Consider the following 63,010-nt stretch of genomic DNA (forward strand, 5'->3'; position numbering starts at 1 on the left):
TTTCAATGCTTTCTGCACCCATTTTAATATTGATTTATTTTATTTCATAGCATGGCATAATGAACTACATTCGGTGAAGACCTGTCACTGTGCATTACTATCTGACCACACCGAATGAAAGCTATGCTTTTTTTTTTTACAGGCGCTTTTAAATCCATCAGCTTGATGACTGCACGGCTGGAAAACAGGCACAGTTTGCAAATGGACTGCATTCTTTCATCTCTGCTTGCTTATCTCATGTGATCAAGATCTAATATGTATTCATACATGCATATACAAGGAGCTATTTTGAGAAGTAGACAGAGATAAAGGAAAACACCAGGGGGTAAGATGCATAGTGATGTCCTGATGGAACAGCCCTCATTTGAACACATAGTATTGCACTGCTGCTGTAGTGTTTTTTTTTAAATTATCACCTATTTTTATTTAAAGGCATGAGCGTCTTTTGCTTGGAACAGGAGCTTATTTTTCAGAGGTACGTTTAAGAGTAGGTGCTTTACCTTAAATATATGAACACACCAAAACAGATGGTTCAATAATGTTTGACTGTGTGTATGTGTGTTGAGGGGGGAATCTTCAAATAATCTTTTACATAACTAATGTATAAATAACAAAAGCAAACTATTCAGCACCGACATTGCAGCAGGACGGCTGATACAACTTCCCTGATGCTGAGTTAGGAAATCCAGGCTTGATGAGGCCAACAACACAACATCTCTGGCAAAAAAGCAAAGATGACATCCTTTGGTCTCCAAACCGGACCCCCTCATGTGACAGCAAGGGACATGAGACATGAGAAATTCTGTCCATACAGATTATGAACAGAACCGGTAATAAAGGGCAGCCCTGCCGGAGTCCGACATGCACCTGGAACAGGTTTGACACATACATCTATTTGAATGACTCTGAATCTGCACCGTTACATATCCCCTTAGATTATACATTTTAATCTACCCGATTTAAATTATGGTCTAAATGTATAAAATGAAAGAAGTTAAAAACTGATCCAAATCCTGTATCTTTATCTGCATCAAAATGTAATCGATTCCTCCCTTGTGATGAGAATGTACAAATGGATGTGTTGTGTCTCTGTAAACTTTAGTAATGTTCATGTTTAGTGTTTCATGTTTTATATCATGCTGAGTGCTTTGTTGTCATGAGCACCTTATGTTTAGTTAAAATCATTAATGTTAAGTCTTAACATGCACTTCCTGTTTTATTTTGTACTCCCTCTCATGTCATACCCTAACTTCCTCCCATTGATTTTCGCACCAGTGTGATTCTTTACCCTACCCCTGAAGCTTCACCTGTTCTCCCCTACCTCCAATCTTCAACAGCTTTGTTTCCTGCATCAGCAGAATCTGGGAAGACAGCGCCACCATATGAATGAGAGGAGCTAATGCAGCTGGGGAGGGCCTGGTTCTCTCCAGAAGAGAGATGATGCCATCTGGAAGAGGGGTGCTGCTTCCACTGCCGATAGCTGGGCCATCAATTTACCTCTTGTCAAGGAAGGATCAAGCTCACCAGCCTTGAAGAAGAACTTATTGCCAAATAACCCAAACAATCCTTGCACTGAACTTTGTGGCTGGAGTGGATTCATGGCAGACAGAATCAGATTGTGACTCTGACACCTAATGGGTGTCCACATAAACATTTGTTTGTCCCCGTGTCATTACACTCCAAGTTAACTCAAGATTAATCCACTGGTCTCACACATCAACGCTCACGTGCCATCCAGGTGTAAAGGGTACCATGTTCGTGATCAAGTTGCGGTTCTGGAGGCCATCCATTGAAAAGGCAGGCCACGAGTATGTGGTGGCTCGTCCAGTATGTGCCCGGAATAAGACCCAGAATCAGGTCGCATGGAGTGACCACCTCAATCACGAGGCACTGTCACTGGACGTGGGCCAGTACTAGAGGACTGTAGCAGCAGATTAGAGCTGCCGCTTTCATCTTTACTGCCGACCAGAGGGTGTGGCCTGCCACCAAGGACTTGCCCCTTTCCATTCCAGGAAGTTTTGAGTTCACGTCAGATTATGTCTGGAATCGTTACAATCATAAGCAAAACAGACGATGATATAGATCATCCTATAGTACCGGTACATGTATATGATGGCATGTCATGCTGTCTTGATCTTGAATACTTCCAAGTCTTCTTCATCTTCTTGTTATCATTATAAAGTCGATAGACTGTCAAAACTAACTGGACCAACTGAGTTCTATAGACTGGAAGAAGTGACAGGAATGGAATGGCAGCTTGGCGGATTAGATTGGTGCCTGGGGTACACTGATGCTGGTCTTTTCAGGAGCAACAAAGAGTAAAAAAGAAATAAAAATCATCATCCAGGCCAGTAATTGGGTGCCGTTGGCGTACCCCTCCTATCCTGCTTGACACATCTGTAGTGTTCATTAGAGTCGGGCAACTCGGTGCCACACTGTGATATCAGATCTGCACTCTCAGGCTGTTCCCATTTGGAGTTCCACTTAGTAAATCAATGCTCCTTGCTCAACGCTGGGGAAAATGTAAGTTAAATCAACTAGAAATGCAACGCCAATGTATTAAGACTGGAGTGAGGAATTTTCACACCTTCCTGAATGCATTTATTCTGATCGGACAGTACAGTGGCGTAGTGGTGGCACAGAGTTTGCATGTTCTCCCCGTGTTCTCTATGGGTTCTCCGCCTCCCTCCCACCACCAAATATATGCAATTAACTTGAAATCCAGGTAGCAGTGTTGAGAAGAAGAAGGTAGGAGATTAGACACATTCAAAGCAAAAGAGAATGTATAACATTGGTATACAGATGGATATGTCAGAAAAGAGGGAAGAACTTGTTTGTGGAAGAAGCTCAAATACCAGATTATCAAAGACATGGCTAAAACAAGCCCAATGAAAGAGGCTCGTAATCAACTTCACCCTCAAAACCCTCCCTGAAGTCAGATAAACGAAGGAGAAGGGAAGATGTAAACACCAACAACGGCTCGTGACAGGACAAATTCAAATTTAAAGTGATCTCACAGTAGAGAGATTTGACTTGGAGATGGTTTAATAGATTAAATCACAGAATTATATGCATGCTAACCTTTCAATGAATTCCTGATTTCAGACCATATTAATTATACGGCGGCTGTCGATGCGTGTGCAGTAATTGGAGGAGAAAGGAATGCGTGCTCTTTATTATCTTCATTACGGAAGTTAGACGACTGGACAAATGCATCCATTAATGAATTACAGTGTGCATTTCTCACACTACATTTCACATTGCCTTTCTGGTGAAGCAGCATCATCTGTATTTTCACAGACACGCCACTAATTTGCTTCTGAAGGGAAAGAGAGCTTACATTTGTGTGTTAAGCATGCTCATTGTGGCCGTCTTATTCTGAGTCATCATCATTCCATTGAGCGCTGTTTGAAGTTAGATTGCGCACTGCACAATACTCGTGTGCACCTTCCGTTCTCAAGCTGCTCAGAATACATTTTGCTATCAAGTTATATGTTAAAACTTTTAGATATCTCATGGTCCATATGCCGGACTAAATGCTGGACATAATAGACATAAATTTTTATGAGCGGCAAAAAATAGCTGTGACTATAAAATTTTTATCACATGGCTATAGAGCCGCTAATGAGCCATGCATGGATGGTGTGTCACCATTTTAAATCATTTTTTTAAACATTGTATGTGGTTCATGATTCAGTGATTGCGTGTACCACAAAACATCACTAACTCAGAATGTCATAATTTAATTTTGCTTTTTGAATGCTTTCTGCAATTAAATTAAATTTATTGATTTGGGCAAATTATATATAAACATGTAAAAAAAAAGAAAGGAAAAAGAGTTGGGATAGGGCGAAGAAAAGACTTGTGGAAAGCTAAATCATTTCTCCGGTGAAGATGCTCATTGCTGGTAGGTAATAGAATCAATATGAGAGTATGGAAGGAGCATGTTTAAAAAGGCTCAGTCACTCACAAGCAAATATGGAGAGAGCCGCACTTCTTTGTGAACAACTGTGTGAACAAATAGTTCGACAGTTTAAGAAACATTTATCTCAAGGTGGAACTGCAAGAATCTTAAGAATGCCACATTTCGAGCCCATAATATCATCAAAAGATTCAGAGAATCTGGAGATATCTCTTTGTGTAAGGATGAAAACCAACATTGAATTCCAGTGTCCTTCAAAGCCCCAAGGAAACGCTGCATTAAAAACTGACATGATTCTATGAAGCATTTTCCTGCATCGGCACGGGAACAGTTTGGCAAATCTTTGTCAGCAAACCCAATTCATCTCTGCATCTGTAGGGTCAATAAGGGCTCTACGCTGTGAAGGACACACCATAGCAATGTGCAGGAACACCGCAGACTAAAATAAGATCATGAAGCCACATTCTGCAGCCTAACAGTGTGGCTGCAGAGGAAAAAAAGGTACGAGACTGACCTCCTGCAGTCCAAACCTGACCCCCCATTGAAAATGTATCTGTTTGAATTGGAAATTCTACTGTTTCAGAAGTTTTACAAATTAAATTAGTTTGCTTAATTCAAATCAAATTATTAAAGCACATACCAATCAAATAAGGAAAGAACATAACTAAGCGTAAATATGCCATAACGAAATTGATTCTAAAGTAATGACAGCTTTACATTGTTCTTTTATTCACTCACATACAATCATAAGTTGTCTTTTAAGGTCCAAAAACTAATTTCAGACCATTTTGTCCTTTTTGTGTCTCTAAAAGTACAGCAAGTCACAAAAAAAGCATTATATGCTTGTTAATACCGTTTTCATTTCAATGAATTCAGACAGCTGTAAAATAAGAAGAATCTGTGTGGTTTCAAATTTAACCATATATGCTATTTCCATGAGGACACATATCGGTGAATTTATACCACATCAGTAGGTTGTTGGAGCCTGATCTCATTCTGTAGCTTTTTCCCCATCTCCAGTGTATGTGGAAAGGTTGAAGACATTAAATACCATCCCTGAACTTACGTCAGAGACCGGCCCCATCACTGCTATGCCAGGGCCCAGGCAGCCCTATTCAGGGACCTCTCACTTGTTCCCTTGCGTTTCTGATTGCCAAAGGGAGATTAATTGACCTCAAGACCTGAGAGGAGTTTCTATTACTCGCCTTGACCACTGCCTCGTTGCTCTGTAGGTCTCCAATCAGAATTTATGCCAAGCCCCCCTTTCCCCAGCAACCACTCTAGGAGGCCATCATTCTCTGAAATATCTGCTTGTGACAGATGCTGGAGGGTTGGCCCGCAGAGAAATGATGAGAGGGTCAGTGCGATGGAGAGAATGAAGACATGGCACACTAAGTGAGCGGGTCAGGCGAGCAGTGTAAAGAGCCTCTAGAGCAGTCCTCTGGACAGTCCTTGTGCAAAACAGGACTGGGTGGCGACACTGTTCAATGAAATAGTAAAACATAAGATAAGATGTGGGGTTTTTTTTATCACTTTCATCGGCAATTATTAATGTTACTTTGGTTAGTTACATTTATTTTTTGTACAGAGACTTTAAACATGGGGGGGGCTGTGCTTCACTTACAGCCATACTTAAATTCTTAATTAACAAGCCCTCTGGAAGAAATATATCGCTATGTGATTCTGTTTATAGCTCCAACTGATCTGGCTAGCAATAAAGGAGAAGAAAGAGAGGGAGCGGCATCTGGATGTAAGGAGGAAAACTCAGCAGCCAGTTGTATTAACTCCTCTAAATATTATGTCTATATCCTGATGAAGAGGCAGCAAAATGCTATTACCTACACTGCTAACATGAAGAGGAAAGAAAGAGGGATGTCAGATCATTGTTTTTTCTCTTTCACCCATTTATTGTATATCCTGAGGTCAGGACTGTTAAGTGTAGCACACACACACACATCTGTCTGTCTGCATGTGGCATAGAAATTTAACTTAATGCCAAGAACAAGTTTGCGTCTCAAAGGTTATGCACTTAAAATTCATTCATCTCTACCCTGTGAGAGATCCTGTATGTTAAGATCGAGATGACCTCAGTCCTTAACCGTCAGAGTTAGCTAAATCGAGCTGGACCAGAAAAACATCTCGCTCTGGCTAACTCGTCAAAGTGGAAAATAGAGAAGCCATTTTTTTTTACATCTCTGCTGTGGCCTTTAGTCATGCATGGCCTCTCGCTGTGCCTCTCTGGCCTACCCTGGAACAACTGTGACATCGCAGAGGTAGCGTGTGGATTTACCGCTGCCTTTGAAGTGTCAGCAGCCGTACACCCCCGTCCCATATTGGAATGTGATGCAATGACGATCGGTGAGGGTGAAGAAGTGCCGGGGGCGAAGTGAAATCTGCTCTACGCTACATGGCAAGTGCTTGCTTCCAGGTTCTAGATTCACCCCTATAAATTTAAGACGTGTTGCGTTTGCGTATTCTTGGGAGGATGTGGGTTTGTGCAGACGTGTGTGAGTTTGTGCTACAACTAGTGTAGGTTCACACATCTGTGGGAATTGGAAAAAAAACCTGCAAACTGTTAATTTGACCTTCTGAAAATGGATATAAACACATACAAAAGTCTTCACCCCAGTCAGAATACGCAGCTCCATGAGCTGGTGGCGAGCTACAGGGTCAGTTCCCAGCAAGCACAGCGCCAAGCAATAAATTTACTCACGGTCCGATCTTCTCTGTACCGCAGAGCTCTGGAAATCCAGAAGTAAGCAGCCAGTATCCTGGGAGAAGGTAGGCCTTATTGCCAGTGGAGTGGAGTGGAGTGAGAGTGAGGGGGACGATGATTTTGCAGTCTGATCAGACTTTACGGAGGCGAGGGTTTAGACTAGAGGCTTTAACATACATCCAATACACGTAATCCAAGAGCCCCAGGGTTGGACTCAGAGCCAGCAGGATTCTTAGCAGAGCTGCCATTTAGACAAGGACTCGGAAAATATCCATTATCATAACTCACTTAGCTGGTTATTCATATTCCGGGGTGCATCACTCAGTCATCTTACTCTGCACTATCAAACAGATGCTCATGTTTATGTTTTAGCTTAGTTATAAAGCAGTCTTGGAGGTCTGCTTGAAACTCAGCCCATTATTTGGTCTGTCGTGATTCATCAAACAACATCAGCAGTTTTAATGCGAGCATGAGCATATCCAACATCTCTATATCCCCAGTGTACAACTCCGCATGGCATCCGACTCATCTAATCAACGTAAGGCGGAGAGGATTACAATAATTCTTTATTTCATTAAAAAAGATGAGAACATTGTGCTTATTTTGTACATTCTGTGTTCTCTATCCGCCCTTTCCCTTCGTTTACACCTCCCTAAGGGAGGCTGAGGAAATCACTAATCAGCAGAGCGCTAGTGTGTTGTTCAAAGAAAAAGGTAAAAGGCTTTTTGCAGAATACTGCAGATATCTAACATAGGAACAATAAGAGTTTTTTTTATTTTGGATTAAACACAATAACATTTCAGTTTTTTTCTGCTTATGGATAAAATATAATCGTAGTTGAATTTATCTCCAGCTGAGATAGGTTCCAGTGGACCCATGACCCATCAAGGCAGATGTAGATGAGACTATTGTGATCATCTCGTCTACGAGAAGATGGATGGATGATTGATGGATGGAAACAAGTCAGAATTAAGACGTTTGCGCTGCTTGAAATCACTCACAAAATGTTTTTATAAGTATAGACATCTGTTCTAAGTAGTGAAACAGAATGCAGATTTGAATCCCTCTCTGAATCCAAAAGTGATTCAGGACCAATGTTTTGCTAATTATTGAACAAGTAATGCTCTTTGCTCCTCAAGAACTCTCATTTTCCACAATCTGTCGTATTTTCAGCTCCAGCCTGACTGCCTTCAGACAACCTTATTCACTCAATTGGCATCCTACCATGTTTCTGTAAGAGATTGCCTCGTGTGCTTCCATCTTAAAATGCTTTAGGGAGTTCATGATGTCCCCCTCTATGAGGAACCTCACTTGGACATGGGGAGCTGCTGTGTGCTGGCATGCAGAGCAGATAGAGTGGAGCTGCGCTCCTCTAAAGTATGATTTTCTGCTGGTTTTAAGGGGTTAATTATATCTAGGTCACTGCTTTTGATGAGATCTACAGATGTGTACCAACCAAAACAAGTGCCTCCAGAAGCAGAAGCATCCAGATCAGCTAAGCCACTGGATGGATGCCTGGAAAGTGGGTCATCTAAAGCCTTAAACACAGTCTTTCTTAAATTCCAAGTAATGCTTTTAATCTTCAACATCTTACATTTGCATGTGCATTTGAGTTAAAAGCTGGAGAATATGTTGAGCTGTGTAAGCAAAGATTCTCAGATTCTACTCTGAGCATAACTGTAGATTATGTTGAAACTGCTGGTGCAGAGGTTGCCTCTTCACCCAATCAGCCACATAGTCCTTTCATCTGATTTTGAGAGATCTTAAAGTGATGAGCTTGTCTCTTCACTCAGAGAACAGCAGTCACAAAATAACCTAGAGTTGTCTACTGTTTTGAGACTCTGTCCACCTGTGTTGCAAGTCGAATAACTCTGGGACAGACTAATGGAAATGTGGCGGCCTCTCCAGCCACCACTAAACACATCCATAAACCAGCGTGAGCGACACTGGAGTTAGGGTTAGGATGAAGGGTCGTTCCCAAGGACATACACAACAGCAGAGAATGGCTGGGATCGAAGCGGCTTTAAACCACCAACCCTCTGGCCATTGTACGACCCACCCTACTTCATAAGACATTGTCCCCAGCTTTCTGTAGTGTCTACAGCGCTACACAAATGTCTATCTGTGCCCACCGCCACACACACACATACACACGTAAGAGTAGATCTCTGAGACACAAAGGCTAATTATGCGACATTTCCAAACAGAATGTTGACCATATGGAAATCAGGCAGCTATTACTTTTAAGTACAAGCACTTGGACACATTTTCAGATAGTAGACAAATAAGCCAAAGCTGTCTGTGCAGGGAAAACTGCAAACACTAAAGTGAGCCAAAAGCAGGATTGAAATTTTCTTCTCAATGTATAGCTTGACCTGAGAAGGCCAAGGAACACATTTTCTGTTTACTTGAAAGCCCTTAATTTGCATGAATACAAGAGGCAAGTTAATTTGGAATACAGACAACGATTTTATAGCTTTTACGCACAGTTAGAACCAAAGAAAATGAACTATAAGCAGGATCCATCCATTAGAGGTACAGCTGCACGCTCACTCATCTATCATGGAAACATCTCCGTATTTAACTGTACAATGACAGTGTTCCCAAATACCAATCACCACCTTCAACATCTGGAATATTATTATGCAGATACTGCCCTGAACTCCATTCTGCAATTTTCAAAAGCACCCTGGAGTGTCGCATTATTGGGCTGCCGTTTTGATTTATTCACGCCAATGCTGTAGATCATCTAAATGATGCATTTCATTTCATGTTTGTTTTGGAATGATGCATGTTAGCACTCTTTAATTGTGATGTTCAGCCCCTCCCCAGTGTCCCCTCCTGACATTTAGTGGGGATCCCGATGAAAAAGAGAATTTGCACATCAAACGCTGGCATACCTCCCTCCTGGGAAATATATTTTTCCCATTAAACATAGTTATTTCTTTCTTTGTTGTTTGTTTACCTATTATTTTCTCACATTGCAATTATTTGATTATGCTTAAATGAATGTGTCAGTAATGTCTAAACCACAAAAGGTAGGTGACTTGAGGAGGGCTTTAAAGCTGCACTTTTAAAAATGATGCTGACAAATGATCTAAAAAAAAAAATACAAATGCAATTAACAGCTCAAAATTCACAAGTGCAGATTACATTTAGGATGCTCAAGTTTCACAAAACAGAACTAGGCTTCTCGGCACATGGTTGTGTACTGTCAGATTAAAAAACACACCAACAAAACATGTCCAATCACATGTGCCGTCTCTTTTCCCATCACTCCCCGCCTTCATAAATAATTAAAGATTTAATCTGTGATATTTTCAAAGGTCGGGCACAACAAAAAGACAGAAATGTCAGTCCTCCCCCTGCCGGAGCACATTTGGTTATCACTCCACACAGGGTTTATGTTTTTCACTGAAAGCTCCATCAAGTGGGCCAACAGATATGAGGTTGTATGTGGATGGAGGGTGGATGGGTGTGAGGAAGAGGAGGCATGGGGGGCCATCATAACTAAACCATACTGAAGCCAGCATTGTCAAAAGGAGATATTGTGATTGTTTGATTCTTTTGTCTGGCACTGTGCAGGAGTGATTTCTAGGGGGCAGATCGTGATGACCCTGAGACCTGAGCTACTGTCATCCAAGAAGACACCCCCACTTATTCCAGAGCAAAGGCCAGGCACACTTTCATACCTAAACGTCTGCTTCATGCATTAAATAGTGTGGTCCTTGATGGATTCCTTCTTCCGATGCATTATCAATGAGACCCATTCTCTGCATCACAGCCCCAACCCAGAAAAAAAGGGCTCCATCATCTATTCGCTCCAACCTGAGAACCGATGGAAATTTAAAGAGATGCTTCAAGGTGAATAAAAGCAGTGAAAGCTTTATTATGCTATGCAAGTTGAAAATTATTAGAAACCAGATTTGGTGCATATTGTCATTTGCATAATGAATCAATATATCTGATTGAAGTGACCTCCAAAAAGTATTCTCTTTTAGTCGTTCTCTTTTACTTAGATATGTATTATTGCTACTGCTGGATTCAATAGCCCCGTGATGAACTGGCGGCTTGTCCAGGGTCTACCCCGCCTCTCGGACGTAGACTGCTGAGGTAGGCTCCAGCACGACCCGGGACCCGGTTACGGAGACAGCGGTAAGAAAAATGAATGAATGAATCTGTAGGCGCCTTGGGGGAGACTTGTTGAAATCATAAATGGCATCAACGATGTTGGACTGACTCTTTTCTTGTTCTCTCCTTATAGCTCAGAGCTAAAGGTTTTATCTCGTCATGCCACCCCAGAGTTAAATGATTTCATGGGAGTAAAAGTTCCCCAACATTTTGAACGTTTTGTACTGAAGGTAGCCCTAGTCTCTTTTTCTCTCACAAAAACAGAGTCATGCTGACAAACTTCCCTTCCCTTTGTGCTCTCCCCTCCTTAAAGCTTGGAAAGGAGGAGGTTGTCAGACAGATACGAGAAGCTGAGTGTGTTTATCTTGGGGGGGGGGGGGCAGAGTAAAACGCCTTGATTTGGTTTGATGGTGTTTCTACCTTTATAGTCAAACATGACATCAGTATGTCAGTGGAGATTTTGGGACGTAAAGTGTTTTTATTATCAGGCAGATAATTAATGTCTGTAGACGTATTCCACTTCTCCTCTTCCCTTTGAAGTGTCCCGCTCCTTCTCTTCACATTTTCTATCTCATTCATTCTCACTTTTCACTCAAATCCATTGACATTTCCTTTGTTGTCGTTACCTTTTCTTTTTCTTTTTTTACTGCTTCCTGCTGTTGTCTTCTCTGGGTCTTGTGTCAAGGGGATTTGGGATTGGAGCATATGGTGTTAAGTCAGATATAAAGAGGGACAGAAAGGGAGTCAGGCGATGACTTTTATGGGCCAGACTCTAGAGTTGTTGTTGCTATGACACCTCACCAGCAGGAAATCCTGTTGTTCCTCTTCCCTTTGAAGTGTCCCGCTCCGTCTCTATTCTCTTTGCATCCTCTTTTGTCCACTGAACTTCTTGTTATTTCTAACAATACAGTGTTATTGCATGATATCCAGTTGCATTAAATGTGGTGATATGCTTCACAAAAGGCAGGGCTGGATGTAAAGAGACTGAATTTGAGGTGAAAATGCTGGCAATTTCAAAGCATACCATCTTCGCTCTGACACAACATCCCGTTTGAATACACTGATGTGTAATGGGGTGTCTGTTTGTTCCACCTCTGACATCTGGACTCAAATATACACGACTACAAGCATAGTACATGAATTTCAACAGTGTAGAGCCTCAAACTGGATACTGCATAGGAGTAGCGTAAATTACAGTTGCAGTATTTGACCACCAACATAAAACATTTCAAAAGACAATACAATTTTTGCAGATGTTGGACGTCATCATATGGGCCTTGATGCTACTGGGTCACACCGTTCGCTCCCAGAATGGTGCTGCTACATTTAAAATCACAAGTTGTTACAGAGGTATTGACGAGAAGGGACCGTTGCACGTTCTGAAGTGACAGTGCAGAGATGTGCTTGTGTGACTGTGAACGCATGACCCCTATCTGACCTTTTTTCTGAAGGTCCAGGAAGTGTTTATTTGACAGTGGTTGCATCTGCTGTCCTTTGTTGAAGCTCCACTCCACCTTTGAGTTAGTGTGCTTCCGTCAGGCAGTGAACCCGGCTTGGCAGGCCCAAAAACAGCAAGTCTTTCCATTAAGCATTCATGAACTGCAATGCAGTGGCACCATAGCAGAAAGGTCGCTCAGGCACGGTCGGTTTAGTCGAGCAGAGCTCCACGAATCAGCACATGGACCTATGATGAATGAATACCCTCCCCACAAGCCTGCACCTTGGTGGCCCACTCATTTCATACTGTAATTGAAAAAGAATATTCCATTGTTGCACAGTGTCACTGCTAAATATGCCATCAAAGCAAATGATGACACTCCCGAATAAAAGCCACGGTGTCTTTGAGCAATGAGGCCAGAGCTTCTACTACTCACAAAGGAACTGATTTCTTTCTTATGTAGAAAAGCAATGTAATCCACCCATCTTGATAACTGTTTTTTTGAGTTGCATTTGTTTTCAGTGGTAAATAAACATATTTACAAATGTAAATGTTTCAGTGTCTCTACTTTACTACTATAACTCTACTTTATTCATGATACAGGAAGTTCTCTGTTTTCTTAGTTTAGAATGAGGTCAACAAAATATTCTGAGGAGCTGTGTCATTGTATTAGACATGCATTGTAACTTTCAATTTCATTGAATTTAATTTGGTGCTTTGAGGACCCCAGCAGGGCTTATAAGGCTAAAGCATCTCTGATGTTATGAGTCCAGCAAATGATCTTGGATGATGGCTTGAGGCATTTAACAACCAGCAACAGATGACTCTTGCAGTGTAAAATGAGTGGTCTTCATGAGACCTCTGAACTGTAGCGCTAACCTAATAGTTTTTTGCTGTGCTCACACAACTTTGCCTAAAAGACATTGTGATAACTAATTATGAGCACAAACTGATGGATACGAAGCAGATGGGAACAGGATTGCACCAGAATCAGCACTTTGACTTTGCATCTGCCATATTTTAGGTTTAAGGATAGATCTCTTGCAGTGGTGCTGTAAAAAGGACGAGTTAAATGCTTGCTCGCTTTGCACAGTATCGTGGTCATTTTATCCTTGGTGGTTGTTGGTTCTTTAATGCACACAGACGTAGCTAACTGAGTTCAGTGGCGGGCTGTCACAGAGTTGGGAGTGGCTGCTCAGCTAAAGCCAGCCATTAAAAAAAATGACATTACACCTCAATTAACACCGAGGAGGTCTCTGGGGCCAAGTTTTATTGTCAGCAAATAAAAAATATCTCACTACCACACCATTTGGATGAAAATGATCTACATGCTATACATCAGATGGGATTGGAAATATGCGCTCTTGGCATGACATGAGGTCGTTACAGTATGGAACAGCGCCTCTATACCCCTGTCACACTTGGTTAATTATGAAATGCTGCATCTGGCTCAGAGGGCAGTGAGCTGATAAGTCCGCCCCATGGAAGGGCTGGTGTCCCCATCACAAGACAAGGACAGTCCCGAGGAGTGCGTGCTGTGCAGTTCAGAACTAATTACCCACCTGCTGCATAACTGCTGCTCAGGGGTGTCACTTCATGCAGGCGCCAGTCACGTAATTGGTGTTGTTTTCCCATTCGGAGGGTTATAAAAATTACATCTTAACAGGTTTCAACAGCCACTCAAATTATGCCATATAACAATTGCTTAAAATCATTATGATCAAGAGCAGGAATTACAGATAAGAAATATGGCAAACCGCTTAAACATCCACAGAAAAGAGACTGAGAATTTTGGGCAGAATATGAATCTAATTATATGGTACATTCATCTTAACTATGGCTTTTGAAGCTGCTGGAAAGCAATCTTTAAGTTGTCTCGGAAAAGTAAAATCCTCATCGCCGAGTATGGGCTAATAGTGCGACTCCAATTATCAAGCGAAGCAGCTACTTTACAAAACAGAGCAGTAAATATACACGGAAGTAAGAAGACATTTACCATTTTATTAAGTGCTTTGTCATCACTGTCATTACCTGTGCTTCACGGCAGAGAAGCAGCTGAACAATGTAACAAGATGTTTCAAGTTCTTTTTCTCTGATGGACAAGAATGTTTCTGAAAGAATGATAGAAGTCAAGGTCAGACGTGTACTCGATTATGAGCATAATGGAAATCGGTTGCAGGATGGGCATACTGTTGGGCATGTTGTAGAAGTGAGAGAAAATCAGGACAAGGCTTATACTCACTGGGCTGTTCTGGTGTGCAAACCAAATGTAATGTGATGTATTAAGCGTGCATAAGGATTTGTGTGGCACAGTGTGTGCATGAGTTTCATTACAAAAAAAATATGTTCATAGCGGAAATGTATCCTTCATTCTGCTGCCCTGACTCTTGTGATTAATCTTTCAGCTCCATGCTTCAGCTGGCTTTTGCCTCCAAACATATTAGTGAAGATGATGATGATGAGTGACAGGGACTTTTACATCTCGTCCAATTAGCGAGCCACCCCTGCTGCCCCTCAACAGTCGCTATCGGAGAAGCTTTGACACGTGCCCATCAGTCACCCACCTCTCCTTTCCCCTTCGCCTCCAGATATACAGGCCTGCTGCCACGAGTGTCTCGGCACCCCGCATCATCCTCAGTGTCAGTGTTTTTGCTCCCATTTTTACTGTGCACTGATGCTCATCACAACAAAATGGAGAGGGTTTAAAACTCAGCTCATGCCAGAGTCCAAATATCAGCTTTCATTACTGGGAGTGGGCTTCATTCAGTAGGTTGAATGAGATTTTAATAGGTGCTCATTTAAAAAAAAAAAAAGAAGGTATTTATTTGGTCTCGTTTCCTGTGATCCCAAATATATAACTGTAATAGACAGAATAAAACCTTCACTTAACAGGCGTGGAGATTTATCAATCGACGATACTGGTTATCAGCAGCTTCACTCACAACAATCAGCAGTCATGGTGGCATTAACCTGAGCAGACACATTGCAGGAATGGAGTATAAGGTGCGATCATAGAAGAGGGCCTCGCTCTTTAAAGGGAGGTTGTAACATTTTAGGGCAAAATCAAGGTGGGACTTTTTGAAAAATGGACCCCAGTGATGTCGGTTTACCCCCGACCTCAATCGTCTCATCTACGGGGCTGCTGGAGCCGATCCTAGCCGGCTGCGGGCGAGAGGCGGGTTACACCCCGGATGAGACGCCAGCTCACCGCAGGGCCACACAAAAGACAAACAAACAGAAATGCTCACACCTGCGGACAATTTAGTATGACCAATTCACCAAAATTCCATGTTTTTGCTGGAAGCCGGTGAGAACCCACACAGACACGGGGAGAACGAACCTGGAACCTTCTTGCTGTGAGACGACAATGCTCCGCACCAGGCCTCTGTACCGCCTGTGTTCTACACAGCCCTGTTAAAATTTAAAGCCGCACCGAAAATATTTTACTACTTCGATCTGGCAGACTTATGCATTGTGGACAAGATCCATGGATGAGCATCTAGATGCCTGGAAGAAATACTGCCTGTAGCTGAAAGCTGCCCGGATCTCAACCTGCTACCTTAATTCAGCTGATAACACATTCATTCATGTGCAATGCTCCTCTCCGCATTTCAAAAGTTGCAATAATTACTTGGTTGATAGCTCGCACCCCCAGTTGGTATTAGCCCTTGCATTTACACCCAGTCAGAGGCACGGGCGTCAGACTCTCACCATGTGTTGCCTCACGCAAGTCGGGAGAAACCCTGCTGTGCAGTGATGCGCAGTCCAAGCTCTGCATGGCTCATAAGGCTTATTTAACATTCCTCTCCAGCTGAAGCTGGAAAAATAACAAGTATTGAATGGGATGTTTAAATACTGCAACTGTGATATCCTTATTTAAAAGGACTGGGAGCATGTTGTAAATGGGAACAGCAGTGTGGCATAATGTGTATTGATGCTCTCATAACCGTGCTCGACGAAGCTATCTGTCTCTTTTCATTCCTCTTTCATTCCCAATGCTAATGTGACCAATTGTACTACAGAGCAGCTCGAAGCTGGTTCCGCTTCTCTTGTGGACTGACACATTGACAAGCATGGCTATACAGCTCGAGTTGTGCTTTTATCTAATTTTTGCATATTGTGCACATTGTCAGTTTATTTCATGTTTTAATCTTCTTTCGAACCAACATTACGGCGTGTCAGACAATGAAAAACTGTCTTCCAACTGGCTCCACTGGAAAATACTCAATGTCATCAAAAAATACTTCTCTTTTTAACATTGGTTCCTTTCAGATAGCAAATAATCCGGATGCAATGTTTTTTTTTAAAAAAAAGACAATTTCATCATAAAGGAAACCCAAAGTCTCAAATATCCTTGGAACAAAACCATGAATACATGCTCCTACAATCCTAAAACAATGACTTTCTATCGAAACCAGCTTAAACACTTGTATTTTGAGAGAACTGGTAACAAAGGAAAACTCCCACACTCTCATTGATCATGGACATCATTGATTCTCTCAGCCCTCTATTCTACTTTGTTTCCATTTCTTATTTTCTACAACGTTGCTCATGAATTAATCTGTCTGAAACTGTGTTTTGTTGCAGTGCTAACCATGCCTTCCTTGCAAAAGAACCATTGATCTAACTAAATGTATTATATGTACAGTACCAGCACACACACGGCGTATTCTGAAGTGCAATGCTGCTGTCCACATGCGCTCATTAATTCCTTCTCTTGACAGCCAGGCTCCTTTAAACGGCTTCCTTTTACAGGAATAAAATGACTGTCTGTTCCATCTTATCAGTAGCTGTCTGTGGGACAACATTTTCTCCTCCCTGTCCTGAACACGGAAAACTCCCATCTATCCTCGTGTTTACCCATTGTGACAACGGCTCCCAGAGTGCGGGCAGAGACAATCCTTTAAAATTTGTTCATGCGTCAATTGCCCTGGAGCGGAACTCCGTTCTGGGAAAGCCTTTCCCTGGCTTGTCCAGCTACCTGTGATTGACGGACTGACATCAAGGCGGTGATAGTGAGTATCGGCGAGCTCAGTCGGGACAATCCTGGTAGGGAGCAAGTGGTAATTACATCGGAGGGGAGTCTCACTGGGAGTCTGGAGCCCTGCAGAGATTTGATGTCACGTGAGCAATAGATTCTGGGTGCCTGCAACCAATGGCCTCTCTCTTCAGCTGTCAGAGCACAAAAGGATGAACAGATTGTGGCAAATACAACTTCAGAGGAAATTATTTACAGGTATAGCTGCATACTTAAGACTCGAGACTTGGACTTCATTTTCTAACTTTCGTATGATGAGCTATTCAACATTAACACTTTCAAATTCTTAAATAATAAAATTATTTAATCAACAATTCTCAACAGAAAGTAAATACACCAGAGTTAGCTGAAAGGCTCATTTCCATCGGAAGTCCCTTCGCCAGTTGTATAGGCACTTAAGCAATGCATTAATTTACTTTCAACACTATGCAAATAAACCCATCTACCTATACCACATATCATATAACCTCTCATGTTATGAACAATCCGATTCAGGATCTGTATCTCAAAGTGATGTTTGTAGAGCAAGGAGGGGCGGACAGCTGAGACAAATATAAATTCAGGTCAGACCCTGAGAAGATATTTCTCCCAGCCCTGCAGTGACTCATTCACAATATCTACGGGACCTAATTAGACAACTCAGACAATAAATGGCCGACCTGACCCACAGAGGAAGATTTACAACAGGGTTTACACAGCGTCTGGTGGAGTCTGTTGCTGCAGCCATTTCAACATCTCCCTCCCTCAGCTTTGCTTTCCACCATCTTCTCATTTCACTCTACAGCTTCCACACATTCATTCCCTTCTTTTCACTCGCTCTATAAATATTTGTCTCCGAGTCTCCTTTTCCCCCTGCTTGTGCTCGCTTTTCAAGAGAGAGCATAGAGTCTTCCATCCCCTGTGGATGTGAACACCCACTCAAGGTTGGGAGCACTGCAGCTGCAGGAGGCAACAGACCAGCGTTTCTGCTGTCACACAGGGTGAAATAATGACGCTTGATTCCCACAGTATAAATACCCATTGCTGTTGATGCAAATTTACTTATCTAAAGAAAAATAAATTGAGTGTTACGAAAGTTCTTAAATAAAATTAATGTTCAGCTCATCCAAAAGTAATAAAGCAAAACACAATTCGAGTTTTAAATCCTATTTAGAAGAGTGAAAAACAGTTGTGCATTCGTTTTCCAAGTAGAAACAACAGTGAAGACCTAAAGCTTTTTGTGTTTTCTCATTTCTCTTGGATGGATGGACTGTTCTTTATAGAGCTAAACATCATGTCAGCCAACACAGACGTTACTACTAATAATAATAATAATAATAAATGTGCTACTATGCATATTTCTGCAAAAAGACTTAAATACTAAATGTAAATGTTAGATAAGACAAAACTAAATATTCATTTTTTAACATTTTTCCTTGATGATGTCTGATGCGACTATTAAAATTAGGTCAGCCAAGCCTGACGAAAAAATTAAATGATTTAATGGCACCCCGGGGGAAGTTTAAATATAGCTCTGCGTTACAACTGGCCTCGTACAGAAGCACGGCAGTTCATGCGTAAACACTTAGATCCTGGATGGGTCTCACTCCAAGCACAAGTGTCACAGTGAGGAAATACTACATGTCAGTGAAGACCTGTCCATCTGCTTATCCGCATCAGTCGACATGGGGCTGTGTGGCTGCAGGCGGATGTGTTCACCCTGATCCACCACTAGGTGGGGGAACTATCCTCATTCAGCAAGAGATGGGGTACACCCCAGACAAGACACCAGCTCCTCAAGGGGCCACACAAAAGACAAACACACACTTACAGACAATTTGGTAAACCAATTCACCCAATTTGCATGTTTTTGGAGGTGGGAAGAATCCAGAGAACCCATGCAGACATGAGTAGAACAAACAAACTCCACACAGAAAAGAATGAAACCCAGAACCTTCTTGCTGTGAGGCGACAGCGCTACCCACTGTGCTAAAGCCTCAAAACCTATTACCGGAGTGTTGGCAACCTTTTTCATGACGTGGGTCAACGCTTACTTCTTTAATAAAATCATCTGTAAATGATCTGTTTTTACAGTTTTTTGCAGTATTTAAACATGTTTACTTAACTACTAAATTCTTAGTTGACCATTATACGTAATAGTACACATCTATAAATCAGTGTTGTGTAGGGCACACACAAAACTTATCGCAGTCGATGGAAAAGCCTCCATGTATTTGTCAGCAAATGGTTTTCCTTGTTTCACTATAAGAAAACTGAGCTAAACATGCCACCCTCCGGAGAACAGCAGTAACCTACGGTGTCCTTCGTAGGACAAACAAAACCCCTGTATTACACTAATACGTTGACAGACGAGTATAATTTGTTCCTGGACTGAGCTCGTAACTCAAATCACTCGTAGGCCTATGTCAAATAAATTATTCCCACATAAAATAACTGAAAACAATTTAATCCATTCTGGCCGTCTAAAAACACTCAAATCAACGGAATCTTTTTTAAAATTGCTATATAGACACACACACAAATTATCTTATAAATGATACAGTATTACATAAAATGTGGTTTTATTAGGAGTTTTACATTCAAGACAGACGATAGCGGCTAACAGCGGTGTGCAATATGTACGTAGACACTTTATTCCCTAATTGTACCTTAAACGTAGACTTACATAAATATAATAGTTCTGCCTTTGGAAGGCTTTGTGCTGGCGTGCCAAATCACTTATGCGGACACCACGGTCATGTTGATCGATAATTTAATGCTTCATCTCCATCGTCATCATGCCTTTTTTGCTCTCACTGCCATCCTTACCACTCACTTTCATTGGACCCATCACTTATAAAGAATATTCACAAATAAAAAAAATAATTGAACGAGTAAGCGCACTTGGAGCACTCGGCCATCTAGCGACAGCATCTAAAAGCCTGCTCGCGTCTCAAATTTATGCCCGCATCACAAAGCAAAATATTGCTTGCTGGCTGGCTAAATGAGCACTCTAGTGTTTTATTTAGTAAGCGCATATACCTTTGTTTACAATTCAAGAAAAATCCAAAGAAGAAATTATTTGCAAGTCACATGAAGGGAAAAATAAATAATTAGTTAAGCTAGCAAATTGTAAGTCAGTTTGGATTGTTATTGGACATGTATTTAAGCAAAGCCTATTATTATACATGGCATTCCCATGAAAGCAGTACAGAGGAGATATCCCAGCAGGGGCTAAGGCAAACATATTACCTACATGATGATAAATCTTTTTAAGAAATTAAAACATCAATCAATATCAAAAAGCAAGCAACTTGAAAACATGAAACATGTTTGCTGGAGCAAAAAATTACAAATTTCCCTGAGGATGTGAGATGAACTTTTGGATCATTCTTCAAGGCTGATCATCTTTTGTTAAACTATCAGCTCAAGTATTCCTAAAAAGGTCAGGGCCAGAAACTACAAATGATTTAATAAAATAAAATAAATTTAATAAATATATGAATATTCAAAATGAATAGTGCAATCCATGCTGGCACTGCTAATGAAGCTTGATAGATGTGGGTTATATTTAGCCCCGTGGTAGAAAGAAATCCAGTAATGAAGGCAGGGAGGCACCATCCACTCCATTTGATGCTCTTAACTAAGAGGAGCTGAGAGCTGCGGATACTTTTAATTTACTAACTGCAGTAGTAGTAGTAGTAGTCCAGAATCACCGTGTCCCGTCTGCTTTGCTTAATCTGCAGCACCATGATCTCCCAGCTCTCCACCATCAGCCCATGTGATTGGCTCTCATGCAAATGTCAGCTTGTGTTTCCCACGCCCCGCCTGGCAGGTTTCTTGTAGCTATTACACAACATCAACCTTCCTCAGTCAGTGAAAAGTGAAGACAGCTACAGCAACGCTAATGATGCTTGTCATTCCAGTGTTTTCAGTCAAAACATCAAACTGCTCTCAAACAAGGCCTGATTCTACCACATTTTCCATTCAAATGAAGACATGCACCAAAAAGTATGAATTATGACTACGGCCTGCTGGGAAAGGTGGAAATGACATCTGTCAAATGGTGAACGGTTGTGAAAGATAGATTTTCATGTGTTAAACGATACATGTGGAGGAAAGAGATCAGACTGGCTCTAAACTATCCCCTCACTGTCTGATCCCACACCGCCATAAAGTGATAAGAGAATGTCGAGCCGATATTCATCCAGACACTTCCTGATCTTGTATCATAATGTTAGATGCACTTTCATTCCAAACACCAAGTCTCCCTTTCTCTTAACTCACTCATTCCTTGTGCTGTTGCTTCTACCCACATACAAGCTGTCCAAAACACTAACAGGTCAATGTCAATATAAATACAGCATAATAAAATCCTCATTAAAACGTATGGTTGCAATCTTCCCGTGCGCTGCAAGACCGACACGTTGGCACTGGCCTTTGCTAACAAACAATCTCTTGGTCTTTGAATGGAAAAGAAAATGCAAACGATGCAAAGCAGCACCAGATTGTCAACATCCTGTGAACAGAAGCAGGCTTACAAGGCTGTTGTGATTTGACCTATGTCAGCAACAGTGTGACACATCAGTAAATTACCAACTAGAAAGCTCTGCTGACTTACCGTAGCACCGGCTGCTGCTCTAAAAGATCTCTGTCCTCTTCAGCGGATGTGGAAAGCGGAGAGTGTATCATTCAATTGAACTGGACTGTCACAAATTACTGCAAGCTGTAAACCGAAATCTAATCAAACAAGCTGCATGCAATCAACGGAATCATCATACTACCCTCTGCACAGTTGGAGCAGTACAGAACTGAGCCCTCAGACCTGCGACTGCATGACATTCATTCATTATATCGTTCAAATGTCAGCCATCGTATGTCCAATGAAGTCTTTATTCAAGGAATTTAAGCCATAATCAATGTAGACATCCCGTAATAATGCTGTGAGCGTCAGGCCAGGAGCGCCGCTCGCTGCTCATGCATTTATGTGTAGCACTGTGACTGTATAAAGACAAAGCCATCGGGAAATAACCCGAGCACGTTTTCTACACTAACAAACCAGCAGTTATTAGTTAGCTGCTAAACAAACAACAACGTGAACCCGTATTCAGGTGAAATACAAGTACACATGTACATGTGTTTGTTGTATGCTCTAAATGCATCTTCATCTGCAGGTTTTGCAGGAAACGTGGCCCCCCGTCAGGTAAGGTATAGTCAGAATCAGAAATATTTGTACAGTAAGTATTGATCTCTTGGGTAAAATTAGGTCATGCTACAATTATACTTTCTTTCTGAAGCGTAAATGAAAAAAAAAAAAATTTCATCGCTGGACATTTTCAAAATATGTGCTGCATACTACAATAAAAAATATCAGTGTAACAATATTTAAACAAATATTTTAAATAAATAATGACTTACTTGTAGCGTGTTTTTGTCACACTATACTAAATTGTCACCCGGTTGACGGTCCTGTTTAGAAGTTAAACAATAAATCGAATAAATATAAGATCACATTAGCGCAACATTGACTGTTGACAAAAAAAAACAAATAACAAATAACAAGATTTATTTGTCAAGAGCACGATTTTTATTGAAAGTATAAAACAGTGAGTTCTAGTAAAATAACGTTCGTCAAGTTTTACTGTAATCAAACGGATAAAAATAAAACCATCGAACGACAGTGTGACGTGATGGGGAGTTTTTCCTCAACTTTCTAAAGTTTCATTTTTGAAAAGAAGAAAACAGAAAGGGGGAACAGAAAGTCGCCGCTTTGACAAGATGAAGTGAAGTGTGATGTTCAAACTGTAGGAGGCTGAGCCAAAGACGCAGAATGAGGAAGTCACCTTGGTAAAGCTCGCCGCCGTCAGGTGACAGCCAAACGCGGACGGTCGTTGCGCGCTGGAACATGGCGAGAACCGCGGCCAACGGCCAACTGAAAATAAACGCGACTCTGAATGGACTCAGAACCGAAGATGTCGCGAATAAATCCTCTCCCAACAACAGAGAGGTATGTTTCTCAGAGGCTGGACGAGGCTACAGCAATAATATTTGTTCACCAATGATTTGAATGAACCTGCCTTCACGTTCCTGACTCGGGTAATTCACCGCTTTATTAGAAGTGAATTAGTTACTTGGGGAAATGTGTTAGAACAGGGGCGCACACCTGTGTGACGTAAGGAAACTGTCGCTGTTTACCTGTTGTAAGCAATAAACATGCAAGGGGGGGAATAAAGAGCTCCAGAGTAAGAAGCTACAAAGAAAAGTTGCCTGTTTTGGTGTGTAGTTCCTCTTTGAGGAACGTGTTACAGAACCAGATGAACTCAGCGGCCCCGCCCCGAAACGCTTCCTTCATTCTGAAGCAGGTATTCAGTCGCTGCGTAAATGCGCGTCTCCAGATGAGCAGGCGGCGCTCGGCCAAGTGCGGAAATGCTTCGAAGTATTTAAAGTAGGTGACAGTTCATCAGGTGACATCATGTGTGACGTGGAGAAAACTGGCAAGAGACAGAAATATTTCTGAGAATCTTTCTAAATAGCTAATATAGTACACATAATAATAATAATAATATTTAGACATGACAAAAGACGTTTTAAAGGTGCCCTGGGGTCACTTTTGTTGTGTTTTGCTGCTTCAATTTATATTTAAACGTTAATATTAAAACATTTTAAATATATGCAACTTTATAGAATTTAGAAAAATGCTCATCAAGTACGAAGGTATCACTTGTGATGTTTCTGTTTTTTAAGTAAAGAATTTTACAATTATTCACGTGCGAAACAACAAAACGCATCGCGTAATTTTCCTTTTTTGCCTTTGGGTTAATCGGTGTTTTAACTGAAATCCTTTTGTTTGAATTCGAGCCGCACTAAATCCCGCATTTGTCTTTTGTCTTGTCTGTAATGTAAGACCGTTTGTTTTGGCCTCTTACAGACACACCGCCCTCGGCCTGATGGCGGCGGCTCCAGGCAGCCCAGGCAGGAGTCCTTTGAACAGGCACCGATGTACGTGGCTGTATTAACATACCTGGGTTTTGGCATTGTCACCCTGTTTGGCTACTTTAGAGATTTCCTCAGAGCCGTGGGCTTGGAGAAGTGTCACCTTGCCCAGGAAAGACAGGAACAGAAGGTAGGTAAAATATGCAGTCAGCACAAACGTAGGCTTAATTCATGCACGGATACACTGTCGACACGCATGCATCCAGACCATTACAACACAGGAGCACGCTTGCCTAAGGTGTCCCTTCATTCCGTTCCCTCCTAATTATTTCAATTTTTGCTCTTAAGCACTCTCTCTTCATGCTCCTCTGCGCCGTAACGTTGCCATGGGTGAGAAAGAACACCACAGAGAGCATTTGCTGAAGACCTAATTAAATCTCTTAGGAGTCACATTTCTTTGTTATTGTGCGTTAGATTTTAGGCGAGGCTGCCGCTGACAGTGGAGCTGTCATGGTTTGATGTCATGAATCCGAAACTCACAATTAAGATTATGTTGTAGTGAAATTTTATTTTCTGTTGCTTGAATTAAAAAAACAAAAAAAAGCTATGATGATATTGTGTTGTTATCGTCGTAGGGCAAGCGTGTCTACAGGCAGACACGATAAATGGTCTCTATGAGGAATACCCACGCAGGTTGCTCCGCCTCCGTAAAGGGAAGAGGAGGCTGTCTGCGTGCTCTGTGGCGATGACGGTTTCATCAGAGGGGTGTAATGAAGAGAAAGATCCAAATAATCTATGTATAGCTTTGTCAAGGGACGCCTGCGTGGTGCGTGCGGGCCGTAGCATCAAAGAAATCATCATCTATACTGTAGGTAACGCATGGAGCCTCTTGGACATCAGTTCTAACCAACACAACAATAGTTCCATGATGTTCACCACATGGATTGTCGATTTCTAGAACGTGTCTCACTTTTCATGTGTGATCAGAATTTAGGAAGTTGCTTTCACGGCTCTGTATTGCTCCACATCTCTGTGACATCCTGATGCTTATTTTTCTGTCCGGTTACTTAAAGTGATTCTTTGTTCTGGTTTCAGGCATTTGTTCCCCTTTATCAAGATTTTGAGAACTTTTACACTCGAAACCTGTACATGAGGGTACGAGACAACTGGAACCGACCCGTATGCAGCCTGCCTGGACCTGTCTTTGACCTGATGGAGAGGCTGTCTGATGACTACAACTGGACATTCAGGTGCTGCAATCCAGTCATGTATAAAAACATATGGCAGTGGGCCCATAGCCACATGCAGCTTTGGAACCTTTACATGCTTTATAGGTTCAAACAGAGCAGTAAGCACTTTTTTTCCTCTGGAGTTAGAAACTGTATAGAACACATTTGAGTGGCCAGATGAGGCTGCATAAAGAAAAGCACATGGGTTTGTGTAATCAGTTCAGCGAGGGCAGTCCGCTCACCCTTTTGATATACACATTAGATATTTCTGTCTCAGAATAAACATGCATTAACTGTACATCTATAGGAATTAATAGGAATCTGAGCAGAGCCATGGGGGAGGTAGGAGGCACAGCTTACAAAGAGGTTTAATGTGCCCATTTTTTTTCAGTACTTTAAAAATTAAGAAAATAGGAATAACAAATACTGCATATTTGTACAGTCAAATGCTTTTTGTTACCTTAAACAGATTGTTATTCCATGGTATATTATGTGAGGACATGCTATGTGCATCTCTGTAAACATTTGTTGTCTGTGGTCCAGACCAGAAACCCTTCATTACGTTTTCACAGTCTCTACATTTCTCCCAAGAATAATGCAAAATGCTTTGTTTTGCTTTTCTATGGCAGCAAACGTCGTCACAAATAGGTAGGGCTTGTTTCCAGAGCGTGTCTTCTTGATTCCTTCATTACTCATTACATTTTCATGTAGTTTTCATTATCACATTTATATTTAGTTCTAACTGACTGCTAGACTCAAAGAGCTTGTATTCATGCAAATCCATATTTTGTGTAGATAAGGGGGGGAGGGGGGGTCCTGTCATCTCCTGATGGCTCTTGTTCCAATAATTACTTGTCAAGAACAGAACTCCACTGATGATAAACAAGCTCATGATTAACAATTACTTTCATGTGGCCGTTGATTAATGTCTACCTCACCGAGGAGGTTGTGTTTTGATTTGTTTGTTTGTACACAATAACTAATGCATTTTGGGATTGCTTAAGATTTATTGCTACACTGATTACTTTTACTGTTAGACAAACAGTGAAACGATACTGTATCCGTAACTGATATTTGTAGCTGAGATAAAAAGCGATATGCTAAATTGTACTTTGTCTGCCCTTCGTGGCTTACTACGTGTTATGACAGATGCATCGTACATGCGGTCTTCCTTTGCGTTCTGTTTCTACTGAGAGTGAAGCAGACGTGTAGTGTGAGGTGTGCACCCTACTGAGTGCTGCTCTAGTTATAATAGCTAATAGCATAATGATTCATTCTCTGAATGCTTGCAGGTTAACGGGAAGGACGATACACAGTGTCATCAACATGGGCTCGTACAACTACCTTGGATTTGCAGAGAACAACGCTGATTTCCTGAAAACTGTGGTGGACAAAACGCTGCAGTACGGGGTTGGGGTTTGCAGCACAAGGCAGGAACTAGGTGAGTTTTGGGGTCAGTGTGTGCAGCTAAAAAAAATGTGACACAAATATATTCACTCTTAAAGCATTACTGGTGTCTCTTTTACTTGTTCTTAAAAACATTTCGTACGTGTGCACTGATTTGAACGGGTTTTTTTTGCATAACCTGATTCTGCTGAACAGGTTTATTATTATAAACCTGAAGTAAAAGATTCCTCGTCCCCTTTCATCGTTTGCCATCATTTATCGTCTTTTTCATGAATTATACTGCCTTCATGTTTTATTATCGTTTAGGGGCTGCAGTGTCATATGAATTATTCAGCCTTTCCTGAATTATGTACCATTTGGGCATATGCTGAGATCATTACATACTGGCCCACACTGTGGAGTGAGATGATATTACAGTGGGATGTAACATTATGAAACACCCTGGACATTGGGCAGAAAGCAAAAGGAATATATGTGATGGAAACATCAGAGTGGCAAGGATCAGATAAATTTAAAATCTTTTTTTTTTTAATCTTCTGATCTTCAACTCATCTTCTGATGCTGTTTAAGTGGTTGCATGTGTAAAACTGCTAGTTCTGGCATATCAATGATGCCGCAATGAAATCTGACAGTTTTCCTTGAGATGTGTGTTTATTGGTCAAAACCATAAACGTGGGTCTTATTGAAGAGACGTGTTTGGTAGTAGTTTCTATTCTAACCGTCTGTTGCCATCACGTGACGCCTCTGTGTTGCACTAAAGCAGACTAAGAAAGCGAGCTGCCATAAAACCTCACAGCAGGTCGAGTCTCTGCGCGGTGTTGCATGATGTTAAAGCGATCCCTGACTGCTTTGACAAATCGGTCTGAAAACACAAGAACATACCTCTACTACGTAAATACCTAGACAAAAATATATAATTATTTTTTATAAGATATAAAATCCACTTTGTTTGCATCATTCGTTATTCATTTATAGGATTTATATGTTGATTTATCTTTTTAAATGTGACTGTTAATCCCTGAATTTGCAATTGGAGCGGCTTAAGGAATAACAAGCGCATTTCCGATGGGCATCAAATGTTGAAGAGCTCGGTATCGGTGTAGTAGCACATTGTCAGTCACATTGAAAGCACATTTTCAAAATACATTTTTGTGCTTGAATTTATCAGTAGTCTAATTATTAAAAAAAAAGCCCACATTCAGTTAAATTGAGATTAGAAGTTGCCAAGACTGATGAACCATTATTTCACATGAGATACAAGTGTGAAATGTAGTCTCCATTTTTATTGATGCGAATGCCGATCCAAAGGCCACTGACTGCACGCCCTATGAATAAACAGCCATGTCAAACATTCATGGATTTGTCTTAATGGATAGCTGACTGTTCCTTCTTCTCTTTCAATCATTAACATAGAGTAAATCAAATTGTGTCATTAAATTAACTGGAGATTGTAACTGCAGCTATCAAAGCCACGGGAGTTGGTGTTTTGCCATAATGTGTGTGGACTAATGTAACATAATAAAGCTGCTGCTGCACCTGTCTGTTGACAGTCCAGTCAAAGCTGATGGTAGAAACGATCAACTCCTGCAGGCTGGGCTTTCCTTGTCTTGTTGTCAAGGCTTTGAAGAAAGACCTGAGTGATGGGTTTGCAGTGAAAGAGAGGAGTTTAGTTTGCATCTTTTTAGTGACTTTGCAGTACCTTTAATACTCTGCAACCATTGCAATGCTTATGGACCTTTTTTTCCTGACTCAGCTTTAGCAGGAAGGTGAAGGCGGTAATTCAGAGGACAGGTGACTGAGTTTAATGAGCTATGTGACACTTTAGGTATCAGTTAGCCAACTCGGGTGATTGAAACGAGCGAGATTTGAAAAGGATAATGTCTCTCTCTCTTACTTGGAGAGTATTGGCATCTAGATCAGGCCAGCATTAATCCAAATAGAGTATTTTTATGAAACCATTGCTAAATGCAATATGCTATTTGAAGACGGTGCTTGAATAAAGTACGTAAGCAACTACACCCGTTGGTGACTCCCTGCACTTATTTCGACGCCGAGGGCTGCAACAGCCAATATATTCTGATCAAAAAATTCTGAACATGCCAGCAGGAGCTTTGAGGCTAATGGTTGAGGAAATGTAGGAATCGATCTGCCTCGGCCTGATGAACAGCGACGTATGGGAGTCACAGAAAGACTGAGCTCCCTGACATTTATCAAGTCAATACATGTTTTCCTTTCCTTCCATTCAGTCATTCAATTTTTAAAAACGATTGCCTGAAGTACAATATTTGTAAACCAGGCATCCATTTGATTAATATTAATAAAGTTTTTTAAAATGCTGATTAAATATGCTAAGGAAATGTTGATTCTTTGATACGCTAGCCCATTTTACAGTCTCTAAAATATGGAAAATATGGAAAGGGTTGATATAGTGACTTGTTAAAGCAGCAGTCTTCAGCAGAAATTAGTGTTTGTTTTTGCATTGTGTTTGTGGAGTAGCTTTAACTCTGCAGTGTAATAAATGCTGTCTTTTTTTTAAATCAGATTCTTTCTTTACCGCTGTAACTACTGCAGTGCATTTGCAGTGTGGAGTGTGATTAATGCAGTAACATATGCCAGAACCAGCAGGAACAAAATACTGTGAACCTTTCTCTGCCTGTAGCTCACATTCTAGCGGTAATTCCTTCTGGATCACGGCAGCACTGAGAGAGACCCCCAATCCCAAAATCCCACTTTTATTGCACAAAGTAGAAAACACCATGTCAGGTGAAAGATTACAATCTGATCAATTTTCTAAGTGAATTCTGGCCTCCACCTCTCACACTGATTTATAACGACTGCTCCAGGATGATGTGCTGCAGAAACACTTCAGACCGAGGAAGGGGGTCAGGTTAGCCATATCACAAATAGAACCACATCTTGACTCTGGGACATTAGCAGCGCGGATACTGCGTGTGTTCCATCAAAATGTGTGATGTACAAGTACAAGATTAACCAGCTGGATCAGTGATCTTGTCTCGTGATCGCTGTCTTGCAGGTAACCTGAGCATTCATGAAGACCTGGAGCTACTTGTGGCTGAATTCCTGGGAGTTGAGTCTTCCATGACTTACGGGATGGGTTTTGCCACCAACTCAATGAACATTCCAGCACTGGTTGGCAAGGTTTGTGTTTTTTTACATGCTAAATACCACTCAGTACAGGAAATCCTGTTGGATAGGTGTATCATGAAGGGCAAAAAAGAGGAATGAACTGGACTTGTTCAAGTTTGAACAAGATGTTGAAGATGTTTCACCTCCCATCCAAGAGGCTTCTTCAGTTCTGAGAGACTGGGAGAGAGTTTAGATACTTATACTCTTGTTGCAGCAGAAAACAAAGAAAGGACCGAAACCACCAAGGCAAACAGACTCCCCATGAGTATTAGCATTTCCGTTATGAATGCTAATGCTCCCCGGCAGTCATAAGAAACCATCTATCAGCAACATACAATGCAGTATTGACATCTGTCCCTAAAATGCACAACCCCCCAACCACACCTGGATGCATCGCAGCATAACCGAGCGTTACCAGTCTCTCTGAACTGAAGAAGCCTCTTGGATGGGAGGTGAAACATCTTCAATCATACTTAGAACAGGTCCAGTGGATTCTTCTTTTTTGCTCTTCTTGATTTACCATGACCTGGATGACTGAGAACCTACACAGACATACATGGGTGTCATTTTCACAGCGCAACAGAAATTCATCCAAGCAGCCCTGGCCTTTGTTGCATATGGCCTAAATTAATGAGTAACGGTCAACTAAACTGACCATCTCCAATAAATTAAAATCATAATTAAACATTACAGCAGTTGGGAGGAGAAGGCCCTGGGCATAGATTCCTATCAGATGATTAGACAAGGACAGGCGGGTTTTGTTAAGAGCGCTGCTCTAGGGTATGATTACCCACACCGTGTCCTGTCTGCTCCCACAGACAGACACAGAGCAACCCACACCATGAATATATGTGATGGGGCTGGACAGGAGAAAGGGGAGGCTCGCTGCTCAAATGAGGACGGGGCCGTTTATGCAGGCCAGGAGGTGCAGGAGCCCCTTAGGCTTCGTCTCTCAGAGTAACCCTGCAGGGCCTGGAGGTCAACCCACTCGGCCTGCTCTATCCTGCAGGGACAGGCTGCACCAGGACGGGCCTCGTTCTGCAGGCAGAGCTACATTGGAGTGACAGCTGCTGGTAGTCCAGGGACCAAACTGAGGGTATCTGTCACTGGGAAGGTGTCAACGTACCCTCTCTGCAAGGGTTCATTCTAGCTAGCACAGTCCAATACGCTAATGCGGCATGGATGGAGGCGGGACAAGACGAGCTGTTCCGTTTGTCTTCCAAGGACACATTCCAAGGAATTATGCTATAATACAAACAATACAGATATTTTTATAGAAAATAAATACATATAGGTGGGTACCACACACTGCAGTGATTTTAATGTATCAGGTTTCACTGATGATGATTTACTGATGTAAGGCTGTTGAAGTATTTGTTATCCTGGTGTAGACCTCTACATCCAAAACACCATCGTATTGTCTCTGCAACTTTGACCAATCGTGTATAGTCTTGAAAATGGGCCGTAATCTCTTCTGTCATTGGCTGTAATGATGATGATGATATCATTTACTAAGTGAAGGAAGATGTGTTGCGCTAGGATGAAGGACATTTAGATGAAATCCGTTCTCCCCCGCTGATCTCCAGGGTTGTTTGATCCTGAGCGATGAGCTCAATCACACATCTCTCATCCTGGGAGCAAGACTGTCAGGAGCAACCATCCGGGTGTTCAAGCACAACAGTAAGTCTAGCGGCTCGTATGGCAGTCATAACTGCCCTACAGCAACACGCAGCCTTGTTCTCATTTGGAAGCAATGAGGTCTTGTGCTGTTTCAGTTTTCCACTTTTTCTGCTTAAAGTTTGTTGTTCCTGTCAATCAAACATCATTGATTGTTCTGTGGTGTGTTTGCTTTGCCACCACTGCTATACTATTAAATGATTACTTATATGAGATGTTTATAAAAAATATTTTGCATATTTGAATTTAGGTGATTTTTATCTCAATTTACTCCCATTCACTGATAATGCTGGACGTGTTTCATCCACATCAGCACAAATTGTTTTTCCAGTCGTACGGGCATATGCGTCCCTGAACACACATTTCCTCATTCTTTTAATCATCAAGCACTGTTGCTGCTTTGATTAACATGTTCATTTCTGCATGGCACAGGATTTGCCTTTGAAAAAACCTCCTTAACATTCTATGTTTAGAGCGGCAAATAAAAAAGCTTTAACGGTTTACAGTCACAAACTGTGTTTTATCCATCAGCAGCAGAGTGGCCATTTATTAGCATGAAAATGTCATCTGAGTTAAACTGTCTGTTCTCTATTATGTTGGCAAATTACAAACTGCCAATACATGACAAGGGGGGGTAGATGCAACCCTCACTTTGTGACTGGACAACCAGAGTCGGTTTAGGGCCCCAAGCGGATCCCAGACGTCTGTCTAAAGGCAAAGAGCCCCCCCCAGGCACTTGAGTGGCTCCCAGCACTATATATATTCTTTTATCAGTACGGGACCAATCATCACTAAGAAGGTCATTCGGTCATTTTCACCCTCACCTGGGAACCAGAGGGTGACCAGTTCAGTGTGGAGTGTGGTCTGGTAGCTGGAGTCCTGAGCACTGCCGATGTGCCCTTGAGTTCAGGCACTCACCCCCCTCCCCGCCGCCCACGCTCCCAGGGCGCGGCTTCATGACCGTTGTTGCATTTGTTGCATGTCTACAGGCCCTTTGTGTACCTTTGTTTGAGGTGATCTTTTAACAGAGACGGAACGGAACTGGTTTGTCCAGTCTGGCATTGTCAGATTGAAATGCTTCTCATAGTTCTAGCTTTTCTCTCCTTTCAGATAATGCATTTATTCATGCATCCAAAGCGTGAGAGGATAAAGCACTCTGAATATTCACAAATGCAGGTACAAGTTGATTGTAGAGCCAAAGAGGACCTTCCTCCTCCTCCTCCTCACCAATATTTCATACCAGGCCTCGGTTTATTTTAAATCACTGCTTCATATCTGCGCACACACAGCAGGGTGCGCAGCACCTTCACTGGCTCCTTCCGTATGGCCACCGCTAACTTCACATGTGCTCTGCTCTGAGTGAATTTATCAGGAGAGCACCTGATGCCTCCAAGTAAACCTGTTTTTGTGTGACATTATTTACATCTAAGAGAAATCAGTTGAACGGCAGTGGTACATCGAGTCCCCTTCTCATCCATCGCACCTATCCAATACTGCCATCTGCTGGTGATCACCGGATGGTCACTGCTACTAAACGTTGCCCGCTGAGTAGTAAAGTGGGGAAATGATTTTAATTAAAGCCAAGATTGTAGTCACTGTTTTAAATTAACCAGTCATGCAGCGTGAGCTGTGGAGGAGTTTTACACATCCATATTTAGCTTGGTCAGTAATGAGTCCAGGTGTTTGTTGTTTTTCTCAGGTGTTTCTTGACGATAAAGTAGTGCTTTGTGTTCTCTGGGAACGGCTCCGCCCTCTTGAGATTATTACTCTATTTTGTGGAGTTGGTTATTTTAAGATTTCATTTTACGTCCTGGATTAGTTCTTACTGAATTTGTTGATGTGCTGATGCAGCCTCAGATCCTCAGCCAGGAGCTGTTGGCCCAGCTCTGGGCAAAAGATGACCGGGCACATGCTGTTAAAGCCCCCCCACCTGCTCTGGAACCCTCCCCTGCCAGAGGATCTGAGGTTCACAGAATCAGCGTCATCTTGTTATTAATTTCTCTAATTATTGAAGTAATAAATATTCTGAAGAATATATTTGTATTGCCTGCTGTGCTTATTGCTGTATTTTTTGTTTTTGTTTCTTGGCTCCTTCCTTTCATTGATCTGCTTTTAATTGTGTACATTTCTTGGAAACTGCTATATAAATAAAATGTAACATCATAATTATGACTTACTATTGGAATCTTTATGCACATCTATTTCTTTCTACTTTGCTCTTCTTGTTTTCTTTCCTTAATAAGGTTTTAATTCAGATTAAGTTGCAGAGTTGTTTTCTGTCAGACATGCAGAGCCTTGAGAAGATGCTCAGAGAGGCGATTAGCTCGGGGCAGCCTCGGACATACAGGCCATGGAAGAAAATCCTCATCATGGTTGAAGGCATCTACAGGTCAGCTGCCATTGTACATCACACGCAAACACTCATTAGGAAAGTGTAGACACATTTATCTCAGGTTGTATGAGTCCCTGCATGAGCATCCAGGAGGACAGACTCCAGAATCCTTCCTTTGTAACCCAACGAGAGCTTCCAGCCTGTGTTTAGTGTGTGTGTGTGTGTGTGTGTGTCTCCCAGCAGTGAGCTATTCGAGTCTCAGTGACCCTCTCCATCTGCTCATTAGCTCCAAATCAAGGCCAAATGGAGCCACAGAGATTGACTTGGCTACACACCCAGCTCCAACTGTTTATCATGGCTATTTTCATTCCTCTTTTCTCCCTCTGTCTGCCAGCCTTACCCTACTTCTCGGTCCATTTGAATTAAACCATACCATTTTGATTTCAGTTAGCTGTTTTATGGCAGGTCTGTCGACAAACAAAGAGGATGGCCTTGAGTTCCTTATCGATGTTGGTAAATTTAAAAGACAGCTTGAATACACTTTAGTGGGCTGCTTTTATTACCACCCCTGCAACATAAAGAGTCAGTAAAAAGCACTGAGACGTCCATCGTTGTCCTTCTGAAACGCTGCCTTATGTTACTGCAGACATAGTCAGCCTCAGCAAAGATAGCAGGTCCTGGATCGCTCTATTTTCCAGCCGTACACTCACTCATGCTGTCCGTTTGCAGCCTTAAAAGGCTTGTGTGTGTGTGTGTGTGCGTGTGTGTGTGTGTGGGGGGGGGGGGGGGGTCAGAGAAAGAGGCCGGCAAAAAGATTCTTGGAAGACTGAGGTGTGGACGTTATGTAATATGCATTTACAGATGCACATATGCTCTCAGTGGATAAAGTGGGGTTTGGGTCAGAGCCCTTTCCTTTTGATCACTGTAAGAGTTTTATAATTGGTTTAATGTGTGTCCTTACTGTGAGTGTATTCTTTGTGTGATTCTCTGTTATTAGCATGGAGGGCTCCGTGGTGCGACTTCCTGAGATCATCGCGTTGAAGAAGAAGTACAAAGCGTATCTATACCTGGATGAGGCACACAGCATCGGCGCAGTGGGGCCGACGGGGAGGGGCGTCACCGAGCTCTTTGGTCTGGACCCAGCTGATGTGGACGTGATGATGGGCACCTTCACCAAGAGTTTTGGGGCAGCTGGAGGATATATCGCAGGGAAAAAGGTTCCTATGGATTTTACATATTATTCCTATATACCCGTGTGTGTTTCCCGAGAGATTCCTACCACCCTTTTTTAATTTTATTTTCACAGATAGGCTTAGTCACTCATCGCTTTCTGCCTTAAGTAGATAGTGGCTGAATTGACATTTGATCGGGGCAATTCAGAGTTGATTATTTAATTTAATTAAAAATACAAAAATGACTGAATATGTGATGAAATGGAGCGATAGAACCTGAAATGGTTGAGGGCAGTGTCGCTGCGATTCAAGCAAGGCATGACAAATTTGTACAGACAAAACTAAGTATAAAACAATGAAGTGAAGTGCTGATCGTGATGGACGCACCATATTTGTTTCACTGGTTAAATGCAATACATATTAACCTTTTGACTCCTTTCTAGCGAGGAGCTCAAATACTGTCTCCATGTTTTTTCACACAACTTTCTACACAGTGATTAGAGCTGGAGAGACTAATGCTACATTGCAATGCAGCAGGGATTGTGATTAACTTCAGTAGTACCTGAGTATTTTTACACCTGTTGGCAAATGAACAGTCACAGAGTAGAAGTGGAACAATGACAGTGGGATATTCATAATAAGAGGTACAGACAAGAGGCATAAATTTTTATATATATATATATATATATATATAAAGAAAGAGTTATAGCTGCTGGTTTTTTATCTGAGAAGGACATTACTGATGAAGTTCTAAGATGGCCAATTACTTTATTGGACACCCCAGAATAATGTAAAACAGTAACCTTTCCTGTCATAGCACGGCAGCTAAAAGAAAAGGCAGTATGTTCTTTTTTTTAACTATATTTTTAAACTAAAACAGCGGCGTTGTTACGCTTATTAGAAACACTCCCTTTTTTGAATCCTAGCCTGATCTCATCATCGCTGTTCCCATTTCCCTGCGTGGCAGTCCTAGTATAAAGGACTGAACTTGTAAAAACTGCGTTTGACCTGTAGATTCTCCATCAGGTAGAAACTAGTTTGTCGCTATGTAAAGTTGAGCTTTGTGAACCAAAACGGCTTTGCCTTAAATTTCAAAATGTATTTACTGAAACTATTCCAATAGCCCTGGCTATGTAAAAGAAAATAAATGCATTGACCTTATGATGACGGTCTATGCAACAACAATAAGTCATGTGGACCCAAAGCAGGTTGCAACAGAGCCTACAAATTATTTCAAATTCTATTTTCAGTTCTTGCAGATGTATGAGTCAATCATACACTCCATGAAACCCTCGACTCATGTGCCCAACAAATGTTCAGCGGGCTGTGACTCTGGCCCTTTGTAATTCATTTTTACTTCATTAAAAAGTACACTTTACTACATAACCACACCGCTTTTGGAGGAGTTGATTAGAAAGCAACAGAGGAAACGTCCATGCTGCTTGAATTAGGTATCGGTAGAAGGATCCTTCCTGCTGCTGCCTCATGTTGGCTCAGCCCTGCACAGCCATAATAAGAAGTTAACGCTGGCAGAGGTCCAGCCTCTTCTTGTGGCAGGCTTCGGAACTGCGCTCCAGATTTAACAAGACGACCTTTTAACAAGCATGATGATGTTTGATGTATGAACACTCTGCCTTGTTTGACAGCTGTTTGCAGTAAACTCCTAAAAGAAACAGGCAAGGAAAGCGAGCGAGAAAGCCTTCAGATTTGGTGTATTTGTTGTTGTGGTGAAATCCCCCCCAAATCCTTCATTAAGTGGATTAGGGTCGACCGACAAGAGACTTCGCAGATGTGTTCTGGAAAACATTCATGTTGTAGCCATTTTATGAGAGCACCAAAAATAAATTCTCTGACAAATACACCCCAAGCCTCCTGATTCACTTGAACCCTGTGCTCAAGACCTTGACAGAAATTAGCGTAAATGCACGTCTTTTTGACGCCAGTCCAGCTCTGAGTATCAGCGACTCAGAATTGTGGCCACCTTGTGGTTGAGGGAACATTTGAAACTGTCAGTCTGCACCACAGATGCGAGATGGATTTCAGACACGTTCTCTTAACTGGTTTATCTTGGTTGCGCTAAAATCCCGCAGAGCCCTAAAATGGTGAAAATCCTCCACCTTAAATAAAAACAGATGCCATTTTCTTATCCAGCATTTTAGCATTTCCCCTAAAAATCCCTTTCTCTCATGTGTGTGAGGAAGCCGCAGCCGCCGCCCAATGAGCACAGATGGCTGCGAGTGGGGATGGCGGCCAGACGGAATCTCCAGCTCCGTGTCATCACCCTGCACCCGCTGGCCACCGCATAGCCACCACGCAGCAGCCCATCACCACTCACACATCCATGGTCTGGAGACCCATGATTGGATCAGTTTCCTCTAATCCTGCTGTTCTCCGCCAAACACGAGCCAAATTGAACTCCTGCTGACATGGGCCCGACAGTCCGCATTCTCCCACAAATTACCCCTGTGGTGCTCTCAGCAGAGGGCAAAAAAACAGTTCCAGACCTGCTTGACAGTCAATGCCCGGGTGATAACTTATCCGATGTTATCATTTTCTCTCATATTGACGGGTTGTGGGTTCGATCCAGTGGCGCTAAAGTGCAGGATCACATCTGTGCTGCATAGTGTATCTGAAAATGGATGCTGAACGTAGCACGCTGCTGCATCTCCATTGATTGTTTGTCGTCACCTACATCACAGGAGCTGGTGGACTACTTGCGGATCCACTCTCACAGCGCGGTGTACTCCTCAGCAATGTCCCCTCCCGTCACCGAGCAGATCATACGTGCAATGAAGTGCATCATGGGAAAAGACGGGAGTACAGAGGGTGAGTGCCTGGACACTTTTCAGTGAACGCGGTCTTATTATCGGAACACATCTGCATCTTAACGGACAAACATTATGTCTAGCTCATAAAAATCTTAGCAGCTTTTCTATAATTTCTATGGAAACAATAGCAAACCGAACCAAGAGGGCAAGACCAATGTTAGCATTAGTTAGGAGTAAGTTCAGACCTGCAGGGAAAGACAAACAGCTGCTCGGTCTCAAAATGTGGTAGCAATTAAAGGGGTCTGCAGTGGTGGAGCGAGGCAGGAGGACGTGCAGTCCAGAGCACACGTGACCTTAGCGTGGAGGAAATCATTTTCATATGTGTGTTGTGAGGAATGCTGTACCTCTGAAAGGTTTCTGCTCTAATGGCATCTGACACAAGGGCAGGGAAGTAGTCATTACAAAACCAGTTGCAAAACTGCCGGAGCAATTCTTCTTGAGTTATTGGAGTTGTAGCTCTGCTAGTAGTGGAGATAGGAGGGCTAGTTAGTATCAAGTCAGGACATGCCGTGATGGCGGTAGCAATGGTGCATGAAGTAAAAGGCTCACACCAAAAGGAAAATATAAAATTCCTACTGTGTGGCACACGAGAACACACACATCTCTGCTGTAGATAGTTCTAGCAGGTTAATCAAGGTCTTCGAGCCTGGCGTTTGATTGTTACGGTGAATTCCAGTTTCATGCAGAGATGAGTGAGTTTCCCATCTGGATCTGAAACAGACATGCTTTGCATCTGACGTAGATCAGAGAAACAGCTTTTGTGGAACAGTCAGTCTTGAACTGCATAGAAATGAGGCAACACTGCAGACAGGCAAACAGATCAGCTCTAGCATCCGTCACAACGCTGTAAAAGCCCACAGTGACAACTAATGTCACTTTCACCCCCCTTTCTCTCAGTCTTCTGTTCCTCTCATCTTACTCACTCATGCTGAATTTCTCAAACTGTTTGCAGCTCTGATGTAGAAAAAAAGAAGTAGTAACGTCTACACATTCCCATTTACCCACATGATTTCAGGGTTTGGCAGCAGGTTTTTTTGACTTCCAAGTCCTCTGTCATAGCAGAGAGGAACAATTTACAAAATGGGTCCTGTACGTTTTGGCAGATGTCCGAATGTTTTCCCCCTTCTCTCTCTCTCTCTCTCTGCTGAGATAAGAGGATTTAAAGTGCTCTCTTCTATCCCCATGAAAGATCTGCCAATCTGTTCCCAGGTAATCAGAGGGAAACAGAGCTGTTTTCCAAGTCCAGCCCATGCCAAACTGCTGCAGCTGCAGCGCACCAGGCTCCCCAGTGATTCCCATTAGAAAACGGGGGGGACAGTTAGCGGGGTGGGCTTCTCTAAGCCCTTTGATTTTTTTTTTTTTATATAAGAAATAGACGTGATATCCATCAGATTCAATTTGCAAGCCCTTCTCTTCATGGAAGCCAACACTGAACCACCTGCTTCTCCATCTGAGTTGTTAAAGCTCCCATAAGGGGACTAGAATGGCCCAGATGGAGATGCAGGACTTGATGTGTGATGACACTGCAAAGAACTCTGCATTAGCTACTGCTGGCAGGTGCTGTTCCTCGCTGTAGGGGACAGAGGAACAATGGGCAGCAACTCTGATGAGTTGGTTCTTTACTCATGTCTCACATCTGATGGTGTTTTTGTTTTACTTGCAGGCATTAGACGAGTCCATCAGCTGGCAGAGAACACCAGATACTTCAGGGCAAGACTTAAAGAGATGGGCTTCATCATCTATGGCAACGATGACTCACCTGTGGTTCCAATCCTGCTCTACATGCCTGGCAAAGTCGTGTATGTACACACCTTGGATGGATGGATGGGCTTTATTTATCCCATATTAGGAAATTCCTGCATATGAATGAATACTAATGAAATCAGTGCAATAACCATGTGCAGCCAATTAGATCAGATACAATAAAAGGCTACGGTCAGCTCACAGGGTGCGAACTCTGCGTGAAATGGACAGCTAGACTGTGTGTGGGCAGAATGGGAATCCATCACTCGTCACCCAGTAGGCAACACGAGGATTGTTTTTGTCTTGTTGCTTGTTTATATATATGTGTATATATATATATATATATATATACATATATATATATGATGTCCAGAAAATGTTAACAGGTATTTGAATAAGCTGAAGGGAACAAGACTTCCTTGAGCAACACAAAATAGACAAAACTTGTAAAAGATCAATTTCTACAGTCATCTATGACAAACTTGATTGTTGTCTCTGGTTTTTGTTGTTGATCAGGGCTTTTGCTCGAGAGATGCTGCGAAGAAAAATTGGTGTAGTGGTTGTTGGCTTTCCAGCAACGCCGATAACAGAAGCCCGAGCTCGCTTCTGTCTGTCTGCAGGACACACAAGGGACATGCTGAACCAGGTACGCATTGCATTCAGGGGAGGCAGGTGAGGCCGTGCCTCACTGGCTATCAAATTAAATACTTATATTTATTCAGTGATTTGTACTGAAAGGTTATTTTCCATTTAACTCCAACAGTTTTAGATTATTTTTCACTTAAATTCACTGAATTTTCACATTTATCGGTAAAATTCTGGGAAGAGACGTGCGGTGAGGCAGCAGCCAGCTGAGTCTCATGGACTGGTCAATGACTCGGCTAACTGTGCTAACATGCTATACAGCGCTGTCTCTCTGTATGTCACTATTTACTATAGCCATATGAACTAAATTACTAGAGTTTATCTGATGTATGTAATAGTTGTTTTTTTGTCAACAACTGTATATGTGTAACGTGTTTATTGTGCTCAGCGATCATAAAACAGCTGGAAAAGAGGAGGGCGGTGAGGGACGCAATTTTCGTGCCTCATGGTAGGGGGCGCCCATGATCCCAGGGATTCTATTTGTGCCTTGTCTGCTGCAAAGTTACAGCTAGCTCCAATCTACAGCTAGCAAGTCAAATGCAGCGTTGCATCAAAATTTGTTCCTCAATATCTCGTTTGATTATTGACTGATGTTAATGGATTTTGACACAGTCGTGTAGGGTGGGGAGCTCTATCTTATCGGCAAATTTCATCTGGATCGGATAAGGCCAGGAAAAATATTACATTTTACATTGAAAACTCCATTTATAGATTCAAAAATCTGTTAAAAATACACATAAACTACGATTCACTTTTACTTTTGGTGGTTAGTGTATAAAGATGCCAAGAACGATTTAGAACATTTTGATGATGATCCAGATCACCATGTGGACGGTGTAACTCTAATTTGGAGGGGGTTGAGGTCTGTGCTCTCTGAGTGCTTTTCTAGTTAAATGTGGTTTTTTTTTCTGTGTACTTCAGTTTGTATTTGTAAAGAATGCTCATATGAAATGTTTAACATAACACGTTAACTGCTGCCAATCAAATGGTGAATAAGAAACTCTGTAGGTTCATACATTTGTAAATCTGATTATGATGAAGCCCGACTCACCAGCCATCAACCTCACCTCACCACACCTCACTGGCACACTTACACACCAACACGCATTCATCGCCAGCGTGTCCTCCGATGCTTCAGCTTTTCCCCACGAGTCACACACATTCTGAACCTGTTTCTTGGTCCTCAGGTGCTGCACCACCTGAACGAGGTGGGAGACGCTCTCTGTCTGAAGTTCTCACGACAGAAATATTCCTCTCGACCAGACCTTTTCAACGAGACAGAGTTTGAGCTGGGAAGCTGATACGACTCCCGACATCTTCCTTTTAGTGTCAAGGCTGAGTTTAATGAACAGCCAAAGAAGACCAACTGTTTGGCAGCTGGTACCTTTTATGTTTTTTACAGCACATTTATCTGTTCTTACTCTAACTTTTGAAATATTGAATACATTTGTTTGTAAATAATTAGATGATTTCACAACATTCTTTTGAATTAGTGTGAAACTTGAGTGCTGTGTAAAGTATCAGCGTTTTATTCTGAACAAATTTAAAGCACAAACAAACAACAAAAAAACCTTTTTTTTATTCATTTATGAATCTACTGATTAATCACACAGATTTTTCAATGAAAAGTTTATAAATGTATTTTTTCATGTTTTTTTTTTGTCGACATTCCATTTGGAAGCAAAATGATTCAACCTCAATTATATATGGAGTTTATTTTCTAAATGCGGCTTTTACTGAATACTACTGATTAATTTGCTCTTTTATGTGTTCCCCTTTGGTTTGCTGAATTTGATGAGTCTTCAGCTTTTTATTTTATTAAGATTTTTTTCCCCCTTACAACAAATGTTGCCTATAAACACTTCCTGTGTGTGTTTAGGAGTGGAAAGATTCTCCAAATGGCTGACTTCCCTTCATCCCAAGCGTTTCCCTTTCTGAACTGTCACATCTTGACACGTGGTTATTTACACTGCTTATGACTGAACTGACTGAGCTAAATATTACTCTGAGTTGTTCAGTGTGCTCCAAAGGGAACTTTTAATTAGATTTAATGATATGAGATGTTTTGAGTGCAACATCCCTTTAATCTCCAAACTGAAATGATAACCTTCCTATAGGTATTACATCATGGTGCAGTGTCTTTGATATTCAGTTAAATAAAAAAAAAATGAAATGTGTTTTGGCTTGTTTTGTGGTGAGACTGCTCATAGCCACCAAGTCACAACAGCGCAATTGTTGATGCATTAAAGACTCGATGGTCTCTTTCACACACAGGCTGCGTAAGAGCCGTGACGGTAAACATGCAGAGTATGCAGCACCTGAGCCAACAGAAATCTAACCTAGCAATTAGAGCTGAACTCTAAATTCTAGAGGTATGGGGTAATCATTTGATTAACACAAGAGGGATTATAAATGGATGATGAATGTGTTTTCACAATGTGCCAGAGTGGGTCCCGTCCACACTTGTTTGGCCTCTGCACTTGGCGTGTTTGTATGTTTTCCCTCCCCATAAACAGCATAATGATAACATGTGACTAAATGGAATTGAAATATAAAATGCAATCTATGGAGAAGGCATAGAGAAGGCTATATTTACCACAAACACAGATGTGAGAGACAAAGGGCTGAGAACGGTTTCGGAATGTATGGATATGTTATGCATCTGGACAACTTCTATATGAAAACGTACAGAAAGGAAGATGTCTGTCAGCCTGAAATGTTGTTTTCTTTATCAGCTCAAACTTTATGATTAATGTCACCAAAGCCAAGTGTGTATTGTGTTGTTATTTACGGTCGCTGCAGCAACAGCTCGAACAATACGCATCATCAAATTGCAGGCAGAGATAATACAAAAACACACTTTGTCCTTTATTGTGAACACATTGAACCAAAAATGTGCACGCATCCTGATGTGTTCAACATTTGTTTTGTTTTCATGCATTGTCCAAACTGCACTGTGAAGAGTCACGGTGAAATCTGCTCTGAAATAAGGATGGTTCTCATAATCAGAGGGTAACATGAGAAAACATTTATGTGTTTGATTGATGACGACACTGAAATTCATTGCTTCGATAAAGTTGACAGTGATGTCACTCCTGATCTGAAGAAAATACAAGAGTCCACAAGATACAGAAATTGTTTGCACAAGTTTAAATAAAATTTGACTTTCTGAGCCTTAAGGGCCACCACATTTTATTTTTTAATGGAATAATCATGGCTTCAATAACTAGAAGCTATAAAATCAGTTAAAGTCATTCTCAAATCTGCAATGTAATGATTCAATGTCCCGTGAAGATCTGGAGGAGAATGAAAAAGGTGGTGTAAAATGTATCTGGGTTTGATGTATTCATCGGGATGTCAGTCATTCATGTGCGTTCACTTTCACTTCTACTCTAAATGTGAATATTGTTAAATGCATGGTGGGTTTATAGCAGAAGACAGATGTGTTTCTGTAGGGTTTTACCAAACCCTCTTCCGGTTCTTGTTCTCCATAGTGGGTGCGTAATCAATGAGGAGAATGTGGGTTAAGATTAAGACATTTATATAATTAACAGATCAGTACAATTAGTTCAGATATCAGCGCTGAGATTCCAACACAGCTCTCGTGCCCGCGCTTCATTGGAATGAAGACGCTTCCTGCTTCGTCCTCACGTCATTCTCTCCCCTGAAGGCGGGACTTTGCCCCAGCCAATCTAAGCCCATGTTTATCTGTGTTGTGTGATGTCACTGTTGTGATGCGTTCAATTGAAATCAGTCATTACAATAACAAACTAAACGTGGTGCGTCCCTGTTGTTCTGTCGGCATGTAAACACGTTGCGGAGTCCCATCTAATATGGAAATTCCCTACAGTGTAAAAGAGACCAATAGCTTGAAGTCATTCTCAAACATAACTCGTCGCAGGCCGAGCTCCCTTCTGATCATGCAGAGAGGCAAAGTCCGAAAGCGAGTGAGATTTAACAAACAGTTTTGAACAGCTGCTATGGAACTCATATTTGAAAGTATGAAATGAAATTTAGCTTGAGGGTGACCATCATGTTGATGGCTTGTTTCAACTATTCCTCTGGTGGAGATCATATACTGTAAATGCAATTTGATTGTCTGTAGACAATTAAGTTAAAGTGAATCCCTCTTTCATATGAAATAATTTGATTATTATGATGATGATGATTCTTCTGGGATGTTATCTGCCATCTAAATCCGTTTGGACTATTTACTGAATGAAGTATAACATGCTGACTGCCAGGGATGGTGGTGAGCACAAGTGTTTCCAAGCTTTCCTTTAGTCACTCCGAGCTGCCTCTTGCTTCAGCAGAAATGAACTGCTGGCATTCAAAACATCTGTGCAACTAGAATACTGGTGGCAAGGCCCCAGAGACCTGCCGGCCGGCCTGCCTGCACCAGCCTCTTTTGAACTGCAGATCCAAATACACTGCACTTAAATGAAAGGCATGTGGCTGCTATTCTGAAGGGGGATCCTCTGCTACGCCTTTGATGTCCGCCACTGTGTCCAATACAGGCAGTCATTTCTCATCTCTGCTTTTCATTTAAATGGAGATTTTTCTATTGTGGATATGTTTTTTTTTTTTTTATGAAACAGCCAAAGAAAATATTTACAAGATTTGGACAGATCCGCTCTGAAGCTAGTGAGACTGTAACTGGAGACGGAAATGACGCTGGATTTGTTACACAGACTGAGATGAAGGAGGGCACTGTGGCGTGTTTGAGTACAGACGGATGCCATGAGGAATTATTGCTGTGTTTCTGCTTGATTCAAACATTCAATTCGCCCCAATAGGTATATGTGATATAGAGCTTTATTTGGGATATTTATATATTGATTACTACACAACAACAAGCTGTTGTAATTCTCGTAATTAAATAAATACCTACAGTTTTGTACATTCCCTTTGGCTTGTCTTTTCTGTTGATTCACATATTTAGAAATGATGCTGAATAAATCAGGTAAACTAAAAACAGACAAACAGCGCGCGTGTCGAATTGATTTTTAATGTAAATCTCCCGGTTCATTACATGCGTAACGCGCCCTTTTCTCTCTTTTTTTTGCCACAACAAAAGTGTTCGCTCTGGTTATGATTGGAATTGACACAAATAAGCTAATTAGATCGCGTTAATTATATCAACATCAATATTATTCCACTTGTACCCACGTCAAAGGTGACAGAAGACATCCCCGCTGTGGTGCGTAATTTGACAGCGGCCGGCACTTTGAAGCGCGCCATTTGTCTTTCCGAGGTGAAGCGTTAGGGCACCTCCCGCAGATTCAAACATCTGAGACAAGCCCCCCTGCTGTGACGCGTCAACAAAGGGGGCCACACTATACCCGAAAAGGGTAGTTTTCTCTGCACTGCACTATTTCAGAGCCATAATAATTAAACAATAAAGTATATCAGTGGTTTAATGCCCGTACAAATACAGACATTGTATAAACATCTACTATAATGTCCCCCTTTGAAAGAGGTTTACGAATCTTTAATGTTTTAAATCAATATGTTTGATTATGTGTGTAAAAAGAACTCATTTATCTGAAATACGACTGAAAATTCAGATATATTAGTGTTAACAGGATAAATCGCACAAAATTCCACCGACATTGTTTGGTGTCAGATCCGGCCGGATATATGGGGAGGACGGGCTGGGGGGATGAAAGAGTTAACCAGGGGGAGGGCGCGCCGCCTGCACATGGGCGGATGGCAGACTATAAAGCCACCTCAAGAGCGCACAACAAGAGCAGCGTGTGTCGCGGAGAGACACGAACTTTGATTTATTCAGCAGGTCGAGGTAGAGACGCGCCGCGTCTTCTTCTGAGGGGGCGTCCGTGCGGCCCGCGGCGAAATGGATGAATGCTGTTTTTGAAAAAGAAAAAAGAACTTTTACCTGGAGAGAGAAATACTTTTAACTGGCAACAAAAGGACATTCTCGTCGAATTTACACGTCGGTGCGCGCAGAATGAGGATAAAAAGCAGAGGTGCGTAAAGCGGCTGCAGTGGAAGTGAAGTAAACTGAAGTGTGGAGCGGACAATGTGGCGGGCGCACCGCGGAGCGACTTTCCCGAGCTTGGAGAATTGACGAGGGCGCAAAGAGCGGAAAGTTTTGATGCGGCGCGCTGGATCAAGTCCAGTTCCATTGGACAGAATCAGCGCATAAAAACAAAATCATAAGAGCAACTATTAAACGAGAGCAGCCCTTAATTAACGGCAGCCTACTGTTTGCAAAGGAAACCTACTGGATTTAAATTAATTCGCTCAAATTAATTGGCTGCACCCTCCACCGGTCCTTTTCCCTTCTTTTTTTTTTTTGCAATACTGGTTCCCGAAGTGGCTCCGAAGTGGTGTTGCGCCTCCTCGTCCCCGGCGGATCCGGAGATTGGAGTCTCTGCACCGGGAGGCGGCGGAGTCGGAGCTCCGGCCACAACGCAGGCTCCTAAGAGCGGCCGCGTCAAAAGGATGGTGCGCCTGGCGGCGGAGCTGCTGCTGCTCGTGGGACTTCTCCTCCTCACCTTGCACATCACGGTGCTGCGGAGCAGCCCGCTGCCTCAGGGAAATGTCACTCTGAGCTCGGACCGGGACGCGGCGCTGAGAGAGGTGAGTGGGGGGGGGTCTATAAGGGGTCTCATCTGGTCGCAGATGGGTTTGATAAACTTGCTCATGACACAATGGCTCAGGTAAAACGATGCCTCCTTTCCCTGGGAACCCTGGAGTTTGTTGACATACACACGGATGTGGAATCCCCTCGGCTGTCTCCCCCAGGGAATGTAGGAGCGCCAGCAGGAGGAAGGGGGTCCGAATCCCTCGGCTGTCTCCCCCAGAGAATGTAGGAGCACCAGCTGGAGGAAGGGGGTCCGAATCCCTCGGCTGTCTCCCCCAGAGAATGTAGGAGCACCAGCGGGAGGAAGGGGGTCCGAGAGACACCACCAGGCGCACCTCCCTATTATTGGGGGTTAAATGCTTGCTCAGGGCGCTTCTCTGTCATCATGGGCTCATCACTGTCATCCAAGCATTCAGATGAGGCAGAGGTCATAGTTGCACCCCTGATGGACCCCTAGCCCCCCCTCCCCTCCACCCAAACACAACACACAAAAAGAAAAAAAACTTCAAATACAGTACTTTGATGCACTGTGCTATTAATGCTCAGTGATAATCAAGACAGACACTAATTAGATTAAAGATATCGATGGATTTAAGCTCCAGAGGTCTTGATGGCGTCTGATATAAATGCAGCCTTACCTGACCTGTGACCCCGTCGAGCCTGTGGTCCATTTCACAGCAGGCTTCAGCTAAGTTTCACGAGGGAGACATTTGTCAACATGATACCACTTAAGACAGGTTTAACAATTTAACTGCTCGTTTTAATGTCGGCATAAAGCACACAGACTCCAGTACGGACTGAAATCCTAACTCGGGGGGGGGGGGGGGGGGGGGGTTAAGGGATCAACAGACAGTGTCAAACATCCTTCAGCTGCTTTTTGATGTATATTTAGCATGCTGTGGAAATACTTAAAAGTTCCACTGATAAAGGGGTATTTGTGTCTATACCAGTGTCCCTCCAGAAATTCTTCATTATGACCTGGAGGAGATGATTTGGAAGAAAGTTTTTTTATATTTCACTTTTGTCATTGTTGTCTGGCCTGTGTATTGGAGCAAACTTGTGTATAGTTTGATATTTGGGCATTTAAAGCTGAGGAAGTATTCAAAGAATTTATGAAATATTTGTCACACGGCCAAATGTTGGATAGGTTGAGCTGGGATGGGGACCAGAGGGGAGTTTCTCCTGAGGAATTGAGGTAAAAATACTCAACACATGCCTCCCATTCCAGCCTCAACATCTCTTTTGTCACTTGTCCAAGGGTTTGGCGTGTGATGAAAGAGATTGTCAGTCATAGCCCATGTTAAGAATAGCATAAAATGTTTTATTTTTTCCTCCTCATGAATAATCAACTTCAAGCAGGACAAGGCGGCGGCGGCCAAGGTGTCACTATTAAAATGCCATTGATAGAAACACAAATGAGGATGCAGCATCATGCATAGTGGAAAAAAACGCATCTCTTTGGCCCAAAGTAAATTATCATCACTGACCCATCCAATCCAATGTGGCAGTGTAAAAGGTAACGTGATTATATATTAAAGAGTATTGTCCATCTGACAATGTGTGCTGTAATTAATCCGGCTGATTTATATAGTGACTTTCTATTTTCAAGAAGTCACTTTTGAGCTCTTAATTCCCTCAAAGCCTCCATTCTTTGTTACATCCTATATAAGTAAATATAGACCCCACTATGTGGCGTGTGACAGGAAGGATGGCTGGGACGTCTACCTACATAAGTGATGTGCAGAAAAGCATCTGGCACAATGCGCACTGCCTTAATTTCCTGGCAGCCTCCCCGAGGGAAGGACCCCTCACTTGCTCCCAATTGAAAACGGAGTCATGCCCCTTTAAGCAGCCCTCACAAAATAAATAAAAAAAAGAAAGGGGGAAGCTGGAAAAGAAGAGGAGATTCTGTGAAGAGAGATGGGGGGGGGGGGTGGCTTGTGTGTGCAAGTGTTCATTCATGGCTTTTCAGAAGGGGGGCGGGGGGGCGACATCCTGTGAGGCCCCAGATGAATTGAAGAACGGTGTGTCACTTTTGATCTCTTTTGAGGAAGATGTGAGATGAGCGTTTGGGACTGTAAGCTGCCTCACCATCAAAAGGAGCACTGCTGTTTTCACATTCAGGTGATTTACTCTTATGCAGCGTCACACTGAAGTGCTCCGAAGTGATATGAGAAACCATCATGCTATTCTCATTAGGTTGGGTAGAACATTTGGAGGACTGAGATACGCGTTTAAGTACGCGTTGACGTATTTTACACAACTGATGCACAGCTGCCATTCCTTTCCTGTGACTAATTGTTTCCATTATTTTCAACAGCACCAAATCTCATATAATTCTAACTGCTGTAATGCTGAGACAGAAATATAAAATGTAAACTTCCTTGTTTGCCTAGCACACTGCAATGTTCCCATTAAGATTTAGTGAAATCCCAGTGCATTTGGGGAAAAAGCATCTTAAATGTTCCTGTTTCTGTGCAAGTTATTAACTGATTTCTGTTGGTCTGTCTCACAATTTCTTTTTTACAATAAGCTTAAGGCTTTAACAAACATCGGATATTTTGGACTTGTATCAGCATCGATGTTTGCTGGTACCAATAGATTGTAAACTGAATATCAACACACATCAACACAATAGTGTTGTCCGTTTTGTCAAGGCTTATAAAATCTATTACATTAAATATTGACTTTTGGACAAGTTCAACTTCATTTACACTTTTAACAGATTATTAGCAGTTTGTTAGACAAGAGTTAGATATTTAAAATAAATTATTGTTAAAATGGTAACTTAAAAATACAATCAGTTACATTTAACATTCACATAAAGCAGTTAGTAGGACATGGAGATGATGCATGCCGGAACAATCGCATCACTGTCAAGATAAGAAAACCGTTGAAAAGAAAATATGATTTCATTTCTGTAGGAAATAACATTAGCATGACGTTTTGTCATGAAAGTGAATCTTTAATCTTCTGAATCCATGGAGTCTGCATCTTTCTGTCTATTTGTGGTGTTTTTATTTTTATTTTTGCAGACTTCATCAATGCCTCAAAAGTCCAAGACTCATTTGCAAATGATAAAGGTAAACCTTTCAGCAGATAGTGCCTTTAACAAATCTTTTCATAGTCACAACAAAGATTTGTGTAGAAGCAAAACGTTTTCACAGCAGAGGTACAGCATGATGTGATACAAATAAAGATTCAAATGGGATTAGTGTGGATAGTGGAAAGTTAATCTGCCTGCAAAAAACTCCTACCGATTTGTGTTTTCTGGAACATACGAGGTGCCAACTGCAACTACCAATCACGGAGAACACATACCCGTAAGTAGAGAAAGTATGAGAAAGTAACATCCACAACTCAATAAAGCGACGTCTTTCCCTTGAATCAGTTATCGGAGCGCGTCTGTGTCCCGTAGTTTGGCAGAACTCTTTCTGGCATAGGGTTTAAATGATTGCTTGTATCAGCCGAATCATAAAACATCATTGTTTGGCCTGCAGAGCATCTTGTGTGGCCTGCAGAGAGAGACACTTGGGTAATCCATAACAATGCAATTCACTGGGAAGAGATCAAGCACCCTGGTTTACTGTAAGTTGCCGTATTTTGCTTGTATCCTCATTGTGACTGAAGCCGTGTGTGTTGCCTTCTCTCTCAGTGGAGCTCAGTTACATCCACCGAGTGACTTCTAAAGGCTGAAACTTGAGAGAAAGGGTTATCGCATGGGGCTCTCAAAGCCCAAGTCATTGTGATAAATCCAAAGCAAGTCCTGTGATGTTAACATAAGACGTTGATGGCTGATGCCCATGCTATAGTGTTAAAATGGCCCTTTTCTGTACTGATCCCGCCACCATTGCTGACTGGTTATAGAAAAGACATTTGCGACTGAGACAATTTGATCAGAATCTAATTCTTCATCTGTGTTTCTGCAAATTGTAGGATTTTGAAAATAAATGATCTAAAATAAAACCCACTTTTTTTTTCCTTTCTCTTTTTGGTGTCCAAAGGCAAAATTAAGATCTTCTGATTCTCTTTCCTCAAAATGATGTGCAATTACATAACTTTGTTTCTTTTTCTTTGAAACGCATCCGTGAATTCTTGTCTCCAGAAGTGAATTAAGAAGAGGAATACTAAGATTTACAAGTGAATTTAAATGTCATGTACATTTATCATCCTCCCTCCCTTGCTGTGTAGATCCATTTACAGCAAATGCACTGTCCAAGAGCGCACCTTGGCTGGACACAAACAGCTCTACTGGGGGGGTTTTATGCTCACCACAATGTGGCTGAGCTGACACGTTGTCTGTGACTGGCCACCGCAACTGCACGGCACTGCTGCCATATTCTCAGGCATCAGCCTGGCCACAAAAACAGTAGGGAGGATGAAATGGGACATGAAAAAAGGAAACATGATTGATGGATTTCTTTGATCTTATTTTCTGCCACCCCCCATAATGGATGATGGCCGACTGCTTATAGCTGTCTGTCCAATTGGGGAATAATTGTTTTGTCTTTGCATACCTGACAAGAGATGCATTCCTTAACTGTCCTTTTGGGACAAATTTCTACCCACTGCTTTCAGAAAACCAAATGTTTCATTTCTGTCTTCAGGGAGGCAGATGCAATTATTTTTGCAATGTTTGCTTAGGCTTCTCTGTTATAGCCCCGGAGCAGGAAAACCTTACATCGCTCATTTCTCCCAGCCAAACACCAGCGCATGCTAAAATTGTCCATATTATATTACTATGGTAAAGCAACAGCATAGTCTGTAAGTTAAAAATGGAAGAAAATATATAGTGTAGCCATGACGCTGGCTCTAAATGCAGGCTCTCCAGACAGATTACAGTATATTTTAGTGGAAGCAGACAAACACGTAGATGTTTGTCCACTGGTTCAGCCGCTCCTGCTTTCAGGGCTCCAAGTAGTCAAGTAGTCTGTCCATAGGATTAATGACAGAGGTCATGGCCACATGAACCTCTGTCAACAAGAGAGATCAATCGAATGTTGCTTAGTGTCCAGCCACTGGACATGTAAAGTGACACACAGGGCCCGTAGCCTAAAGATTTACTGAAGGAAACAATACAAATACATGTTTAATCTGATATTATGAATTCATAGAATAGAACTGATTCCAATTTTCTCTCCTTAGCAGAACAAAATAAATGCAAAAAGAAGCTCCTCCACTGAACTGGCTCCCAGAGACCGGAGGCCTGGTCAAGAACACAGGCTAAGCCACCGGCCTGCCAGCCTCCCTCGGTCGCAAGGCAGCAGCGTGCACAGGGACGGCCCCGGGGCTTTCCTCCTCGATCTGCACAACTTCCCCGACCTCTCCAAAGCAGACATCAATGGACAAAATCCCAACATACAGGTGATCGTGTGTGTCTGTGCACCTGCTCGTGAGCTTTGATGCTTTCATGTAAGAGTTGGCTACTCAAGCACAGAGGACAGGAAGAGCAAACAGGAAGAAGGAGAATAGTTTGGTGCACATCACTACCCCCCCCCCCCCCCCCCCATCCCCTTTCATACTACCCGGCTCATAGCGAAGCTTAAGATCAATATTGAGGTCCCATGTCCTTCATAGTTGCAGACACTAACCAGCAATGCTACTAACATGTGTGCAGGAAGACAGACAGCAGCTTATGCAAATATGTGGTGAGCTCTTGCCCATAAGTCCCTCAGTGGTGCAGATGGCTGAGTAACCACCACCATATTTAAATGATTCCCCCGTCTAATCCAGCAAGGGGGTCTTTCCATTTCTGACAGCATCACTGCTAAAGCCGAGCACGAACAAAGTGTATCACTTCTCTAGATGTGGGAACAGAGCGGAGCGACCAATTGAACAAGGGCGTGAGGCTGTGGGAGAAGGCGAGGGGCAGGAGGGGGGTGTCTTTGATCCTGGGATTCATCTGGCTTTCATGGTCTGGAGGAGGCAGAGTAGCCCTTTGAACTTCGTGTTTAGGTGGAGAGAGCCCAAGAGATGGGAGGGTGACTGTGGGGCAAGAGTGATGGTCCCCTCCCCCCTCATCTGGGAGGCATATGTGTTAGGATAAAAAGGGGGAAGGGGTTATATCATATGTAGGGATATCGCAACGTGTCACCTTATGGCAAATGATGGTCCCATTCTGCTCAAAAAATGCTACACGTGTCTTCTGTGACCATCGAGCGCCTTTAATCCGTGGACTTTGATTCTTTAATTCAGGTGACCATCGAAGTGGTGGATGGACGAGAGGGCCATGAGCCAGAAAAAGGCCTCCGCAAGGAAAGCAAGCCCAGCTGGGCTTCTCCCAACTGGAGGAACTGGTGGCCTCAGTCATCATCATCATCATCATCATCCTCTTCCACCACTCACCAAACTGAGGAGTACGATCTGAGGAGCAACAGCGAGGATAGCAACTTCCTCCGGCCACCGGCAGAATGGGAGCGGAGGGGAGGCGCTGGGGGAGGAAGCAAAGCTCAAAGCGAATACGGTGGGAATGACAGGAGGGTGATGGTGTGCGATGCACTGTGCAGCGTATTGAGGTGGGCTCACAGGCTCTTAGCCAACGCTTTCACAGAAGGACATCTTCTAATGTGGAATCTGTAATTTGCAGATTTGGGCAATTTAACCTGTCACCATAATAAGTGCAGTCAGCCTAAGCATGGCTTTGGGAGCCTCTGATTGAAGCCTTTAACACTCTTTTTTTTTTTTTTTACGAGAAGGCTTCCTCCCGTGGCGCAGAGCTCGCTATGTGACACCGTTTAAACGCCTCTGTACATCAAAGTTGAGCAGCAGGAGATGGGGCCAGAAGCACCGTTTCACTGCCCCATCATTCTCACAACACTCTCCAAAAGCAAAACCCACAGATAAATCTGCCTGGAAAAGAACTTACACTCAAAGTCACACAGCATGCGTCCAGCCCGTGTTGTAGCATGCCCAAACCAACATGGTTGAACAGGAATGCATGCGCTGTGGTTAATGTCCTTTTATCCACTCGCACTGCACAGGAGTTAAAAAGTAAGCCCCCTCCCCCCCAGAGCATAGCCCATTTTTATGTTTCTGGCTTGTTGCTGTGGTCAGCTCTCATCCGTATTTCATGCACCGCTGATAGACAAGGAAATGTTTTATTACCTTTCCTTCGCTGGAATTAGACGTTCATGCATGTGGACAGGCCACAAGGGTCATCTTCACAGACGGTTATTGGATTATACCGGTCTCGTCAGTGGGCTAATGGCAGGTTATTGCAACGGGTTCTGAGCTGCGACACGGCAATGGGCTAGATGCCTATCTGGCCTCTGTATTCAGACAAAATGCTTATAATGAGGGGCAGATGGTAGCAGAGTGGCATATCGAAGGCTTGGGCTCTGGCCAGGAATACTTCCATCCCAACATGCCCACGTTAATTCCCATTGATGGAGTACTGCTTTCAAGATGTTTGTGTGTGTGTTTGTGTGTGGTAGCGACGGTAGCGGTGGGGCGAGGCAGTTGCACAGCCTGGTGTAACTGTTTCCATGCATACCCATTACGTCTTCTCAACATTAATAGGAGTTAGAGAGGATTTCTTGCTATTTCACTTTCTATTTTCAAAACCATTAATCACAGACAGTGCATCTGATTGTTGTCTCTAGAGCCACTTTGTGAGCGAATGCCTCTATTTTCCCCGTAGCTTTAATTGGAATTTGCAAAAGTTCTTCCCTGCAGGAGACCTGAGCACCTCTGTCTTTATCGCTCTTTCACCTAGACTACATGGATGGAGAAGGCGACTGGAGTAACTGGTCGGTGTGCAGTGTCACCTGTGGAAATGGAAATCAGAAGAGAACCAGGTCATGCGGTTATGCTTGCACGGCCACAGAGTCCAGAACGTGTGATATGCCCAACTGCCCAGGTAAAGAGCAAAGGACTGTGTTCCAATTAAGATAGCATTAATGGGCAGGTTGTAACTGTTGCGGGTTGGTTTCATCGTTCTCTGCAGGTATTGAAGACGCCTTCAAGACAGCGGCTACTGAAGTGAGCCTGTTAGCAGGAACAGATGAGTTCAATGCCACAGAGCTCTTTGGTGTCGGTAAGATTTTCCTGTCTCTTCTGAAGCAGCATGGGAAAAGCACGCTTCACCTTCTGCTGTTGGAGAGAGGTGGGGAGATGTAACACTATCTGCGCTTTCCTCCCTGGCAGACACAGACAGCTGTGAGCGATGGATGAACTGCAAGAGTGACTTCTTGAAGAAGTACATGACTAAGGTGGCCAACGACCTTCCCAGCTGCCCTTGCTCCTACCCAACCGAGGTGGCATACAGCACGGCAGACGTACATGACGCTCTCACGCGCAGAGATTTCCGTTGGAAAGACGCCAGCGGGCCCAAAGAGAAGCTGGAAATCTATAAGCCCACGGCTCGTTACTGCATCCGGTCCATGCTGACGCTGGAGTCCACCACGCTGGCAGCGCAGCACTGCTGCTACGACGACCACATGAAGCTGATCACTCGTGGAAAAGGTGCCGGCACGCCCAATCTCATCAGCACGGAGTTTTCAGCCGACCTGCACTATAAGGTGGACATCCTACCCTGGATCATCTGCAAAGGGGACTGGAGTCGCTATAACCAGGCCAGGCCACCAAACAACGGACGGAAGTGCTCTGATAACCCTCAGGACGAGGACTACTACAAACAGTTCGAAGAAGCAAGGGAATTCTAGCCCACTGCATAGTGAAAGGGGGAAAAAAACCAAACACTGCTTAAGTATTCAGCTAAACCTCAAAAATGTTGCCAAAACCATTTAAAAATTCTCTTTTAAGTCAAGTAGAACATGAACATTTAGGCTCTGAGGAATAAGACTTACTGCTTATTTGAACCAAGAGGAATAAAATCCAACAGATGAGCTTTTCTGGACTTTTCTTGACTTCAGTAAACCCAGGTACAAAATAAAATATTGTTTGGTTTTCTAATTATCATTTTATCGCTCTCTTTCTCTCACTCAATAAAAATGAGTGTCACTAATCACAACTCAGATTTGTTCACTAAAGGGAGAACTGAGTTTATATTCTCAAAAGGGAAAATTCTTATAATAGGAATCCTGTTAAGATTGTGTACATATTCATCTCCGGCATAGATTCATGTGTTGTCAACCTTGAGTTTGGAAGGGGGTGGTGGCGGTGGTGGTGGTGGTATGGGGGTGGGGTTATTGAACAGGGTTATCAACTTTTCTCCCATTATGCCATCCTCATGTCAGTTTATTTAGCATGCACAATGTCATCTTATTCAGTTAATTTGCAACATGTCCTTTGTGTCCGAGGCAGAAAGTCACTGTAAAAAGCCTGCATTATTTTTGTAAAGTATTTATTAAGTTGTAGCTGCGTCTGAGTCGGTTGTCTATGACTGTGGTTTCTGATTCACACTTGGATGAATGCTAATTTGAGATTTGTCTGGAGCGCAAACCTGTAACCGATGTGCTTCTCCGTCTCAAGTTAGGATTAAACCATAATAGAAAAAGTATGTGTGAATTCAATTGTAAGGAAAGTTTTTTTTATATACTGGTATATGAAATTAAAAAAGAATTTTTAACGCCTATAAATGTCTTATTAGAAATAAAATCATTGCATCTCTCACAAGACACAAGTCTGTTACAACGGTGGAAATGAAGAAAACATCAATCAAGGTCTCATCAGTCGCTTTAAGATTCTTTTCCTCCTGTCAAAAGAAAGAGAAAACTCTCGACAATTAAACTCCCAACAGCAGTTACCGTACAAGACTTCCATTCGTTCCATCCACCTTGGCTCTCAGGCCAGGCTTTCTGATGGGATTGTGATATTTCTTCAGAGGAGGCGGGGAGGGTAAGGTTCCATTGAATGTGACTCAGATTCTTTCTCGTTGGCATGCATCCTCACATTCCTGAGTAATTTATCAGTGTACTCATTTCTACACACATACACACACACACTCAAAGCTACCCATCCATAGCGAGGACCTCTGACCATCCCCTCTCCTCGCTGAGTGCTGCAGTCATTGTCACACAGAGAACGCCATTCATGGCGCTCTCATTCCTGCAGTCTCGTGCACGGCACAGCTGACCGGGCGCAGGCCTCCTCTCTGTCTAATGTAGCAGGCCCCAGCACGTTCCACATCCTTGAGGCACGACTCGCAACCCCCTAGTATCTTCGCTGTTAAAACAAAATTCCACTGCACATCTTACAACCCATTTATTTCAATCACACTCTATTACCAACAACCCGCCCCCAAATATTTGCTGTATATCAAAGCGCTACATTATTTGGAGCTGTAGCCATAGTTCCTCCATAATGTGTAAAGCCCCCCCCCCCCTCATTTATCCCCGTCCTTAGTGAAAACACCGTTTGAGGTTAAAATTACAGTAACTGGCATAGATTGTTATCTCGGCAGACCGTCTGCTGATCCGGCCAAGATCAAAGTGAGGTGTTGCTCTGTATTTTGAGAGGCCAGCTGCGATTGATGACATGCCTCCACCCACTCCACCGTAGTATCTCTTCCCCAGACAGGCTCACGTGCCTCAAAGCAGGCAGTTACTCTTACGTCCTCATCTCTCATTCCATCTGCCCACCCCTGCAAACAGGAGCACAACACGATACCTGAGCTGAGGCGCAGGTAGGACTGCAGGTTCAGAGTTAAGGCAGACATACTGTAGTACAGGGAAAGCATGTGTTGGCTGCGGGGCGTCAGTAAGGCCTCGCTTATGTGTTACTATTTCCAGGACTCTGCTCTGGTATGTTTCAGAGGATGCAAAGCACCATATTAGTGGTATATTGTCAAGGATCCGAAAGGGTTCATTAAGCATCACCAAGATATGATTGTTGGTTATTTAGCCTCTATTTTTGTTATGAGAAGAAAATTACGTGCAACATGCTTGCACTGTTTTCGACTGAGACCGACAGGACCAAACTGTGGGAATAAGAAACCGACCAGTTAAAAAGGTGAGCGCAGCCAAAACCTGGATGAGTGAACTAAATGAAGATAAATCTCACTTTCCTGAGGAAATATGTCACATTAAACCAAGTCCAAGTGATATTTTGTCCATGTGGATGGAATTTTAGTTGTTAAACAAAAGCTGTGCATGCTGGCAATCAGGCATCTTTTTGTTTTGTGGTACAGTCCAGATGTGGCAGAGCCATTTTTAGCCTCTCTCCCTCGCGTTCTTTCACCGACTCCCTTGTGCTGCTACTTTATGGGTGGTGTAGCACAATGCAGGAAGTGTCTGGGCCGCAATACCGCAAGGCCCTAACGGCACAACAAACCTAATTAAAAGGTTTTTCTTTGGTCTACTAATCTGCAATAGCTGATCTGGATAAGGACGTTGCTCATAACAGCTCTGCCCCTCCAGATCCAACGCAATGTCACACTGGGGCGGCGCCACTAGCACTTTCTCTGCTATGGGACTGAATCTTTGGCGTTTCGGCACTGCAGTTTAGGAGGGAAGCTGAACAAACAGGTCATGACACTGCATTATGAGATTAGTGCCTTACTTCAACTGCTGCAGGGACCTGCATCACACAATCTAGTGCAGAAACATGGCAACGTACAGGTTTAAACAGTCTAATTAATTTGGCCGTATTATATCATCATGCAATGTTAGAGGCATAAAGTGGTTTAAGTGGCAATCTGCCTCTGGCTTAGGTCTTCTGCACCAGCTTAGATGAAAGCTAAAATAACACGGAGCAGCTCATAGATTCACAAACAAAAAGCTGTTTGACAAATGCAGACAGCACAGGGAAATTCTACTTTGCTCTGTTATAAAAGCCTTATTGTATTCAGTCACACTCTTCATTCACGGGCGGCAGTGGCTCAGTTGGTCCGGCCCTGGGCTGGGAAGCGGAGAGGTCCACTGCTTCCCTGGTTCGAGTCCCAGCTCTGGAGTGTGTGGTGACTGAAGAGGGGCCAGTCTGCCTCCAGAGCACTGCCAAGGTGCCCTTGAGCAAGGCGCCGTCCGTGCTAACGGTGCCTTCACCTTACTCCGCAGATGATGGTTAATAAAATAATTTCATTGGACTAATCTCATGACTAGGGCATCTCCGTGCTTTATATGCTCTGCTAACAATGTATGCTTGTAGAGACAATGGAGCAATTTTTGAGGTGCAATTGGTTTCATTATGTGAAAACCCCAAAAAAACCAAAAGAAGGCTTGATGAAAATGATCCAAGGTATCCAGAGAGGCCAGAGTGAATAAGTCATGATGTCCAGCACATAAAGGTAAGCACCGTCTGGCTCAGTCTGACAAAGGCAACCCCATTTCTGTGGGTGCGATACTGGAACAGAGTGGCAATGAGTGTCGAGGGGGTTGGTGGCCCTAAGGTGGTGAGGGGGGGGGGGGTTCACTGTGAGCACGGAAGCTGCATAGCCGTGATTCACAGTGACAGCACTGCCTGGCATGCGAGGACAGCAGGCCAGGCAGGCAAAGCTGTTGCCTTTGATCTTTATTTGCTCCACCGTCTGTTTTGCATTTAAGAGCCTTGCTGAGCGCAAGGCATTGGATACACCTTGAATGGCTCAGGGTCTCAGTCCTCATTTTAAAGACCCAGGATCGTCTTTCAAAGCTAAAGCGATCCAAGACAGACAGGGATGATGTTTGATGGGGAAGGGTCTGCGTTGAGTTGGGGCGAAGGTCTTCCAGCAACACAGATTATCTCTGATGGAAAGTAAGTGCTCCATAAAAAACACATGATCAAGCTAATGAATAATGGTGTGTGTGGAAAAGGGGCAAGGCAGCATACATTTCATTAAATGGACCCTCAAGATCAAACCAGGATCAGGAGGCTGCCAAACAAAAACAAACAGGCACAGCACCTCTTCAAGCTCCCCCTGACCTGTCAGATGCATTTTACACACTAAGCTAACGCGAGAGGCCGACCTGCTGGAGACCATCTAAATGTGGTCCTTTATATGCTGGCAGGGAGCCACCTTCCTCCCAGTAGCGAATATATTGTTCTCGACATCTCTACTGCCTATTCCCGTCAGACGCTATAGTGGCCACAATCCACAGCCAGCAGCTGGAGATGCACCCGAGTGGAATTCAATTATTGGACAATGCAATCTAAAATAGGAGCTTTGTAATGCAGATTTACGACAAATCAAGTTGAAGAAACAATTATTGAGAAATACTGGAAGACTAAGATAAAGTGGTTATATAATAAAAACTAAGTTTTTGTTTTCAAGAAGAAAAAAAGTGGCTCAGGAAAAAAAAGTATGTGTATCTGTGGAAGGCAAAATTGATTTCCCACTTCATTTACCACCGAGCAAACTCCCAGCCATACCTTTCTGGGGGGGGTGACGCTATAAACGACACGCTGTCCGCTGAGCTTGAACTGCTCTGAAAGCAGATTTATTTGGACACTTAGAGTGAAACATTTCATGACAAGCCCAAAAAAGTAATGACAAAAGCAAAAAATAACAACATAGATTTTATTTACTCTTTTAAGCACTGTGGAGAGCTGTGCACATATTACCATTTCAATAGCTTATACCATTTTATATTAGATGCATTTCAAGTAAAGAGGAAACAAGCTCTACGGTTTGTGGAGACAGTCATTTCTAACATTAACTGAGTTAAGTAGGAAAAACCAGAAATCCCAACAGACGTATCAATTTAGTCTTACTCCTTTCAAGTACAGTTCTCAAAAGCACCATTTCCAGGGTATTTGAGGCATATAAATGAGTTCTTAGCAGTCCTTTTATTTCAGCAAGAAAATATGTGTCTGTCAAGCACTATAGAAATATAAACTGTATTAGCATCAGTCTGGAAGTGCATAGCTTTCTGCCTCATGATTAACTGTCAAAAAAAAAAAAGTAGTTTACTGGAACAGATTTGTACATGCAAACTCTATGCATTCACATTTTAAAACAATCAAAGCAAGCATTCAATGGGTTAATTTATTATATGGTCATAAATGAGTTAAGCTGGACACTATGCTATGTTATACAGGATGAAAGAGAATTACAGTAGAGCTGTACTGAATGAAGCTGCTCTATATTTGTTAATGTATATAGCGTGTATACCATTCAGTTCTCATAGCAATAAATGACATGTATAGCAATTCTCTTGACAGGCATCTCAAGAGGTGCAATTGCCTATGTTTACAACTTAAAAGAATTCAGCAACAAATGAAGGTCTTGCATTTGAAATCCCTAAATGTTTGAAAACCTTCACTTTTGTTCAGCGACACAAACCATCGTGAACATCTACCCTGTTTACCTATATCATGGCTTATTTACAAAAAGGAAGGGTGCCACCTTAGGTTGGAAAAAGGTACAAAAGCAAAAGGCAATGGTGTATGAAGTCAAATCCAGGTGACACTGGAGGACTGTGGGGTAGAGAACATGCTAGACTAGAGGCAGACCGTGGCAAAGGGAAGTTCTCTAAGTGCACTAAGTAGAAGTTAACACCTCTTCCTCCTTTTCCTGGGCACCTGTTAAAACAGCTACAGTTTATTACTTCTGGCATCACAAAGCTAGTGTGTATAGTGTATGTGTGTGTGTGTGTGTGTGTGTGTGTCATTGGGTTGGACGGTTTGTGTTAGAGTATTGCTGAAGCAGAAGGGGGACAAACGCAGCTCATTCCACTACGCTCATCAGTCGACACACACCTCCCTCAATGGCCAAACACTGTCCAGGACGAGTCCCGGGTGGTAATCTGGATATGTGAGTCTGCAGGCAACAAAAGAAGAGACACTTACACAGTAATAAGCCATAGTCATCAACATGCCCCCCCCCCCCCCCACACATGATGCTTGTTTCGAATGTGCATAAAAAATATATGAATGAAGTGAAACGATGGGTACAAGGAAGATGCAAGTGTCAGAACAAAATATGTTATGCAATGTGTCTGCAATATGTAATGCAATGCTTCAATGAGACAATAAAAAGGACCGTGAAGGTTAGACGTTATGGAGATAAGGTCAGAGAAGCCAGACTGATGGTTTGGACATGTCCAGAGGAGAGATACAGCTAACAGATACAGCTTTTTAGCAATATTTTCAAAACAGTCCTCTACAGTCCATTAAACGTCATTCTTCTATCTTTCAGCTCTTGAAAAAAACTTGTTTGAAGTGTGTGAGGTAAACACTTACACTATGTGGCACTGGAGGCCAACCATTAATTATGTGTTCTTTTGTAGTAAATGAAGTGATAATATACCTTTCACATAAATCAAATGCTAATGTCAGAGAGGTGTTACTTCCTCTTGCCATCAGGTGATGCTATCTCTATAATTAGATATTGCCAAGTAGATATTGCCAACTGTATTGAAAACAATTGTTCAGCTGCCACTTAAATTCAGCTAGAGTACACTACAGTACATATTAAAGCTCTCCACACTATTTAATTTGTCCATTTGAATGGTGTTCCGCAAGCCATACATTGGCGGACAGAATCTATTCCAAAATTCCCCTCCACATCATTGCAGGGGATACTAAAATAATTTACAGAAAGACCTACACAACCAGACAGGCTTACATGGGGTGAAGGAAAGGCTAACATTGTGTTTGATCTCCTGAGGTTTCACCATATGTCTGGGTTTCACTCTATAAGAACAGCAAATGTTAAAAGATAAATGATTCCGATAACAGAACACAAAACATGTACACGTATTGTAGCAGTGATGGACAGTTTAATCAGTGAAGTTTAGTCACAGTGTGCAGCCGAATAACAACGTCTTGCATTATAGACTGCATGAAAACGGAGTCATATTGAACCATTTTACTAGACCCTGCATTTCTTGCTTGAAGGGTCTTCACTGTGCCAATTTAACGTTAGTGGTCTCTCTGAAATGTTGTGTTTTATACTGCAGTTCTTATGTTGACTTAACATCTTTTCCCCTCCTAAAGTTTGCAAAATAAAATATATATATATTATTACATATACTAACATATACTATTACTATACATATATGTGTATGTCATTAGATTCAATGAAAGACTATATAAGAAACCAATTTCACAACCTTAGTGGATAGCCGAGGTTGAAATGCATTTTCTGAACCCATGACACACACCCACTGGCAATCTACAAGATAATGTCTGTTGCTCGGCGTTTCTATTGTGGGACGTTTTGCAGTTCTAAAACAAAACAACTTACCAT

The 63,010-nt window shown here is 42.5% G+C and overlaps 3 protein-coding genes across 3 annotated transcripts in view; 2 read left to right on the forward strand and 1 right to left on the reverse strand.

The window, feature by feature from the left end:
- The first annotated feature begins 23,033 nt into the window (after positions 1 to 23,033).
- On the forward strand, positions 23,034 to 42,508 carry sptlc3 (serine palmitoyltransferase, long chain base subunit 3). The gene is made up of 13 exons (XM_068741580.1): positions 23,034 to 23,231; positions 23,508 to 23,642; positions 24,153 to 24,347; positions 25,253 to 25,407; positions 26,679 to 26,827; positions 29,828 to 29,952; positions 31,527 to 31,620; positions 33,901 to 34,006; positions 34,947 to 35,166; positions 37,821 to 37,947; positions 39,613 to 39,748; positions 40,209 to 40,338; positions 41,525 to 42,508. Exons 1-13 carry the CDS (start codon positions 23,130 to 23,132, stop codon positions 41,636 to 41,638), a joined length of 1,788 nt encoding a protein of 595 aa, XP_068597681.1. The 5' UTR covers positions 23,034 to 23,129; the 3' UTR covers positions 41,639 to 42,508.
- A 4,279-nt stretch (positions 42,509 to 46,787) lies between these two features.
- Positions 46,788 to 56,470, forward strand: ism1 (isthmin 1). Its single transcript, XM_068741406.1, has 6 exons — positions 46,788 to 46,940; positions 52,090 to 52,308; positions 53,140 to 53,407; positions 54,659 to 54,802; positions 54,890 to 54,979; positions 55,090 to 56,470. The coding sequence occupies exons 1-6, from the start codon at positions 46,803 to 46,805 to the stop codon at positions 55,605 to 55,607; spliced, it is 1,377 nt and encodes a 458-aa protein (XP_068597507.1). The 5' UTR covers positions 46,788 to 46,802; the 3' UTR covers positions 55,608 to 56,470.
- Positions 56,471 to 61,486: 5,016 nt separating this feature from the next.
- tasp1 (taspase, threonine aspartase, 1) overlaps positions 61,487 to 63,010 on the reverse strand; it is a 19,857-nt gene continuing 18,333 nt past the window's right edge. Inside the window, exon 14 of the mRNA XM_068741257.1 lies at positions 61,487 to 61,579. Within this exon, the coding sequence (XP_068597358.1) occupies positions 61,487 to 61,579 (93 nt within the window). The remainder of the gene's footprint in view (positions 61,580 to 63,010) is intronic.

The sequence above is a fragment of the Brachionichthys hirsutus genome, chromosome 7 (assembly GCF_040956055.1).
Source record: "Brachionichthys hirsutus isolate HB-005 chromosome 7, CSIRO-AGI_Bhir_v1, whole genome shotgun sequence".
Classification (NCBI taxonomy): Eukaryota; Metazoa; Chordata; class Actinopteri; order Lophiiformes; family Brachionichthyidae; genus Brachionichthys; species Brachionichthys hirsutus.

What these genes read in the sequence shown, in the direction of transcription:
- ism1 (XM_068741406.1), top strand. Translation starts at nt 46,803, where the DNA reads ATGGTGCGCCTGGCGGCGGAGCTGCTGCTGCTCGTGGGACTTCTCCTC. An exon ending in GACAAAATCCCAACATACAG is followed by an intron (nt 52,309 to 53,139) that starts GTGATCGTGTGT and finishes TCTTTAATTCAG; the next exon opens with GTGACCATCGAAGTGGTGGA. An exon ending in TGATATGCCCAACTGCCCAG is followed by an intron (nt 54,803 to 54,889) that starts GTAAAGAGCAAA and finishes CGTTCTCTGCAG; the next exon opens with GTATTGAAGACGCCTTCAAG.
- sptlc3 (XM_068741580.1), top strand. Translation starts at nt 23,130, where the DNA reads ATGGCGAGAACCGCGGCCAACGGCCAACTGAAAATAAACGCGACTCTG. An exon ending in AGGAAAGACAGGAACAGAAG is followed by an intron (nt 24,348 to 25,252) that starts GTAGGTAAAATA and finishes TTCTGGTTTCAG; the next exon opens with GCATTTGTTCCCCTTTATCA. An exon ending in CCGGGTGTTCAAGCACAACA is followed by an intron (nt 31,621 to 33,900) that starts GTAAGTCTAGCG and finishes GTTTTCTGTCAG; the next exon opens with ACATGCAGAGCCTTGAGAAG.